The sequence below is a fragment of the Myotis myotis genome, unplaced genomic scaffold, assembly GCF_014108235.1.
Source record: "Myotis myotis isolate mMyoMyo1 unplaced genomic scaffold, mMyoMyo1.p scaffold_m19_p_5, whole genome shotgun sequence".
NCBI classification, from domain to species: domain Eukaryota; kingdom Metazoa; phylum Chordata; class Mammalia; order Chiroptera; family Vespertilionidae; genus Myotis; species Myotis myotis.
The window spans coordinates 60,226,664-60,298,752 of record NW_023416357.1 but is presented as its reverse complement, the minus strand read 5'-3'; the positions used below and the strand labels follow the sequence as shown (position 1 = coordinate 60,298,752).

The window sequence follows — 72,089 nt, the reverse complement described above, 5'->3', positions numbered from 1 at the left end:
CCAGAAACCTGCACCTGAAGCCCAGTATCTTCCTCAGCACCTGGCTCAGGTAGTCTTGTAGTGGGAAACTTCTCGTGCTTAAGGAACGTTCCCCAGCACTCTGAGACGTGGATTTCTGGCAAGTTCTACAGGGAAGATTTATCGAGTTCTACCAGTGCAGCAAATGATTTCTCTGCCATCCAGTGAGCCACAGCCATGCCATCTCCATCACGGTCTGCATTGAGCCTTGGAGAGGGAACCCTTCCCTGGGTGCTCTGTCTCCTCCTGGGGGTAAGGGCTGCTTTTTGTATCTACTAATACTATATTCTTTAGAATTTTCTTATTACTAGCAACCCCTAGTCACTATAATCCCCTGCTATAATTCTTTCTTATAACTTCCCTCATTCAAATCACTCAGATTCTTTCTTCTGAATGGATTACCGAACCACACTGTGATTTTCCATAACGTTAATATTAGAGAGATCACTGTGAATATTTTACAGAAAATGCTGAGAAAACAAAAACAAAATTTTAATATGCTACAAATTTGAATATTTCTGCATTTTCTTACTCTTCTAAGAAAATTTTCTTGAGTTATGGTAATTTTGAATTGTGCTACGTCTTCAGGAACTCATCCCTTAAATATTATTGTCCTATGTACACACACAAGCTTTCTAAAATGTTGTCCATGTTTTAATGCCAGCCAAAAGCTCACTAAGTCTGTAATTTATGTGCAAATATAACACTTTATAACTGCATTTACAAAATCACACACTGAGCAAAATTACAGAATGTTAAAAATATTTTGAAATTGAAATGAGGTGTGACTTTGTTATAGCAACATTCTTTTATGCATCTCCTTCCAGTACTTGTATCATGCTGATCCTATCTCCTCAGTCAAGTATCTTTGTCTTTGCACTAAAAAAGAGTCACAGGGGGAATAAACTACTAGGCAGAATGACTCAACATCCAGCTTGCAGACCATTGTGAATATTTATTGAGCATTTGAGTGTTATTAGCCAAGTCTTTTTCTCAGAGCTCTGCTTTGTTTAATATGTGACCAGCATAATATCTGAGAACAGAAAACTCTGTGTATGTGGTGTGTATGCACATGAACACATATGTGCACACACTCAATTGGTGTAACTTGCCCATTGGCATTGTTCCTGTGGTGTTTTCAATCTCCTTCTCAGGCCCAGTTCTGGCTTTCGCTCTCATTTTAGGTATCTTGCAAAGTCTAGGAGTCCAACTTTCTCTCAAGGCATGAGAAATGGAAGCAGAGTTCACATTATAAAAGCAATGCAGGCTTCTTCAAGAGAAATCAGGAAATTCACAAAACAAAAATCTATAACCAAGACCTCGAACTTAACTAGAGTCAAGTTCTTTTACGACCTTGTATTACACATACATATGTATGCATATTCATACCCATGTCATATTCTTCAAGGTCTTTTTCTAAATATGCAATATATGTATTTACTCTTTTGTAATAGATTTTCCCAACTAGTCCAGTTGTGTTGTACGTTATAGTTCAGTACTATAATATTTCAATATTGGAAAGAGTACAAGGTAAAATCAAATGACTAAGAGGAATATGAAATACAATTTTTTTAATTCTGAAAAAAACCTGTCACTAGGAATATTTATTTTCTAACAAAACACTGTATTGAGCAAACAAATTGTTTTTGGCTAAGTCCCTTTTGTTGAAGGAAAACAGCAGTGCTTGTAATAATTAGAATTATTAAAATGCAACCAAGAATGTATGACGTAGGTCCAGAAATATCAGAAATAGTGGTCAGATCAAAAGTTTAAGGTTCATAAGATTGAGATTTAGAGTAGGAAACATCAAAGCAGATCAGGCCAGTGTCTCTCACTGAATTTTATATCTTATTTTAATGCCAAAAAAGAATTGAACTTCAAAAAGTAATTTAGTGAATTAAAAGTTTTCCATGGAATCAATATGTACTTCTTTTTTAAAAATATATATGTTTTTATTGATTTTTAGAAAGAGAGAAAGGGAGAGGAATACAGAGATAGAAACATCATCATTCAGCTGCCTCCTGCACACCCCCTACTGGGGATCGAGCCACAATGCAGGCATGTGTCCTGATCAGGAAGCAAACCCATGACCTCTTGGTTCCTGGGTTGATGCTCAACCACTGAGTGACACCAGCAGGGCTCAATATGTACTTTCTAAAGCGGTATGTATATGTGTGTGTATATGTCTAATGTGTAGAAAAAAAGGCACTTTTGAAAATATCTTAAAGGTTGTTGTTTGTTACACAATCTTATCTCAGAAGATAAATTCTAATATAGATAGTTTTCTTGCCAAGAAAACCAAAAGGATCAGATTTGTGTCACCATTATCTAAGAACAAGATGACATTCTACATTATTCCAACTTGAGAGGATAAAAGAATTTTCAAGCGTGTAATGATTTATTTTTTATAATTAACAAGTCACTTGTGGAAATATGTAATCCAACTTAATAAATGGATTTTTTCTCTTTTTTAACTTATTGGGACAATGTCTATATATATAAAAGCCTAAGCGACCATTAGACCAGTAGTTATGATGTGCAATGACCACCAGGGGGCAGATGCTCTGACCGGTAGGTTAGGTTGCTGCTGGGCCCCTATCAGCTCTAAATCTGGTTCACTCGAAACCCGGATCCAGAGAGGAGGGAGGAAGGAGCCCAGTTCCTCTCGGAATTGGCCATGGGTTAGCTTGCTGCTGGGGCACCAGATTCTCTTTCGATGTGCATGAATCTGTGCACCAGGCCACTAGTTGGTTAATAAAATTATATAGGTTTCAGGTACACAATTTTATAATAAATGTTTTTTTCAAAACCTATTGCTATCAGGAAGTAGAATCCTCTATCAAAATTAAATTATGAATTTAACAGCAGTAAATAAATTTACTTTACTAAAACTTGAGCCAGAAATAGAAAACACATTTTTTTTATATTTTCCACTCACAAGAAATTTCCAATATGATTCCTAAAGGATTTTAATACAAAATAAATTTTATTCTATCTTTAGTATTAATGTACCGGTACTAGTCTGATTTCCAATGTAAGACGTTAATCTAAACAATCACATATTGGAAAGTTCAATTCTTTTAAAATGAACCTGGAAAACTTCCCAGGTGATATATCTTCATAATAAATTGTATATAACTCAGAGGGTTAGACTGATCAAAGAGATAAGAAAGAATTCATAACTAAACTTCTTCTTGGATGAACTATTTACCTAGGGAAATCTTTAAGTAGGGTTACTATGGCCTGGCATGCCTACTGTCTGGCTGATTTAGAAGTGATGAGGCCATTACAGTTAATCTTACCATATCCTGACATTTAAACTCAGCAACTACTCAACCTTCCTAATGCTGCGACCCTTTAATACAGTTCCTCATGTTGTGGTGACCCCCAACCATAAAATTATTTTCGTTGCTACTTCATAACTGTAATTTTGCTACTGTTATGAATCGTAATGTAAATATCTGATATGCAGGGTGTATTTTCATTGTTACAAATTGAACATAATTATAGCATAGTGATTAATCACAAAAGCAATATGTAATTATATATGTGTTTTCCTATGGTCTTAGGAGACCCCTGTGAAAGGGTTGTTTGACCCCCAAAGGGGTCGCGACCCACAGGTTGAGAACCACTGCATTAGAAAAAATGGAGTTTTACTTTGGAAAGTGAATGCCTACTACGTATTAAACAGAAACAAACTTTGTTACTAGATATTCAAACACATGCAAAATAAGATCTCTAACCTCTAGGAATTAAAAAATGTATTTAGAGAGAGAAGAAGAAATGTGAAAAATACAAATAGAAACTTTTTTTAAGAGATACCATCCAAACAGTAAACCCTTACCTATTTGTGTGACGTAAACTATGGCTTCAAGCATAACCATGAATGTATTTTTAATTGCTACAATCAAAATTCGTCATATTTATTGAACTTTATCAGAGTCCAAGTAAAATATTTTGCTGGTTTAAGAGGAAAAGGTCGTTAGTAATTTCTGACTGTTTTCCTTTTTATAATACAAAATGTTGAGAATACCAAAACCTCAGAGACACTATCTTCTCAATCTAAATTGTAAACTATTGTTGGGATGAAAGTATTAAATAAGATGAATAGTACAAATCATCAAACACTCAATTATGAATAATTGAAATCTCAAATCCTGTGAACAAATGTGGAAACTCGGGCAATGTGGTTAAATCTCTGATATATAAATTGAAGAGGATAGTCTCAGGAAATAATTACTGAGTATATTCAGAATTATAAAGTATATACAGAATAAAGGAGTTAGGAATCTTCCAGAGATATTTTGGATGGTGGGAAGGTGTAAAACTTTATTTTTATAATTCACAAACACACAAAAATAACCATAAACATCACAATAATCTCAAAAAGTCCACTGATGATAAAAATATAACTGATTTAGGGTTAAATATCGGTAGGTAGTCCTCTGTTTCTCCCATTTGCAGCACCAATCTTTTTCCAGGGCAGACAACAGTTGAGGAAAAGAAGTTGCCCACCAATACTGGCTCTAAAGAGTTGAAACAAAAGTTAAAAAATACCCTTAATATTTGTTTTGCAATTAACAAAAGCGGAATTCCAGATTTTTCTGGCTTTGGAGAAATTGCTGTTTGATTCTTAAGTGTCCTGTGAGTCTGCCTTCACTGCTTCTCAAAGAAAAGTACAGACTTTTCCCACTTCAGAAGTCTGCCTTCCCCAGGATACATTTTGAATTGAACCATGGTTGACAGTTTTATTACAAATATGTTGCACTTGTAATTGTTACACCAAAGAAAGTGATTGAGAATTTTTGCAGAGTTATAAAATTGGACTTTAGTTCTATGGTGAATGAAGGAATAAATGTTAGCTTTAAAAATAATATCTTCAGAGATGTATATATCGAGATGAAAAGATTCAAATTTGATTTATTATTCACTTTGGGTATAGCACTTTCTGATCTGGAAAAAAAAACTGTCTGAAATTATTTCACTTTACATTAAGTAGTGACAAATCACTACTTATAGATTTATTTCCAAAAGCTTCACTGTCCATGACATAAAATTGCTTGAAAGGGTTCTGTGTGTTGCTATTTTAACATCTCCCACCACACTATACAAATGCCAATCTGATCACTCTGCCGGCAGTGCTTTCACAAAGCAGCTTTCTTTAAAGGTTGCAGGTGATGTTATGTCTTCTAAGAATGTCAGCTCTCTTGACAGTTCTCCATGATGTCAACATACTCAACACTAAAATTTAGGGAAACAAATTTAATTTGAGAGGGGAGCCTACTCATGAGTTACTTTTATGTTTGCTAATTGTTTTATACAGTGTTTTCATTTTTAACAAAAGCCATCCTGCTCCACTGGCATCGCTTTTAGCTTTCATCCCTTTATACTTACTTCTCACCAGGTAAAAGATACCTTTTTTAAACCCTTAAGCCCTGGAGGGGCGATGTTTTGTTTAGAAATAGTCCTCAGTCCTGGCTGGGTAACAGGAGACTTTGTCACACTCTTCATTGGAAATCTTCATCCACAACGCAGCAAACTTTTAACCACCAAAGTGTCCACGATAGAGGACAAAGAAGGTGTACTGCATATTCACAATGGAATACTTCGCAGTCATAAGAAAAGATGAAATACTAACATTTGCAATGACATGGTTCGAGCTTGAGAATATCATGTTAAGTGAAATAAGTCAGGCAGGAAAGGTTAAGAACCATATGATTTCACTCATTTGTGGGATATAAAACTGAAACTCGAGGACACAAACAGCAGTGTGGTGGTTGCCAGAGGGAAGAGAGTAGAGAGGTAAAGGGGGCCTAATACGCGGTGACGGAAGATGATGGGACTTTGGGTGGTGGGCACACAGTGCAATATGCAGATCTTGTATCATAGAAATCAACACTTGAAACCTATGTGATCCTACTAACCAATGTCATCCCAATGAGTTTAATAATAATAAAAATTCTATGATAATTCACTTGTTGCTAGAAGGGATTCAATTTTTGTGACATTTAAAAAGTATTTTTTGTTATTTCAATTTTAAAAAGTTGGAAAATATACTATAAACCTTAGTGTATTCTTACACATTCAAAGTTAATCTAATTAAAAAAAAAAAGTGTGGCCAGCCTTCAGATAATCAGTTGAGCCAATTACTCTACCTTTTTAAAAATTAAAAGTTACACAGATATTCAGTTCGTAATAAAACAAAATTCTAATGCAAATATGTGAGTTTTTATTTTATCCTACTGTTTTGAAAAGTTTACTTTCAATACTGGAATAACAGCACACAAACTGAGCTAATCAATGGCTCTAAATTGCATTAAATATATATGCATTAATTTTTTCTCCCTCCTGACTTCTTCAATTTGCAGGTAACTCAATTATAAAATAGGTATTTATTCTGTGTTAAAAGAAACAAACTGAATTGTTACTAACTTGTATATTTTTAGTAAGAATTGGCATGACAGTTTGATAATGTTTTTCACAATTATTTAACACCAACTAAAAGTAAACTTTAAAAACTCAAAATGTATCCCGCAAAGATACAGAGAAAAAAATGTAATTTGTGAAGTTGACCAAGTTGTTGAAAATACATACCTATGCATAAGTAGTATTACATTATTACATTTAAAAAAAAATCAAATGATACTATGCCAACATTCACTCTGGAGAAAACTACAGGCAAGAATAAGAAAATAATAACTATATTAAATGAGCTTACTGCTTTTCAGGCATTCTGCTGATAGTCACTACCCATTTATCTAGCAAAATGAGTTATTAGTATAAACAGTGTGGATGAAAAAAGGATTCTATGGAAAGTAACCTCACAGGGTGATCTGATCGTAATTCCTAACTGGGCAGGTCATGGTGGGGAGTCAAGTCCCAGACATATACAACTTCTTAATACAAGTCTTATCTTTGCCTTAAGCACGCCCTCTGTGCACTTAGGTTAACACACGGCTGAAATGCCCTCTTTCAGATTCCCCGAGAGAGCAGTCATCTTAACTATACTGTAATTCCATCCCGTGTTGCTTCTTCCCACCTTTGTGTCATCTTCCTTGCATCCCCTCCTTGATCTCAAAGGCATAAAAAGAAATTGCAAACTGTTATTTTCTAAAGCATTTATCGCAATCTGCGGAGATCTTGCTTCCAGGTGTATCCTCTTTTTGACTCAAATAAATGTTTATAAAAATTCTCTACAGGTTTGAATGTTCTTACATCAACCACAGGGACCAGGACAGTCGGTTTAGTGCCTGCAATGCAGTCAGTCTGCTGAGGTTGGAATCTCAAGGCTAATACTTGCTTATCTATATCATTTAGAAATTTACTGAATTTGTCTGTGCCTCAGTTTCCTCATATGTAAAATAGAAATAATGTTACCTTCCTTATGGGCTTGGTAGTGTGGGGTTTAAATAATGTGAAAAATCCAAGTACCTAATAAGCCCTCAGGGCACATCAGAGAATTAAGTAACAAAGGTCATAGCTAAAACTCAACACTGTCTTCAGTCCCTAAGCCAGTCATCTCACTATTCTCACATTTTTTTCATGGATCATTAATAACCTTAAAATATAAACTCTAGCTACTTAGATAATGCTACTAGCATTTTTAAAAATTATTATTATGCACATATGAAAATAGAAACCTTTAAAAAGTGAGATTACACTACCCTATAATTCTGTAACTTGTTTGTTTCGTGTCTTGGGCACCTTTTCACCTCAAAAGTTACAGAACTACTTAAAAAAATATATACAGTGTAACAGGCTCTTTGCCTCCCATTAAAGATAAGTCAATTTGTGTCTGTGCTATACTTCAGACAACTTCTCTCCTTCTCTAGATCACTTCTCTACATGAAAGGCAGTAAACATCAAACAGTTTCTGAATTAAACTCCGCGTCCTGGAAGCTATATGGACAGTGTGGGTGTGTGGGTGTGGGGGGTGGGTGCTATTTTTAAGGCCTGGGAAATCCAATGTGTCACTTTATATAACTGGGAGTACCATAAATACCTTTGATCTAAAGACTTCCCTTAAGTGATTTGCATATCCTTGCCTATACTTAGGGTCATTGATTACACAATAGGCCATCATGACAAGCCTGTAACTTCCCAAAGCATTCTTTCTTTCTTTTTTATTTTGGGACATTTAAAATTTTCTTTTCTCTTAAGACTAGGGTATTAAGAGTAATTAAAACCCATATGTAACAAGCACCTATAAACATCTTGTTGTTTTTTTAATTTTTTAAAAAAATATATATTTTATTGATTTTTTACAGAGAGGAAGGGAGAAGGATAGAGAGTTGGAAACATCGATGAGAGAGAAACATTGATCAGCTGCCTCCTGCACACTCACTACTGGGTATGTACCTGCAGCCAAGGTACATGCCCTTGACCGTAATCAAACCTGGGACACTTCAGTCCACAGGCCGACGCTCTATCCAATGTGCGAGTTCTGTCTGCTGCCAGACAGTCCAGTTTCTCCCCGTATGAGTCTGGGTCCCCAGAGACTTCCCGGAACTGGAGTTCAGAACAGTTGGGGGCTTGTAATTCCCTCCCTATTCAAAAAGACAGCCGCGTCCTCAGTTGCCAGCCCTTGCCACGTGTGCCTCTGTACCTTTGCACTTTACTTCCATACCTCCTCAGAGTCTCAGTGTGCTTTTCTCTTTCCTTCTAGTTGTAGAATTTCTAATCCAAACTGGTTAAGGCAACGTCTTGGTTTTAAAAATTATGAAGCAAAAATTATTGTCCAACTCTGAGGTCACTGACATTGCAGAACTACTTTTCCTCTTTGTAACAGGTTTATAGCACTACATCATATGATGTCTATGATCACTTTTAATAATTTTTGGTCATTAAATTTTTCTCCAGATTTTGGGGTGGGGGGTTGTTTTTGTCTTATTTGTTACTAAAACCTTATTGAAATAAATATGCATTTTCAAAAATCTTTGTGCAGGAGAAACCAAGATGGTGGCATAGGTAAACACCGGAAATTGCTGCCTCCCACAACTTCAAAAATACAACTAAAAGACAAAATGGACATCATCCAGAACTACAGGAAAGCTGGCTGAGTGGAAATTCTACAACTAGAAGGAAAGAGAAAAGCACACTGAGACTCTGAGGAGGTATGGAAGTAAAGTGCAAAGATACAGAGGCACACGTGGCAAGGGCTGGCAACTGAGGACGCGGCTGTCTTTTTGAATAGGGAGGGAATTACAAGCCCCCAACTGTTCTGAACTCCAGTTCCGGGAAGTCTCTGGGGACCCAGACTCATACCGGGAGAAACTGGACTGTCTGGCAGCAGACAGAACTCGGAACTCGAGGGCGGCTTTCTCTCAAAGGTGCTTGCAGCGATTACCGGGACACTGAGACCCATGGCCCCTTAGGGCAGGGCTGAGGATCAGCCATAGCTGCTTGCTCTGCCCTGTTGATTCCCTGAGACCCCACCCCACCCAAGCTGCGTCAGAGGCTTTTGCATATGAATGCCCTGGCCCTTTGCAATCTGAAAATTACCTAACAAAGTACAGCTGGGCCAGTCGGACCCAGAACTTCCAAGAGAAAGCCCAAGGCCCCACAGCAGCTTACATTGCTTCACAGCTGGGCCTCATCTGGGCACCTCCAAACCCCAAACACAGAAGGGGAATCTGCGGATTTCTTCATAGCTCCTGCTGAGTAGCCTCAGGCAGAGGCTAAATTAGCACCTCCTTAGATCCAAGAGCCAGTGTACCCAGTAGTCAGAGTGGGACCATCCAGATTACAACTCCTCAGATCCATAAGAGACACACTCAGGGGGAAGACTCAGTGAGCACCAAAGCCCCACTGAAGCAAGTCTTGCCCCAGAAGGGTGTCTCCAGCACAAAAGTTCTCCCACCATAGACACAGCTGATTCTCACAGCCAGTTGGCCCGGAGGCCAATTCCTCCCCGTGATATCAACAACAATCAAGGCTTAACTACAACAAGACTGTGCACAAAGCCCACAAAGGGGTGCACTAAGAGTGTCCACCTCAGGTAATTGGGGAGGCTGAGCCACTGGGCCCTATAGGACACCTAGCACACAAAGCACTCTACCAACACAGGGAAGCATAAAAAATGCGGAGACAAAGAAACAGATCACAAATGACAGAAATGGAGAAAAGCAAATGACTGGATATAGAGTTCAAAACCACACTTTTAAGGTTTTTCAAGAATTTTCTAGAAACCACTGATAAATTTAGTGAGACCCTGGAGGATATGAAAAAAGACCAACTAGAAATTAAGCATACACTGACTGAAATTAAGAATAATATACAGAGATCCAACAGCAGACAAGAGGATCCCAAGAATCAAGTCAAAGATTTGAAATACGAAGAAGCAAAAAACACCCAACCAGAAAAGCAAAATGAAAAAAGAATCCAAAAATATGAAGATAGTGTAAGGAGCCTCTGGGACAACTTCAAACGTACCAACATCCAAATTATAGGGGTGCCAGAAGAAGAGAGAGAGCAAGATAGTGAAAACCTATTTGAAGAAATAATGACAGAAAACTTCCCTGACCTGGTGAAAGAAATAGACTTACAAGTCCAGGAAGCACAGAGAACCCCAAACAAAAGGAATCCAAAGAGGACCACACCAAGACACATCATAATTAAAATGCCAAGGGCAAAAGACAGAGAGAGAACCTTAAAAGCAGCAAGAGAAAAACAGTCAGTTACCTACAAGGGAGTACCCATACGACTGTCAGCTGATTTCTCAACGGAAACTATGCAGGCCAGAAGGGAGTGGCAAGAAATATTCAAAGTGATGAATAGCAAGAACCTACAACCAAGATTACTTTATTCAGCAAAGCTATCATTCAGAATTGAAGGTCAGATAAAGAGCTTCACAGGTAAGAAAAAGCTAAAGGAGTTCATCACCACCAAACCAGTATTATATGAAATGCTGAAAGGTATTCTTTAAGAAGAGGAAGAAGAAAAAGGTAAAGATAAAAATTATGAACAGCAAATACATATCTATCAACAAGTGAATCTAAAAATCAAGTGAATAAAAAATCTGATGAACAGAGTAAACTGGTGAATATAATAGAACCAGGGGCATAGAAAGGGAGTGGACTGACAATTCCTGGGGGGAAGAGGGTGTGGGGGTGCAGGAAGAGACTGGACAAAAATCGTACACCTATGAATGAGGACAGTGGGAGGGGTAAGGCCAGAGGGTGGGGTGGGAAATGGCTGGAAAAGAGCTATGGGGGAAAAAAGAGGAACAACTGTAATAATCTGAACAATAAAGATTTAATTAAAAACAATCTTTGTGCACTGTCATTGACTAGATTTATGGAAATTTCTGATACAGATAAATTGATATCACTATATCAAAAGTTGTGTGCTTTTTGGATTCTCATAGCCACTTGGCTTGGAGGTCAAACCCTCCCTGGTATTAGCTACAACAATCAAGGTTTAACTATAAGACTGCTCACAAAGACCACTAGGGGGTGCACCAAGGAAGCATAACAAAATGCGGAGACAAAGAAACAGGACAAAATTGTCAATGGAAGATATAGAGTTCAGAACCACACTTTTAAGGTCTCTCAAGAACTGTTTAGAAGCCGCCGATAAACTTAATGAGATCTACAAGAAAACTAATGAGACCCTCGATGTTATATTGGGGAACCAACTAGAAATTAAGCATACACAGACTGAAATAACGAATATTATACAGACTCCCGACAGCAGACCAGAGGAGCGCAAGAATCAAGTCAATGATTTGAAATGCGAGGAAGCAAAAAACACCCAATCAGAAAAGCAAAATGAAAAAAGAATCCAAAAATGCGAGGATAGTGTAAGGAGCCTCTGGGACAGCTTCAAGCGTACCAACATCAGAATTATAGGGGTGCCAGAAGATGAGAGAGAGCAAGATATTGAAAACCTATTTGAAGAAATAATGACAGAAAACTTCCCCTACCTGTTGAAAGAAATGGACTTACAGGTCCAAGAAGCGCGGAGAACCCCAAACAAAAGGAATCCAAAGAGGACCACACCAAGACACATCATAATTAAAATGCCAAGAGCAAAAGATAAAGAGAGAATCTTAAAAACAGCAAGAGAAAGAAACTCTGTTACCTACAAGGGAATACCCATACGACTGTCAGCTGATTTCTCAACAGAAACTTTGCAGGCCAGAAGGGAGTGGCAAGAAATATTCAAAGTGATGAATACCAAGAACCTACAACCAAGATTACTTTATCCAGCAAAGCTATCATTCAGAATTGAAGGTCAGATAAAGAGCTTCACAGATAAGGAAAAGCTAAAGGAGTTCATCACCACCAAACCAGGATTATATGAAATGCTGAAAGGTATCCTTTAAGAAGAGGAAGAGGAAGAAAAAGGTAAAGATACAAATTATGAACAACAAATATGCATCTATCAACAAGTGAATCTAAGAATCAAGTGAATAAATAATCTGATGAACAGAATGAACTGGTGATTATAATAGAATCAGGGACATAGAAAGGGAATGGACTGACTATTCTTGGGGGGGGAAAGGGGTGTGGGAGATGCGGGAAGAGACTGGATGAAAATCGTGCACCTATGGATGAGAACAGTGGGTGGGGAGTGAGGGCGGAGGGTGGGGCAGGAACTGGGAGGAGGGGAGTTATGGGGGGGGGGAAAGAGGAACAAATGTAATAATCTGAACAATAAAGATTTAATTAAAAAAAAAAAGTTGTGTGCTTTTTATATTATGCTAGATACTGCCAAACTGTCCTTCAAAAAGTTATACCAATTCACATGCTCACCAACAGTGCATGAGAGTATCTATTTGCCCTCTCTCTTGACATTTTCAAAAATAATTTAAGAAAATTCAAACCACATCTGCAAGTACAGTATGCAGTTACCTTCTTCTTTTTCTTTTAAATCCTCACTGGAGGATATTTTTTCCATTGACTTTTAGAGACAGTTGGAAGGGAAGGAGAGGCAGAGACAGAGAGAGAGAAATGTCAATGTGAGAGAAAGAAATCGATTGGTTGCCTCCCGAACATGCACTAACTACCAGGAAGGAACCTGCAACCCACGTACATCCCTTGATTGGGAATGGAACCTGCATCCTTTTGTTCCTCAGGACAATGCTCTACCATTGAGCCATACCAGCCAGAGCTGCAGGTTAGCTTCTTATGTATTTGAACTCTACTATATTTTTTAAAAAGATTTGAGGTAGCTTATAATGTTAACCTATATGTACATGGGCCTTTCAATTTAAAATATAAATATTAATCCACAACAATAAAAAGAGGGGCAAATATATCAGAAAGTTGGGAAAGATTTACTCCTGAATGCTTGGCACTCTTCTAGGCAACAGAGATATGTCAGAGAGTAAGCCAGACAAGTGCCTGGTCTCCTGCAGCATATACTTTGGTAGAAAAAATAAATTAAAATATAAGTAAATATGATTTCATCAGTTAGAACACCTAAGGTTTACTTTAAAGTGGGTCAGTCCTAAATAGAGAGATCATATGATGATACTTCTACGTCAGAGAATGAGTCAAGTGAAAGCAATCAGCATGTTTTTTAATCACTAATTGAAAGAGGGAAAAACTTGATTACATGTCCATAGAAAGATGAGCTGCTTGACGATCCACATCTTTGGTAAAAAGGGAAAACAGACGGAGGGATATAGGTGGTTTATGGCAAATCAATCCTTATATGTTTAAAAGGAAGTTCTCACATCCAAATGATGTGTCTGTCTTGTCATTTTCCTCAATTGACAGGACTCACTGATTCCTAATCATTTACTATATGCTGTGGGGAGACAGATGGAATTGAACCTCACATCCAGCCCTGGCCAGTTTGGCTCAGTGGATAGAGTGTAGGCCCATGGACTGAAGGGTCCTGGGTTCCATTCTGGACAAGGGCATTTACCTCAGTTGCAGGCTCCATCCCTGTCCCTGGTCAGGGCGCATGTGGGAGGCTACCAATTGATGTGTCTCTCTTTCTCTCCTCTTCCCTTCCACTTCCTCTAAAAATCAATGGAAAAACATCCTCCAGTGAGGATAATTAAATAAATCTCACGTCCAATGAAGTCAAAGTCATTAGAAAGCGAAAAAAAGTAGAAAACAATCAGATATACTAAATTTCCATAACTGGTTAATACAAAGAATTCCCCTATCTGTCAATGAAATTGTGTTCAGGCTTCTCAGAAGACCTACAAGTTTTTATTCCAAAGTAAAGGTATGAAAGTTAAGCCTGACTTCCTGAAAGTCAGTAACAAGGTAAGACAACCAGGGTATTTATGAGTCTCTTATACTGTCGTGCTTGAAACTGTAGAATGTTAAGCAGACTAGCGATTCACTAGAGAAATACTTCCAGTCATCTCAGGTTTGTTTACAACAACAAAGGAGAGACGGGGCTCATAGATCAGCGTGTCATAAAATGGAGACACTCCGCCAAGGGCAAATTCAGAACTCTGAATACAGAAAAAAGATACTGTGCCCACGGAGCACCCAGACATCGAAATCCAAGTGAGATGACGACAGTGTCAAAATTACAACTGCCACAAATAGTACAAGAAAGATCATAAAAAGAAACTTCATTCTCCTGTTGTAATTAGAAAGTAATGGGAAAATCTCAGCAAAACCTTTAGAATGAAAACATAGCCCAGGGAGATACACCTAAAATGATTTACTGAGTTATCAAAGGACCTATACAAGCAACAACAGAGAAGATTTTTAAAAAGATGTATGTACAATTCTATGATGATAAATTTGAAAGCATCAATGAGATGTAGAAAGTATAGTTACAAAGTCTAGTTCAGTGAAAGCAGAAAGCACAAAGAAACCAAAAGCCATTAAAAAAAATACAACTGGTAAAAATTATAGTGTCTCACCAGAAAATTTTACCAGCAACTTCTTCCACATGATCAAAAAAAAAGGTCATTGGTATATATGCCATTAAAGAATAAGAAAGAGCAACTTCGAATGGACGGATCCTAGGAGTTTCTTGATGGTCTGCGATAGCTTTCTTATAAGAACCAATGTCCTAATGCAAATCCATCTGTGAAGGAACACCTCTCCCTAAGACTCTGTTAGCAGCAATATGGCCTTTTCCCTGGTTCTTTCTCAATTCCTTTCTAATCAGAATGGAACCTAACCAAAGAGGTGGTGGGAGGAGATGGTTTGATGTTATGCTCTTTGATGTGCCAGGATGTACACCAATAGGATCAAGCCCCTGATTCTAACTTTGAAAAGCCTTATTTCCCTAAATGGTACCTGTGAGAGAAATCTGGGAAATAACTTTGGAAAGCAATTAGTTTGGTACAATTCAAAAAACAAAGGGAGAACAGGAAAGACATTATGCAAATGTGTGGCTTTTCAAAACTATACTGCCTTGAGAAAAGCATGTTCAGAAGTCTAGCTGAGAATGGTACAAGAACAAGTTTGAAAATGTTCTGCTGTTCTATATTCACTTACAATTCTGTTACAGTATTAAGCTTCAATTGGATTAATATTATACATTTGACACATAAAAATAACCTTAGAGGAAATTCACTTATGAATATAGATATGAATATGTCTAAATAAGATACAAGCAAATTGAATTCAAGCATGCATCTACCGTGACCAGGTTGGTTTTAATTCAGGAATACAAATCATAGGAAATCTCTTTAACAGCAGTATGTTCAAATAAGAGAACACTTTTGACAACCTCAGTAGCCTCCCAAAAGACATGTGATAATATTCAATACTTATTCCTGATACATATTTTAAGAAATGAATAATTCACCATTATGTATCTTAAAGTAAGACCAAAATGAAAAGTTTCAGGAATCAGACTAGTATACTGCAATATTATTATACATTTTTCTAAATGTCCCAACAAATACAAAAATGTGAAACAGGAAGAAAAACATAGCAATTAGAAAGGAGGAAACAATATTCTCATTGGCATAATTTTATATTTAGAAAACCCCAAGAAATCTATTATAAATTTTTATAGTTAATAATGGAATTAAGTAGTATAGCCTCTTATAAGAAAAAAAGTAATAAAAGCAAATTTCAATTAGCCACTAAGAACTAAATTTTTAAAATTCCATTAATACAGCAAGCAAACTCTAGGTAGGATCTTCATGAAAAACATGAAATAATAAGATTTGAGTAACCATGAATCTTCCAAACTAAAATACTATGAATTTAATATCACTGCCTACAAAATTCACATGGGCTGTTTTTAAAGTTAACACAGTGAGCCCTGGCCGGGTGACTCAGTTGGTTGGAGCATCGTCTCATACACTAAACAAGGTTCAGGGTTCAATTCCTAGTCAGGATACATATAGGCGGCATGATTTGGGTAGGCTTTTTCTGAACCCCTTCAGTGTAGTCACCAAAAATAAATAAATATCCTCCTAAAAGTATTTCAGTAGATATATGTGTATGGACATGTGCATTTTAGTTGTGCATGAGCCACAACATGTGAAATAATTCTCCTTGGGATAACAGATGCCACAATCATAGGCAACTTTAAATTTCTATGTTTAAATGAAGTTTTCAACAATTCTATCCAAGCCTGATCGAAAGGGCTTACTGATCTAGGTCCTTTGAGAAGTAAAACTTTTCAAACAACACAAAGTAGGAAACTGGCATCACTAAGCTGGAGTTTCCACTGTGATGTTGCCTGTGTATGGCTTTATTCAGAGCCCTACAAAAAAGAACAGAAAGCAAGCGAGGAGCCTCTGAAGCCCCAGCTCTATGCTTCTTCAAGGCCGCAGTCCTGTGAGCTATTCTTGTAATAGACTTTGATATAAAATAGTGAAAACACTGGATTATCCTAAGAATGCCATTTTAAAAGAAAGAATCTCTGGGACCATTTTTTTTTCCTACTGTGACCCAGAAAGACCCACTTATCCATGGGCAAACAAGCCGAGAGTGTGAGAAGACCCGCAGAGATTGCTCAGCTAGAATGAAGGACCCGGAGCCACCATGTCCCATAGCAGAGCTAAGTCACAGTCCTTGTTTCCATAACCCAGGGATCTATCAGGGAAGGGGAGTTGAATGCGGCGAAAATCTAGAGCCATTTCACTATTCCAGCACTCCTGGGCTGCTTTTTTCACAACTAAACAGGGTAAGAATTATTTTCTACCACCAATTATTGATAAGCACCATAAAAGAAAATTGGCCATAAAAACAACTTTTGAAAAATAGATGTTCTAATCAGAGGGGAGGTCTGGCCTACATTAGCTCCATTAATTTACAAGAGTTCTCTTCTGAAGCTGTGAGTAATGTGATGTCTTATCACAGCCCCTGAAAATTCTCCAATTTAACCTCACTCAGTTACAATCACCGCCTTGGGTTATTTATTCTAATGCATTTTGCATTCAGTCCACAATGCTCCCACTCATCTTGGTCCCCACTCACCCATACTAAGCTGGCGTCATGACTCCAACAATCATCTCCTGGACTGTTCTTTAATAGTCACTGCAAGCAAAGTGAGAACTGAGTACTGGTTTCTGGCTGCCCTTGGGTGTGACCGCAGAATGCTCCTCCACATTCCTGGGAAGCGACCGGGCAGCTTGAACTGATTTTTCAAGTCTGTCTTGTGCCCCATGTGGTCTATTTTGAATCTATCAGCTTAGGCCAAAGATGTGGGATCCATGCCCTTCAGTGAACACCCAATGCCAATTTGAGTCCATTTTCCTCCCCTGTTTTAGCCAAGCGTGGCTCCTGCCTCTAAACTCTCATTGTCTTTCCTTCTGTCACCACAGCTGGTTGCTCTCCTAGAGTTTTCTCTCCCCCACAGACTAGAAGTACAGGATTGATTTCTGCACTGGGAAGAAAGAATTTAATTGGTGAATAACAGTCACTTTTGTTCCTTTGCATTCAGGGAATTTATAAGCTATTTCAGTTTTTCGAAAAACAGGGCCTTCAGGCAAGAGTTGAATTTGAATCTGAGCATCAGCCATTTATCTACCCCAAGCACTCAGAACCCAATGAAATTGCGTCGTTACTTAGAAAGCCTTAATGGACACCCTGGGACCTGAACGCATTTTCTCTCACACATACATAAGCAGTCTGTCAACTTTCTAAAGAATAAAGACCCAATACAGCATCTCTCTACTTTCCTTCCAAGCTCTGTTCCTGCTCACTTAATTTTTGTGTATCCCAAAATAAATTATTTAAGGCATTTTCCCCACGAAAATTATAGCTAAACTAATGTTATAAAAAACTCAAATATTTGTCAGTCTTCCTCAGGAACACACGAATTGAATTAAATGTTAATAGTTTGAAAAGAATAACTGTATTGTAGCCTACTGTGTCTTAAGATTCAAATAGCAAGCCCAGCCTGTACACTAAAGCAAATGAATAGAGGGTGACCTTAAAGGTCTTTCCTTCCTGCACAAATATCCGTAAGTTGTGCACCAGCTCATTGCACATGTCTGCCACAGCCACAGGGCCACTTCAGTTCTGTGCTAGGGAACCAAACTATCTCAAACTTCCCTGTATACTGGTATTGAACCGAGCCATCTGTGAATACAATATATAGAAATAAGTTCAATGTCATAGGACATGTGTCTATTGAATGAAGTAATGGAAGGATTTATTTTGTCCATGGGGTGGAGGAAGGAGAAAACCCACACTGAAAATCTAATGGGAGAGAAAGTGAATAGTTTTGACTGTGAGATTGTTGATTCTGCCTTAGGCGGGCCTGTAGGATATGGGTTCCTGACTTGGTGCAGGAGAGATTTCACAACACAAGTCCAGGTGATTTTGATAGTACTAAAAGGAGTTTTTAGGGGTAAAATAGGCAGGTTTAGGGAGTTTTAAGAATAGGGGGTTCATGGGGGAGAACTGCAAACTTGGGGCAGGGAGCTGCCAAAAGGCATACATTCACAGAAGAAGGGAAGAGGAAGACAATCATTTTCAGAATGAAGGGAGAAGAATCCACTCATTCACAGAATAAAAAGGAAAGCCACAGGGAGTAGAAAAACAAAAGTGAGAAAAAGAGGGGGACCCCACTTGGGGTTTGAGCTCTGAAGCTGCTATAGTGACCAATCAGAGGGGATATCAGGACACTGTATCCTTTATAAACCTTAGTAAAGAGGGACTTAGTGGGTCTCTCTCCCCCTAACCAGGTGGGAGTCTGTGCTTGTTCCCAATAAATTTCCACCTTTTCCTATACCACCTTTTGTCCGTGGCTTCATTCTTTGAATGCACCTGGACAAGAACCCAGGAAATCACCTTTGCATCCTGCCCAGAGGAAAACAATGCATTTCAGTTCAATTTTCATATTTTGGTGCTTTATTAAAGCTAGGGACAGTGAAACAAGGAAGGGCTTAGCGTAGAAGAAACAGCAGTGTTATCGGGTGTCCTCTGTGTCCCCACTCCTTGTCCGTGGAAGTGGAATTCTTGTGGTGTCCCAAGGAAAAGAATTCTGAGAGACTCACAGGGGAGAATAAGTGATCTTTATTTCTGTGAAATTAAAACCCTGGGTTTCCTTCCTCCCACTCTGATAAAAGTCCAATCTTGTTTTCAGCAGGGATAAGATTAAAGCCACAGCCCAGAGTCTCCGCTCTCTGTTAAAGCACAGTTCAGAGCAGTATCTGACTAGCTTAGCTGGCTGAGTAAGGCCACATGGCTACGGAGGCACACAGGCAAATGTGGGTCATATAGCAAGTGAGAAACAGCAGCACAGCCTGGCTGGGTGGCTCAGTAGTTGAATGTTGATCCATGAACCAGGAGTTCATGGTTCCACTCTTGGTCAGGGCACATGCCTGGGTGGCAGCCTCTATCCCAGGGCATGCAGGAGGCAGCCAATGGATGAATCCCTCTCATCATTGATGTTTCTATCTCTCTCTCTCTCTCTCAAATCAATAAAGACATATTTATAAAAAGAGAAAGAAAGCAAAAGAAACAGGAGCTCAAAAGAGAGAGAGTTTTTTGTCTCTATATTATAATCAGGAGCTAAAGCAACTAATCCTTCAGGTTTTCATGTGCTTTCAGTGGCTCCCTCCACTCTCTCCCCGCAACCGACCAGTCAATTATCTTTTCCCAGGTTAGACTGACCGGCAAGCACCTTCCCTATGTCACCCTGACTTCACAGTGCATGCACCCATTCTCCCCTTTATTGGACCATTTCCCCAGTGATCTTCAGGGAATAGATTGGTAATTCCCTGGGAACAGTGAAGTTGCAGTTTCCTGGTCAAGTTGCCCAGATGACCATGCTTATAATGGCTGGCTTTCCCTTTGCTCTCTTTCTAATATTAATATTAAAACCTAGGTAATTATGATGATAATTACCCTCTGGTTGGGGAGGAGAAGTGTGAACCATTTACTCTAGTGTTCTTGATGAGAGAAGATAGGATTTTGAGATTTACTAGATAGTTCTAAACTGCTTTGACATTTAACTATTTATTTCCTAATCCCACTTGTCCTGGCTCACTGGCCTATCTCAAGATGAACTGAATGGAAATCTGTGAACCCATGCATGGAAATTAGAAAGGAATTAGTATCTTTAGAAACCTAACGTTCTCATTTCTAGCTATCACTTCCACCTTCAACTTACAAATCATAGCAAATTACAAATTTGTTACAAAGCATTATCCAGAGATGGGTTTTATCCTCATAATGACTACCTTCTAGATCAGTGATGGCGAACCTATGACACGGGAACTCATTTTTTTGATTGATTTTTCTTTGTTAAATGGCATTTAAATATATAAAATAAATATCAAAAATATAAATCTTTGTTTTACTATGGTTGCAAATATCAAAAAATTTCTATATGTGACACGGCACCAGAGTTAAGGTTTTTCAAAATGCTGACACGTCGAGCTCGAAAGGTTCGCCATCACTGTTCTAGATCCTTGGCTGAGACAGATTAACAGGAGAAAAGCAAACAAAGGTTTAATAACATGTATGTCTCCTGTGTACACATAGGAGCTACCCAGGAAAACTGAGCAACTCCACAAAATGACCTAAACCACCACCTTAGGACCTCCAGCTAAGGACAAAAGATGGGGGGGAGGAGGGGGGGGCGGGGAATAAGGAAGGTTATCATGCAAAGCACAAGAGCATGGTTGTTATGCAGGTTAAAGGGCTGCCTTCTCCATTGATCAGAGTTTTTAGATATTTAGAGTCATCCTCCCTTCCTGGTACAGAGAGGGAGACACCCTTACAGATGGAGATTTTCCTTTATATGTAAAAGTCTCTTACAAAAAAAAAAGTAACTTCTGACTTTTCAGAGCTTTTCCTGTTTGTTGTTTCTCAAAAATAATCATCCTAAAATAATCCTTATGCCAAAAAGGCATATTTTGAGGTGGTGTATTCTGCTGGCCTTCACCTATTTTTCACATATATATGGCAGCATTTCTGGTTCATATTTGCTATTCAATATATTGTGGAAATTATTATTTTTGAGTATAGAAAATCACTAGCCACCTAAAGTTTATAACAAATAACTAAGAGCTTGGTATAGCCTAGGCGTCAGAAAGACATTTTAAAACATTCAGAGAAAAGATGCATATGTCTTCATCGCCATAGATTCTGAAAGAAAATAAACATTAAGAAAATTGTGAGAAAATTAAGTTCTAACTGTACAATTTTGACTCAATTTGGTCCATATGCCCATGCTATTTCCTTTGACTGAGATTTCCTTTTTCACATATTCAAATTACATTATTTAACAAATCACACAGGAACTGTTTCTGTATATGTAATCTAATTTTTGCTCTCTTGCCTCACATGTGGCTATATTTTCCTTTATTCATTCTTGCATTGATCCTCTTCCCTCTTTTTTTTCCTTTCTATTTCTAGAAACACTGAATCATTGGAGAAACCACAGAATGCTGGTACCCTGCCCCTGACAGATAGCTCATAATGGCTGTCACTGGGCTACACAAAGATGAGTGAGGATAAGAAAAGTGCATCATAAATGACCTCATTAGTTCCACCTAATGCTAACACTAAGACCTCTAATTCACGAAGCTACATCATCAGCACGCTAAGCTCCCTGAGGACAAGAACCAGAATATCCTTTACTGAAGCAAGAAGTTCATTTAATTTAGCACGTTAGCGCTCTTAATCTGTACAAGAAAGAAATATATAAAGAATTATGCAGGTATTTATTCTGCTTTTTGAAATGACACCATCTCAGGGCAAAAATATAATAAGCTAAGTAAGAATGCCTAGAAACCACAAAATGGAACTTCAAGTATGGGCTTAAGCTGTCAACCTATCAGTAAAAATCTATTTAAAAAGTGGCATATCATAATGCCATGGCATATTCTAGAAGCATGACTAATCTAGAAGCATAAAGATGCACACCAAAGTATGTAATTTCTGTAAAGTATAAATTTAAAGTGGGGTAGTAGAAATATACCAACTGATTGCAATATTCATAATGATGCAAAATAATCCTTTTCAAAATGAAGGCCCTTATCATGGAAATAGTGATTTTATTCTTTCTTAAAATTATCGTATATGTGTGTGTGTGAGTGTGCACACTCATGCGTTTGCATGTGTGTATGTTTAAGGGGTATTGCTGTGAAAGAGAAAATGAATGTAAAGAAGGGAATGAAGCAAAACAATAATAAAAAAATGTGAATGTTTGTAGAGTAGATTTGTATTTAAAAAGAGAAAAAGGTAAAGAGAAAAGGCTCTGTTTTTCTTAGAAAATCATTGACCCCCTTAACCTCCCACATATGCTCTGATTAGCTCAATAGCAGTCTTTATCTCATCCAAAGCCTTCAACCTTGAAAAAGCACTCATCTCTATGCAAAGCAATCAGGAAAAAAGTGTGCCCTGTGCAAAGTAGGTTCTCAATAATGATGCTTTGGCCATCCAGAACAACGTGGTAAGGAGGAGGCATTAATGAGTCAGGTCTGCTGGAAGTAGCACACATTTTAGAAATAAAAGGCTTTGCTAGAAAGGGTGTAATTTCATCTCTGAAGGTCACAGAGTCCTTTGCATTCACTTCATTTCTGGATATTATATGCTGAAATTAGAATAGTCCTCCTAAATTTGGTTAGCATCTGCTGAACCAGGTCAGCAAAAAGAAACCAACTTTAACATGATTTGAAATTCTAATTATTTCAATATGGTCATTACTTCTGGGGAAATTGTCACAGGAGCATATACTTGTTTAAATATGTTCATTTAATTTTGATTTTTGCTTTCAAGCATATGAGCAATACTAAGGCAACTTACAAAGAAGAACTATAAAATTCCAAATTCCTCCAAAAACATAACAATAAACCTAAAATAGTACTATCTGAAATAGACTTAAACTCCTAAAACAAGGCTTAGTACTATAATTTATGTTAAATTCTAAAATCCCAAACCATAGCTTAAGTTGAAATTTCAAGACATGAACTGAAATATTTTCAAAAAATAATTCCACATTCTGGTCCCACATGCTCTTCCAGATCCTTGCACTCTCCTACCAAGAGGTGTGGTCTATTTCCCCTCTCCTTGAAATTGAGTAGGTCTCTGATTACCTTGACAGAACACAAGAAGAGATATTATGTGGCTTTAGGCACTGGGTCAAAAAAGACAACTCAGCTTTTGCTGGCTTTCCCTCTTTCTCTGAGTATGAGCCTTATGAGCCTTCTGCCAATTTGTAAGAAGTCCAGCTTCCCTGAAGCCACCAAGCTGGCAAGACCAAATAGAGACTACAGAGACAGAGAAATGGGCAGAGAAACCTTCAAATAAGTCCAGCTTCCAGCCATCAATGCACAGTGAGCTAGTTGGTGTGCATGAGAAAGAAGATGAAGAGACAAGTATGGGAGGTTCTGAATTAACCCCAGGGAAGATGATAAGAGTGGGGACACGATGAGACATGTCTTATTGATACAGTAAGCATAAGTATCCAGGTGGAAGAGGTTAAACCCCATTTCTCACTGAGGAACAGAGATTATAAACCTTTACATTTTGTTCCATATGTATTGCCCTCAGTAAATCATCCTATGATATTCCAGTTTGTAAAGGGAACATATATGGGCCTCTTAGTAAATAAATTAGCACCATAGAAAATCAAACGGAAAATATATGCATTCCTTGAAAACAAGATAAAATCTTAACATTTTCTTATTTTATGAAGTTTATCTTATTGAATAATGAAAATGCCATGCTCTAACACAGTGGAATGGCATAAAAACCCAGTGTTATAAAGAGGCTTTAAAATATTCTATATATTTTAACAAAAGAGTAAAAGTGTCCAATTTGTTTTCACCTCAATCTCCATAAAGAAAATGCTATCAAATCAAAGGATAAAGTGCTTTTTTTTCTTTCTTCTAAATCTTGAAACAATTCATATAATTTCCAACAACACTTTGCACTTGTATATACAGATCTAATTAAAAAGCCTAGAAGTCCATGCTAAGCTAAGCCTTAAGAATTTGAAATTGCTAAAAATCAATAAGAAATTAACGTGGTAAACTATAGTTGGTCTTGAAGATCTTTGCAAATTCACAAAATGCTTCCAAATCACAGAAGCTCATCCCCAGGGCCCCAAGGAAACGAGATAGTCAGTCATATTTCCATTTCCCCCATGAATGGTAATGCTAATTACTCTCCCTCCCTCCCTAATATCACATCCTATGTCTTATTACAAAAGGAAAACACAATAATTTATAAACATGAAATCACATCAGAGAGAAACAGGGCCAAATGGATCTACCTTAGCACCAGGAACCCTCAGGGAAGAGTAAATGCCCAGGATTTCCACACAGACTCGTGGGCAAAGTTTCAAGAGCTATTTGAACAGAAAATGAGCGAAAACAATTAAAATGTGAATGCATTTTAACTGACACAGAATCGCCTTCCCTCCTAAATGACTGCCCAAGCTGGCCTCACAAGCAAATGTCAGGAGCTGCGTTTCAATCAAACAGGAACAGCTGCATGTGCCTGGCACACTGGTGATCCTGAGCACATTTACCGAACAGACAGCCTGGAAGTCAGATTTGTTGAGTGTGGACAGTACGCACCTAGATGTTCATGATGAGACAGTCTGTCAAAGTCCAGGGAGAGAGGAAAAAGAATGTTCACTCCCAGGAATAAATGTGTTCACACTGGCACTCACGTGAGCTTCATCCTGTGACACTCAGAGCTCTCAATGCATTCATCTTCATTCTTTCCCATGGGCAACTGTATAAGTAGGAAATACCGAGTGAATGCTGGATATGAGTGGGCCCTTCTGCTTGTAACAAGGCCACCAACTGCACTGAAGGAAGTGCTGCAAGTAATGAGGGAGAGAAGTGCCATCAGCTTTCCTTCCCACATTGTTAACAGGATCACAGTCACTTCCTTCATCACTCAGCATTTTAAAAAAAATTCATTGAACATTACTGAAAGTACTCATCTGCCTATGAAAAAGTCTGCTGATTGGAACTCAATTGGCTAAATCTTTTTAGTGTTTTGGTCTTAAGGGTCTTCATTTATCTCAGCCTTTTCCATTAGGAAAGATATTCTTGTATTATCTCCATCATCAATTAATTACTTGACTTGAAAGTCACTAAACCTCTGTGCAAGTTCTTCTATTTTCAAGATGTTAAAAGGATTATAAAATCTATAATGCAAACTGCTGAAAAATTTAACACCTTCACTTATAAGACTGTGAATCATATACCTATGGTTATTTTGCTTAATTTTTTATTCTCATTAACTCAATATATCCATCACATTCTTTCCCAAGTGCATATCAAATATCGACCTAAGCTCCATGTGCTCAGAGTCAAGGAAGAATTGCAACTTTCCACTTGTGCAAGATGTTGGTTATTTTCATTCATATTTCTAAATATATTAACTTTGACCTTGAAACACTCACTTAACACACTAGCAAGAAACCTGATCTCTTCCAAAAGGCATAAAGTTTTCAGATCAACATACCAACAACTTTGAATAGCAGGCATAAATGTGCCTGATGTAAACATACCATAATGACATCACCAGTGATGATTTGCAGTGAGTATATTAAAAGGAAATGACCACTGGTGGTGTTTATATCCCACGAAGCTCTCCCAAGTTGGCAGGACACAGATCTCTGTCAATTTCAATACTGTATCAAATCTCCCAATTTTTTTTCATCGGTGTATTTCCATACAGTAGTGTATGGTAAGTTTCAGCTCCAGCTCTTCTCAACTATACCCTTTGCCTCTCTCCCCTCACCTGCTATCTCAGGTAGAGGGCTGGTGGTAGCTGGCCTCGGGAGCAGTTCCTAAGTATGAATTATCAAACATTAGGGAGAAGGAATTCCTAATGTTTGATGTGATGTAGGTAAGTCAGATCTCATTATTTCCCTGCTGAAAACTCTCTATTAGATGCCATAGTTGGTAAAATAAAATCCCAGCTCTTTCCAATGACTCACAAGACCTGAGCGGTCTGACTCTTAGGCCCCTCTTTGACCTCAGGCTTATCCACACTCCTACTTCCTCATTAAGCCTCAGTTACACAGCCTTCCTCTCTAACCTCCAGTGGCCAACAATTTGTACTGCATTAAAAACATAGACAGAGTATAAATTGTGGCCTGGTGATGCCACTCCCAGTTTCACTGACTGTCTCCCTCTCTCTGGGCTTGTGTAACTGCTCCTTCCATTAGGAATGTTGTTATGCCTGCTCTTAGCACAAATGTCCATTCCTCAGATCAGCCTTCTCTAAACATCTCATCCAAAGAAGCAAACACCACCCACCCTGAGAGGTTATACTTTCCCTCAATGCCCTCCTTGTTCCCTATCATTACCTCCTCAGTTTCTTTTCTTTCATTCTGTCTTTTCTCATTAAGATGTAAGTTCTGCCTGGCTGGTGAGGTTTGCTGGCTGAGCATTCACCTATGAATCAGGAGGTCATGATAGGGTTCTCCATCAGGGCACACTCCCTGTTTGCAGACGCGATCCCCAGTGGGGGCATGCAGGAGGCAGCTGGTCAATGGTTCTCTCTCGTCATGGATGTTTCTGTCTCTTTCTCCCTCTACCTTCCTCTCTGAAATCAATAAAAATATATATTTAAAAAAGATGCAAGTTCCATGAGGGTATGGAACTTGCTTCCTTTTGAATTTCTAGCTCTTGACATAGAACTTGAACACATATCAGGCATTTGTCTAAATATGTGTTTAATTAGTTAATGGGATTAGGGTATATGGATTCCAATCTCATTATTTGGAAAGTCACTTATTTTCTTGAAGTTTTTCAATTACCTCATTTATAATCAAAGATAATTACATCCTCTCTACCTCTGCCTCACTGTGAAAATGCAAATTGGATAATCAAGTGAAACTGTAAATATTACCTAAATATTGGTTGTTATTTTAAAAAAAACAACAACAAGCTAACAGTAGAATAAGTGCTAGACTGAAAGTCCAAACCTAAATGCAACTTTCTTCAAATCCTTATTGTGAGACTCTGGGTAAATATGCACTTCCCTGAGCATCCGATTCTTGCAAAGTGGTGGGGATACCATTTTATGAGGAATACATGACTCATCTAGATAATCCGAAAAGTCATGTGTGAATATGGAGAAAAGGCTACCTATAAAATAGTGAAATCAGACCAAGACAGCCTTAATGTTCCTTTCAGCTCGATTATACTTTGAAAGGGGTATTCCTGAACGTGTCCCCATCTTCCTATTTAGGATAGTTTGAGGCTCGCAGTAAAATGGAAAGGAAGGTACAGAGATTTCTCATATACCTCCTGCACAGCCTCCTCTATCGTCAACATCCTCCATCAGAGTGGCACATTATCACAATGGGTGCACCTACATGGATACATCATCACTACCCAAAGGCCATAGTTTAGTTTAGGATTGATTAACTCTTGGTGTTTTACCTGGACTTGGACACATGTATTCATCAGTATAGTATAATACAGAGTATTTTCCCTGCCTAAAAATTCTCTGTGCTCTGCCTATTCATCCCTCCTTCCTCTGCCACCCACCCCAAATCCTGACAATATGGGTTTTACTGTCATAATAGTTTTTCTGTTTTAAAAATATCATATTGTTGGAATCAAACAGTTATAGCCTTTTAAGATTAGCTTCTTTCACTTACAGGATTCTTTATAGCTTTTTTTTTAGTACTGAATTATTTTCCATTATCTAGATGTACCACAGCTTACTTATCCATTCACATACTGAAGGACTAATGATTGCTTCCATGTTTTGGCCATCATGAATAAACACCCACGTTCAGGTTTTTGTGTGGACATACGTTTTTCACACCTTTGGGGAAATACCAAGGAGAGCAACTGCCAGATCACATGATAAGTTTACGGTTAGTTTAGTCAGAAACTGCCAACCTGTCTTCCAGAGCAGCTGTGCCATTCAGCATTTCCATCAGCGAATGAGGGAGTGCCTGTTGCTCCACACCCTCCTCAGCATTTGGGGCTGTCAATTTCTGCATTGTGGCCGTTCTAAAAGGTTTGCAGTGGTGCTAATTGGTGAGTTGTTGTGTTAATTTGCATGTTTCTGATGACATGTGATGAGAAGCATCTTTTTCGCATGCTTATTTGCCATCTCCCCTCTTTATCCACCCTACCTTTTGTGTCAAGTAGATCTAAAAGACCATCATCACCTTCAAGTTTCTCCCTATCATGGGTGTTCACATGAAAATAATTTGTTGACAGTAATTGCTTTCTAATTTCATTTTATAATCTTTACAACATTTAGCATTCTTATCATTCAACATAAGTCAGTTCAGGGACTCAGTCTCTGCTTCTGTGAAATGAGTAGGCTGGCTCTGACCATCCTCTTCCAGCCCTATTATTTGCTGAATCTAAAATGCTTTTCAAAGCCTTTGTTTATAGCATGATACTGCATCTCCAATCTTTTTGGATGTTTTAGGAAAGATGACAGGAATGATAAGGCCTCTACCCAGAATAGGCAATGGAACTGTGTCACATAATTTTTAAAAGTTTGAAATATATGGGCTTTTGTCATTTTCCTTCCATCATTCCTACTGTATGACACTGCATTTACCAGCAATCTTACCTAAACCTCCCTGGGATAAATTCAGCTCTGCATGACAGATGGTTAAACCAATTTAGATACTGGGTGTCAAACTTACACCAACATTTGCTTAGCAGCATATTACAACACTACTTTAAACTTACAAGGATTATTTTCATTTTCTTACTCTTTTTACAAATTATCAGTCCTACGAAAATATTACATTATTGGGATAATTCGTCTTGGATACATTCACATTTCCTAATCTCAGACCTTTATGTGTGAGTCTCCCCAGTTCCTGAACCTCTGTGCTCTGAGACCCCTAAGCTCAAAACTGTTAGAGCATTTCACTAGATACATTTAGAATTCCCAGGCAAAGATATTCATGAAAATCAAACCAAAGGTGAGTATCAGAGTAAATCAGATTTATATTTGACTCGGTGACTGATTTCCATTTGATCAACTGCCTTATATCTTTATTATACTCTTGCACGTAGGTCACTGTTAAATGTCACGGTTGCTTTACGTCAAAACAAAGTAAAAACATGATACTATTCATCTATGGACATAAATTCAAATTTAGTAAGAATTTTCTTGAGAGCTATGGTAAGATCTTCTTTACTTTTTAAAGAACTCACGGGTGCAAATGGAACACAATGAATGTCCCCGCCATGTTTCATTTGGTTTTCCATTTGGCTCCCATTTGATAGTGATTGTCTTGATACCAGAAACGGTCAGCAGATGTGTAGAGCAGAAAATTATTTTTTAGAGATAAAATTTATGGGTTAAGTTCTCTACAAATGAATGTGATATAAGAAGCTTAAGGAAACAAACTGCAAAGAGTTCCAAAAGAAGAAAAGCACTTGATATTGAACCATCGCATAAAATAACATTAGAACAGCCTCCAATGATTTTTTTTTCATTTTTAGTAGTGGGACTCCCCCACTACCACAAATGATGCGGTCAATTCCCCACATTTGGGGAAATTGCAGGGGTCAGCACATACAGAGTGCAATGGATAAGCCTCGCCTTGGGAAAACCACCTTCCTGATCATGTTCTCCCCCCTGCCAGGCAAGTATTCAAATGATGCTTAATTCCTTTTTTCCCCTGAAGTATTCTAAGTGATCTTTCAGATTACTAAGATATTTTCCAATGTATCTTACCAATTACCTCCACTTTTTAGTGGGAATCAGAAAAAAATAAAAGAAGTCTAGCATTATTGAAGTCCAGCATGTATTATCTCATTTATCACTCATAATAGCCATACAAGGGAAGGATTGTTATTTCCATTTTATAGGTAAGAAAACTAAGGCTTGGAGTGCCTAAGAAGAACCTATCCAAAAACATACAATAGAAACGTTAGCGTCAGATTTGAAATTAGTTCTGTTTAAATCAAAACTGATACTTTTTTGCTTACACTACACTATCTCTGGCACTATAAGAATGCTCTTCTATCAGGAGAATAGAAGCAATGTTCAAAAGAGAACAGCCAGCCCAGCCAAGCCAGTGCAGTTGAGTGGTTGAGCATTGACCTATGAACCAGGAAGTCGGGGTTCAATACCTGGTCAGGGCACATGCCTGGGTTGCAGGCTCGATCCCCAGTAGGGAGAGTGCAGGAGGCAGTCAATCAATACTTCTTTCTCCTCATTGATGTTTCTTTCTCTTTCTCCCTCTCTCTTCCTCCTTGAAATCAATAAAAAAAAATATTAAAAAAAAGAAAAAGCAAACAGCCAGTCTTGGTGATCATGAGCTCTGTCCTTCAGTCCCTGCAAAATGGGAGGACAAAGGGAAGAAGCATAGGCTGGACTTGGAGGCTTTGCTGTGGTGCTTCATTAGACAGGGGTCCCACAAAGTGGCACCTTACATGGTTTCTAAGAGAAAGGATTTGAGGACTTAAAAACGGAAGTAATTTTGCTCTAAAACATTTGCAGTAGATTAAAGAGAGAGTAGTAGAAATCAAACATCTCCATGTAAACATAATGGGCAAAATTTTTTTTCTTAGGGGTTGCCAAAGATGTAACCAAAGTTCAAGGCCAGAGAGAACTCTTCAATTACAGATGCCAAACAAATTTGTTTCTAGCTACATTTATAAAATGCAACTGCATCTTTTCCCACACCCCAACCCATCCTTGACTTTGTTCATGCCCTTCTCCCTGCCTGACGTGTTCTTCATTCCAATACCATCACCAGTACCACCTAAGGAATCCCTAGATTATCTCTATTACTTACAACTAATTGAAAACCCACCTAACTGTGTGAGTTAAAAAATAAAACCAAAAATATTCCAAAATTATAAATGCAAATGAACTCAGTTAATTTCCTGTCATAACAGTTTTTAAGGAGCCAGTGTTTTCCTTTTTTCAGTTTTATCACCACCAATCTGTTGGGATTCATTACATAGCATAATAGTCAAGATCACAGCTGCCGGAAGCGGACTACTGGAGTTCCAAATCCACTTCTGCTTTGTCACCTTCAGGATGTACATGAGCTCTATGAGCTTTAGTTTTTTTTCATCTGTAGTATACAGATAAAAATAGTATCCAGGATTTAATGACAATAAATGTAAAGTGAGGACTTCATATTGTCATAACAAAAACTGTAACAATTTAAAATAGCTCCTGGCACATAGCATTATATAAATACTTTTATTATTATTTTTGTGCTCATGGGGACATGCAGCCTCCCTCTCTCTCCCTCCTCCCTGCTTTCTCTCATCAAATATATTGATAATCACTTCCAGAATAGGGTGGTATATGTGGTATATCTAGGGTAATAATAATATAGTAGGAGTTCTCCAGAGAAACAGAACTAACATACAGGTAGGGAGAGAGAGAGAGAGAGAGAGAGAGAGAGAGAGAGAGAGAGAGAGAGAGAGAGAGAGAGAGAGAGAGAGAGATTTTAAGGAATTTATACAATTGTGGAGGGTGGCAAGTTCAAAATTTGCAGGGTTGGCAAGGAAGAGTTGATGTTGCAGCTCAAGCCCAGAGGTAAACTGCAGGCAGATTTCCTTCTAGTGGAGGAAAGATCAGTCTTAAGGCCTTTAACTCATTGGATGAGGCCCACCTGCATTGTAGGGTAATCTGCTTTTTTATAAATGTACTCATTTAAATGTTAATCTCCCTTAAACAAATGCATTCACAGCATCATACAGATGTGTTTGGCCAAACATCTGTGTACCATGGCCTAGACAAGTGACACATAAAATATGGAAATTAAGTCTAATTATCATAGCCCTGATGATCCCATGTAGGCCAAATCAGGAATTTCATCAGTAATAGGTGACTAATGACAAGAGGGACACATTTTGACTTTGGGGCTGCACAAGTCTTTTCATAACCCTTGTTGAAGGTGTGTATAGACCCTTAGAGATAATAACAAAGGTTAGATTTATCAGCTGCCTAGGGAGATTTGGCTTAGGGTTGGATCTAAGTTTACTCAAGGAAAATAAAGAAATGTGATATATCTATATATATAGATGATATAGATATAGATATAGATATAGATATAGATATAGATATAGATATAGATATAGATATAGATATAGATATAGATATAGATATAGATATAGATAGATATAGATAGATAGATATGTTTATTCAAGAAAATAAATGTGGTATATATATGCATATATATATATATACACACATAAATAAATAAATAAATAAATAAATAAATAAATAAATAAATACATAAATACAGTACTTCTTTTTTAAATATGTTTTTATTGATTCCAGAGGAAGAGAGAGGGAGAGAGAGCTGGAAATATCAATCAGAGAGATTCATTGATTGGTTGCCTCCTGCTCGTCCCACACTGGGGATCGAGACCAAAACCCAGGCATCTGCCTTGACCAGGAATTGAACCATGACCTCCTGGTTCATAGGTTGACACTCAACCACTGAGCCACACCAGCCGGGCATGTACAGTACCTCTTTTATACTTAAATTTGACAATCACTAAACTGGACTAAATGAAAACATGAAAGGGAAGTCTGTAAGCAAATTTCTGGGCACCACTTTTTTTTAGTGACTATCAATCCCCAGTGAAAATGGGGAGTTAAGTAGAGAATTATTAAAGTTTTTGCCTTCTCATTCTGCAACTGGTCAAATGACTCCATTATTCATTTCCTTGCTCCCATGGAGAGATTTTGAAATAATTAACCACTTCTAATGCTTAATTTCATTCCTCCATCCTTCCTTTCCTTTATTAACTTAACGTGCACTTTAATTAATTCAATTTGAAAAAATATAGGCAAGACATCATCATCTCTTACTCATATTACAAGAATGACTTTACTAATTTCTTTGCTTCAACTTTTCCATTATCCGTTAGGCAGTCAACGTGATCTTTTAAAAACATACATCAGTTCTGCTTAATATCTTCCAATGGCTTTTCTGCATTTATAGTAAAATGTAAACTCATTATCATCATGGCCAGTTCATCATGCCACAGCTGATCTGGCCTTTGCCACTTCTTCACTTTCATGTCATACACCACCACTGCACACCAGCCGCACTGGAAACATTTCTGTGGTTCAAACAAGCTAATGTTTATAAGCAAATGGTATGTTAGGCCTTTGGTAATTACTATTAAAAAGGCTTGGGATTCTCTTCCCACAAATCTTCTCTTGCTGGCTCTGCTTTCCTATAGGGAGCCAGTGAAACAGCCCCCGCAGACAGGACATCTCTGCCTGTGTAGTCGAAGTCCAACCACCCAGATCACGTTTTGCAGTATTCTCACACTGATTTATTTCCTTCACGACACTTCTTATTATCTTAAAATATGTCATTTATTTATTTGTTTACTTCTATGCTGCTTGTTTAAGCAGAGATGAGGGAAGTTCATAATATAGGTGAGGGATTGGCAAGCATTTCTAGAAAGACCAAAATTGCAAATAACTTAGCTTTTACAACCATACCAGGTAGTACTATATTGTTAGCTTTAACCATTAACCAAAATTTAGAAACTTCAAGAACAGAATGAAAATTTATACTATTCACTCATATTTTTGCTCTTGTAATGTATACTCCTTCCTGATGTACCAAGATTCCTTCTTTTATCATTTCTGTTTAGAGAGGCTTTTATTAGCCATTCTTTTAGGGTAGGTCTGCTGATGACAAATTATCCTAACTTTCTTTAATTTGAGAATATCTGGATTTTCCCTTTATTTCTGAAGGATATTTTAAGGCTTTTGTGGTTGTGGTTGTTGTCTGACCACTGATATTTCTGGGTGTCTAACTCCTTCAGTTTCAATAATAGGCTAAATGAGGCATAATGGAACTGAAGAAACTCATCAGTGCTATTTCTTGGGTCCTGAGGACCCTAGTTGGTTTGTGTTTTTATCTCTGACTTTCAGGGTCTTTTTGTTTGTTTTTATTGCTCGGTATTTATTTATTTGTGTGTTTGTTTATTCCTCAGTGGAGGATGTGTTTCTTGATTTTAGAAAGGGAGAGAGAGAGAAACAATGATGTGAGAGAGAGAAACATCAACAGGTTGCCTTCCCTACTCGCCTTGACAGGGGATCAAACCTACAACCTAAGTATGTACTCTGACTGGGAATTGAACCTGCAACCTTTTGTTACATGGAAAGATGCTCCAACTGAGTCACCCAGCCAGGGCTATATGTAATGTTTTTAGATATACTTAAAAAATTTTTCTGCCATTAAAAAGCGTAGACCCATTCTTAGCAGGCAAGCCATACAAAAACAGGTTTCACACTGAATTTGCCTCATGGCCGTCATTTGCCAATCCCTAAAATGGATCAAGATTTCAGAACTATAACTCTTTTTGCTACCTAGACACAAGAGCTTATCCACAAGAAGAGTGAGGTAAACATTAGAAAGAATAAAATAGCGTTTCTCTTTTTTACTATCTGGGAACTTGGGAAGAAGAGGAAGTACTGCTTGTGAGATTGGCATTATCAGGATCTGATTAAATTGTGAAAGATCTAAATGTCACGGAGATTTCATGGTCCCATGGACATAATTCAAAATAAAAAGAATACTAAGTCCTAAAATGAATGCAAGAAATTCCAACAAAAGTTCTGATTTTACTAATTATGACCACTTTTATGTTTATTAGTGAAATATCCATAGCTTCAAATAACATTTTGAATAATTACCCTTCTTTGTTTTTGCTCTAATTATATTTCTAATCTGTTTGTTGACTAATTCAACTTGACAAATTAAATACATAAATGCACTAATTTCCTCTTATATACAAACATAATTGTATTAAGAAGGTAGCAGAACACATTCAAGCAGATCATCCTCGGAATATTAAAACATGTAAAACAAAGACATAGATAGGAGAGATAGCTTGAAAATAGCAAATAATAACTGTTAAGACAAAACTGAAAAGAAATTAAATATCTGGGAAGCTGAAAAATATCCAGCAAAGAAACAGTTCCAAGAACCCAAGACAACATTGACTTCAGAAAAGAAATTCAGATAGAGTCTTACAATGGGAAAGCCACCCAGCTGCAAAACATTTCGAGCGAAGGCTGGGCAGGGGTGGGGTTGGGGAAGACAATGTTGGTCTCATATGGCAAATGAATGCACTGCCACAGCCTATTGTTCAGCTGAGCCAGCCTGAAAATTCATGCAAAGTGCAGAGTTAGTATACATAATTTTATTCTAAAGCTTTCTTCCTTGAATTGCTATTAAATTTTAAACAAACTGAGACATGAGCATTTACTAAAGTCATTATGATTCCATTGCCCGTAGCATGCAGATCTGTACTCATCGCACCAGACGCCCTTTGCACTGAATTCTGTTCAAAGTTTCTCTTCTGGCTTGGTATTTATTTAGTTTGCTGATCTTCAGTAAGAAACACCCAGTGTCATCTGAAAGGACACATATTGCAAGAATCTAATTTCCTCCCTTACTGAAGCTATGTGATGTGTGACTTCCCATTGAGTACAATTGCCAACAAGGCACAGGTGTGCACTGCATGAGGAGGTGAAAATGTGATTATAGGAAGAGAGATGTTGTGATTCCGTCCCTGTATCCATAATGCAATCAGCCCCAAATGAGTGCCTGCTTCACTTTCTCATAGTAAACACCAAGCCTAGGAAGCAAGGAAATAAAACCTTGCCATATCCAGATTCATAACTACTATAATTCCATTTAGAACTAAGAAGCAAAGCTACACCCTCTGCCACCCCCACCCCCCGGACTCATTGATTGATTCTTTGATTTACTACAGAGAATTGCCCTGGAACTCCCTTTTCTTCTAATGTTTTCATGCTACACTAGTTGAATAGCTAAAACCCAACATCAAATGGGTTTTCCTTTTTCTTAAATGTAACTAAATAAAACATTTATTCTTTAAAAGTTAGTTTATAAAAAGTATCACTTCCCTTTGTTTTAGTGACAAAAATACTGTTTTTATTGGAAATGCTTATAAATTTAACTCAGAAGGAAAGTGGAACTCCCTAAACTGAATAAGAGAAGGCACCAAATATTATTACATCAGAGTCAAATATTATTAATTTAACAGTGACTGGTTTCAACTTTGATTGGTGCAAATAACTTACATACAGGCTATTCAATGCAGAATTAATTGCACTAGAGAAATATGGGAGAAATAAATATCCATTAATAGAAGACCAGTTAAATAAACTGTGGTAGATGCCTATACATTTTATCCATAGTAAAAAGGATAACCAGATCTTTATGTAATGAGAAATAATAATCTTTGATATGTGTGACTATAATATTTTACCACTTGTTTTAAAAAAGATAAATAAGATCTATATGTGTATTTATGTACTTGCTTATACAGGCATATATCTCTGTGAGGACGTAAATAAAGAGTTAATCTTATTTGCCTGTATGAAGAACATTCAGATGGTTGAGAAACATTGGTGCAAGGGAAACTTTTATTGTCTATCATTTTACAGTTTTTGAATGCTTGAGCCATGTAAATTATTATCTATTCAAAAATATATTAAATTTTAAATTTTTAGAAATTGATGTTGAGCCCTAAGCGGTTTGGCTCAGTGGATAGAGCATCGGCCTGTGGACTGAAAGGTCCCAGGTTTGATTCCAGTCAAGGCTGTGGGCACATCCCCAGTAGGGGGTGTGCAGGAGGCAGCTGACCAATGTTTCTCTCTCATCAATGTTTCTAACTATCCCTTTTTCTTCCTCTCTGTAAAAAAATCAATAAAATATATTCTAAAAAAAAGAAATAGATGTTGGGTTGCTAGTTTGTTAAAATGTAATCAATGCAATCAATAACTATACTGTACTCAATAGACAGATTATCATTAATTTAGGGCTGAATGCATAAAGCATCATACTTATATCAAACCAATTAAAATTTCATGAGATGAACGTGATCAGGTTCAGTTACTCCAAATGAGCCCCTAACACTAAAATCTTCTCTACAGAACTGATTTTACTTGTGGAAAAAAACAGGCAGATTAAGATGCATTATGATGTGGGAGACACAATATATGTCAACATGGTAAAATTTAGCTCTTCTGTTAAATCTTGCTTTCTGAAATTCTCCTAATTGGTAAGACATAAGAAGGACTATTCCGGAAGTTTGCAACATATTGGCTAGTTTACACATTAACATAAACAATTTAATTTAATGCAATCTATTCTAACAGGGTTCAGGGAACCAAAGCGCATAACACAGGAAGGTTTTATTGTTGCAGAAAGGAGAGTTTTGGAATCATCTAGACTCTAGATCTTTTGTTGCATCTACTGGATACAAGAAATGAACGCTCCCAATAATTTGTTACTGAGTCGTTAAATATCCAAAGGAATGATTTAAATAATGGTTAGGAGCCTTCAAAACACTTGGTTGAATTTTAAATTTTGAACAAATTCTAAGCAGAGGAAACAGAAGTTTTATAAAATACAGGCACGTGTTTATTGCCACGGGAATTAGAAATTTAAAGTAATCTCTAATTGAGTAGTTGTTTGTATTATTAAAGATCACAATATCTTAAAAGTGCTTCATTGCTTACAAAATATTTTCTTAAGTTGGAACCAAAAGAAGCCAAAATAGTAGTAATGATAATAATAATGTCAAGGGCAAACAGTAACTAAACTCTACCATGCAGCAATTAAATTGATAAATATACGTCCTCATAGAGCAAGACTAAGGTAAGAGACGATTTTTCTACTTAAATCATTTCTGGGTGTGCCCCACCCTCAGGTATTTTCTTTTCTATTGGAACCTGTTGGTGTAAGAAGTAGACCCTAACGTCCTTTAAGCTGAGATTTTACACTTACTCTTAAGTGTATATATCAAGTCTGAGCTAAGAATGCCAGTTTTGGATGGTAATAATTTTTTTAAGTAACAGTGGGAAGTAATAACAAAAAGGAGCTTGCTTTAAGCAAAATTATTCCAAACAGTTGGCCAAAAAAATTAACTGCGGGTACACCTAAAATTTTAATTAGAAACATATATATTTTTAATTTAATCTGGCCCTCAGGTAGTTTGAAAATGCATCTTCTTTCTCAGAAGAAAAAAAAAACACACACACACACACACAGCTCAGAAAGAAAAATTAGGTTATGGGACCAATTTGTATTTATATACAAATCTGTTTATGTGAATAAGAGAAAAGTTCAGAAATAAGTATTATGGTCAAAGTTAAAAGAAGTTCAGTAATTAGAAACACCATTTCTAAATTACCCAAGGTTATTTTAGGGTCCCAAAAGTATAGGGCTTTCTCTCTTAAGCTAAAGTAATTATAAAACTCAAGCTAGGGGGTTAATGGGGGGATGAGGACACATTTGTAATACTTTAACTAATAAAGAATTAAAAAAAAAACAACAACAACCAAATAAATTTTTCTTGAGAAAGATGTATTATACAAATAGTTCAAGATTGAAATAAAGCTAATAGCCAGGCTTATCCATAATTTTTAGTGCACAAAACTTTTAAATTCTGGAATGAATGATCAAATAAAAATCAAGAGAAAAATAAAACACATATTTACAAATAATTAAAACAGCAAAGCACCATTAGTTCATTATAAGAAAATGGCAATTTCTTCACATTTTAATTTTACTTTAAAAAAATAGTGAAATATATACCATAGACATAATGCATTTTGATTCTGGTAAAATTTTCTTTCTGTATTACAAAATTTTATTAAATTAAATATAAGGATATTATAATATAAAGCAAAAACTATTTGGGGGGCTACAAACAAAGGTAAATAATAATGAAAATAGAGTCTATTGTGAAAGTGATTAAAGGACTGAAAATGAATCTGTTTCATTTAACTCCACCAGTAATGGTTTGGAAGAAAGATTATGAAATATTTAGTTCATAATAATGGTATTGCAAATTTCAAAAAGGATAGAGAAGCTAGACAAATGGACCTGAGTGAAAAGAAGTAAGGGCAAGAATTAAAATTGGATACATTTTAGAAAAATTAAAATTAATATTGCACATTATCAGAAATGTAAATCCTCCCTGGGAAATGTAGGAAAAGTAATGTCAAGTTGAATTCCTAGAATTAGATAAAAATTTGAGATTATAGTAAGATGTACCTAATCAGAGCCAGGTATAGTTTCAGTCACAGTATTTAGTTTCTGGATAATATTATTTTTCAATAAAAAAATTATTATGTGCATACTGACTCCTGTATCAAACTATATAGAGGATTAAAGTGATGACATATCATTCTTTTGTCTGAGATGTCATAAAATTGAATTATATACATATACCCACTTTATAAACCACTATATAATGTTTTTCATTGCTTCTTATTATAAATATAGGTGCTATGTTTTTGAAAGTAAGTGAGGCAAGAATAAAGGAAAGAAGGAGGGAAGGAAAGAAAAAGAAAGGGTAGAGGAAGAAAAGTTAGAAAACTAGAAAGAAAAAAGCATTCAATAACTCCCAAATAACCATTTTCTTGACTAAATGTTTTATCTTCTACTTTCCCAAACACTTCTAGGTAGCACCACACTGACTAGATAGAAAATTCTCACTTAGAATTTCCATATAAATTTTCATAACCCAAATAAATAATTAGGGTAATCACAAAGTCAAATGATAAAATCAAAGTGAGAAAAAGAGGTAAGGATATGGTTGAGTATATTCTATATGTCAAACAGGTTGTGTACATTACAAATTTAATTTTCACAACTGCAGTAAAAGGTATATCAATTTAAAGAAGTCACTGAAAAATAAAAAGAAGAAACCAGCCACAGGCCAAAGAACTGGTTGGTAATTAAAACCCAGGTCTGTCTGACTCCAAACTTTCAACTATACCACATGTTCCCAAAATGATATTAAGCACCTTAAAATAGAAAACATATTCAACTCTGACCCTGGGCTAATAATCAAATTAAATGGAAAGGAGGAGGAGAAGGAGAAAGAAAAGCCATCATGGTGGTCCTTGCATGCTAGTTACTAAAAATTCAATTGAGAAATGAGATAACTATAGTTTGGAGGTATGACATCTATCTATACTAATAAAAGGGTAATATGCTAATTAGACTGGACATCTTTCCGATGTCCATCCAGACGAAGCCACAGCGGCTGTGAAGGCCGAGGGCCAGCGGCGCGGGAGAGGCGCAGCCATGGGAGCAGGAGTGGAGGCAGAGGCGGTGCCAGAGCAGGAGAGGAGGCAGCGCTGCCACCGCAGCTGCCACCACTGCCCCTTCCGCAGAGGTGGCGCGGAAGAGGGGGCTGTGCGGTCTGGGTCCCACTGCTGACCCTTCTGCAGAGGCAGCCACAGGGACAGCGGTGAAGCCCCGGTCCCGGTGCTGTGTCTCCACAGAGGCTGGATGGAGTGCGACCTGCTGTGCCTCAACCTCCCACAGCCCCTTCCCCAGCTGGCCTGTCCCCAGATCACTCCCCACCCACCAGTGGGCAGGAGGCGGGGCCAGTGCTAAGAAGCGAGGGCCGAGGGCCGGCAGCCGCAGAAGCTGGAAGTAGCAGCAGCAGTGGGTTAATGGGAGCAGTGCCTTCCCATGATCGACCTGGTCACCTCCCACAGAGGGAAGCCAGACTGCGGCATAGGCCCTCTCCTGTGGGGAGCAGGCCTAAGTCATCAGTAGGACATCCCCTGAGGGCTCCTGGACTGTGAGAGGGGGCAGGCCAGGCTGAGGGACACCCAAGAGTTCACAATTTTTGTGCACCAAGCCTCTAGTATATATATAAAAGGCTAATGTGCTAAGTGTCCGAACATCAGACCAGTTGCTATGACACGCAGGGGGCAGACGCTCAACGCAGGAGCTGCTAAGCTGCAGTGACTTGGCAGCGGCAGGTCTCAAGTGAAACCAGAGAGAAGGGAGCCCGATTCCTAGCGGGGCCACATAATTCCACCTTCCAGCCTTGGGTTATGTTGTTGCTGGGGCACTGTCGGCCCTGAATTTGTTTTACAGCACACTTGCATTTGTGTTCAACAGCAACTTTGCAGAGTGCCCTCTCGCACACTGGGACCCCTCGGGGGATGTCAGAGAGCCAGTTTCAGCTCAATCTCTGCAAGCCAGGCCGAGGGACTCCATCTGCCAGAGGGACCCCCCTCACTCCTCAGACATCAGGGAGGGACCATGGGAGGTTGGCTCCAGGGCTTGTCCGGCCCATCTCACCCAGCCCTGCCCCACAGCCCACCTTCTAATTAATTTCCTTTCAATGTGCATGAATCCATGCACTGGGTCACTAGTGTAAATTTTGGAAGAGATTTTTAGAAGAGATTTTTCAGTGTAAATTCTGCCAGGGAAGATTCCCAGAGAAGGCAATTTTTCAGTATGTGTGAGATTTGAATAAGAAAATCAGGGATGAAAAACTATTCACACCTAGCATGAAAAACTATTAGAATGGCTATTGTCATCAAAACAAAAAATAACAAGTATTGGAGAGGTTGTAGAGAAAAGGAACCCTCAGGCACTTCTGGTGGAAATGCAAACTGGTACAGACACTATGATAAACAGTATGGAGGCGCCATAGAGTTACCATATGACCCAGCACCCCTCTTCTGGGTTTCTACTTGAAAAATTTGAAAGCATTTATTCACACAGATATATTAGCCCATATGTTCATTGCAGCATTATTTATAGTGAGCAAGACATGGAAATAACCAAAGTCCTTTGACAGATGATTGGATAAAGAAGATATGGTACATATATGCAATGAAATGCTATTCAGCCATAAAAAAAAAAAAAAAGCCCCAGCTGGTTTGGCTCAGTGGATAGAGCGTCAGCCTGCGAACTGAAAGGTCCCAGTTTCGATTCTGGTCAAGGGCTCATGCCCGGGTTGTGGGCTCAATCCCCAGTAGGGGACTTGCAGGAGGCAGCCAATCCATGATTCTCTCTCATCATGGATGTTTCTCTCTCTCTCTCCCTCTTCCTTCCTCTCTGAAGTCAATAAAAATATGTTTAAAAAAAAAAAAGATGAAATACTGCTATTTACGACAACATGGATGGACATCTTAAGAATATCATGCTAAACGAAATAAGTCAAACAACAAACTTAACAACCATATGATATCACTCATATGGAATATAAAACTGAAAATAACAAATGAACAAACAAGAAAAACAAACAGAAACTCATAGACAACAATATGGTAGATACCAGAGAGGAGGATGATGTAAAGGATAAAGGAGGTCAGATATTTGATGATGGAAGAATATTTGACTTTGGGTGGTGGCACATAATGTAATAAACAGATGATTTATCACAGAATTGTACACTTGAAAGCTATATAATCTTATTAACCAATGTCACCCCAATAAATTTATTTTTTTAAGAGCATCAGGGAGGGAAGAATTTGAAGACGGGAAGCAGCACCATTTTTAGAAGAAAATAGTCAACACAGAGGAAGAATAGGTAATTTCAAATGTTTTCTGGAACCTCAATCTCCTCATATCCCCAAATGAACTTTCACGCTTTAATATTTTTTTGTACTCTAACCAGCTTGGTTTCCTCTTTTTCTTTTAGGTTTATATAATAGACTTTAAAATTCACAGGGGTGTGCAATATTTAACTTTTGAGATGAGATCATGACTCATAATCTAAAGTCATTCAAGTGAAGCTAAATGTTCCATATGACCAATTATTCCTGAAGAGCTGATATTATTTGTAGTATTTTAAATTCCCATCCTTAAAGCAACCCTGATTGAGCAATGATCTTCCTTTTGTGGTGATAGTTTTCTCTCTCAAGTGCTCATGATTATTTATTTCCTCAACAGAAAATCTTTATGGGACTTACCACCAGTCTACTGAGACTTATGGTGAAAGAATTGACATTATCCAGGTTGTAATCCAATGATATTTTTTGCCCAAACAATAGTTGCACTGTTGAACAATAGAAGTGAATAGTTAAGTTGAGCACCAGAAATAAGGCAAAGCTATTACACACACTTTTACTTATCTGTGTTAGCTAACATTACTCTCCAAAAGGACAAGAGCTTTCTCCTTAAACATCAATTTTTGCCTTCCAGTTTTTCTTGTTTCTTTGGAAGACAGATAGTATCTAAACAATCAGAAAGGCCAATGAATACAAACATAAAACTGTTTAAGCTAAAATAATTATGTTAAGATTTTTATAAATCTCAAAAAATAATGTTTGATCTCCCATCTTTATATCTTCTTCAAAGACCTATGATTCACATTTGAGAGCAATCTCATGGTCAAAGAATGTTCCTAATGGCAGAGATGAGACTATAATGAGTTTATCAACCCTCAAAACTCTGCCATTCATGCATTTAGTTTTACTCAACTAATATTTACTCATCACTTATATCAGGTGATGTTCCAGGCACAGGAGAAACCGCGGTAAACAGAGTCTCTGCCCTAAAGGAGCTCACATTCTAGTGGAGGAAAACCAAAAACAAATAAGTATATAATTAGACCTATAGTATCTGAGATGAGAAGTGCTATAGAGGAGAAGCAAAAGTTTGGGTCATGCTGGAGACAGTGGAGAGACAGGTTGCCACTCTATACAGAGTCATCAGCGAGTTGCTAAAGGTCCTATTCTGAGGACAAAGAAGATGAGACTCATTCTGAGTGTAAATAAATAGTATGGATTCAGAGACAACATGCAACACTGAGACCATGCCTAGTAGTAAGGTCTCTAGTGTGGCGTCAAGGAACTCTAAGCCGGTAGCCATCCCTAAACAGTGAAGAAATCACTGAGTTTCCAAACTATAGTTCAAGCGGACACATAGGAGTCAGAATCACCCCAGAATACTTTTGGTGAAAACTGGAACTTCAGAGAGACAGAAGATTTGGAACCAAATGTGGTTCTAGAAGGATAAACAGCAGCACATTGCATGATGTCCAAAGTAAAGCAAATTTAGACCATGTGACTGAACCTATGGTCCTGACATGGCAACACAGGAGCTTTTGTGACTTGGACCCAGCTCCTCAGAGGTAATGAGGAGATTATGTGATCTTTTTACCACTAGCAAAATCTTTCATGCATAAAAGGGGAGGCCTGGTAGATACAGAGTTACAAGGGATCTGAATGAGGGCCTTATTCCCCCAAATTTTTATCACAACCTGGGCTCTGGATTTCCAGAGAAAGATCTGATACATTACCATGTGTTCACATATCAGCAAATGGCTTAAGAAGGTAGAAGTTAAAAAATAGACTATAAAATAGGTTAAATCATGGAATAATAATACATAGACAGGAAGAGAGTAACAAGGCACTTATAATCTTTCTAATTTTCAAGAATGACAACATGAATAATATATAACTTCTGGGCAAATTAATATGTCTACTTTATATCTCTTCCTATCCTCCTGGGATAATCTAATCCAGATACTTCCATTAACATCCTGGGCCATACTTTTAAGATGACTGCCTATAGTCTACCATTTTAAGAAAGCAAAAATGCAAAAGGAAAAATTTCCCTTTGCTTATAAAATAAAATTACTTTGCTTTATAAAAGATTGCCTTATATATTCTATATTATAAAACACTAGAGGCCTGGTGCACGAAATTCATGCAGTAGTTGGGGGGCGGGGAAGGTTCCTCAGCCCAGCCTGTGCCCTCTCGCAGTCCGCGAGCCCTTGGGGGATGTCTGCTGAGGGCTCCTTAGCACTGCCGCGAAGGTGGGAGAGGCTCCTGCTACCACCACTGCGTTAGCCAGCCATGAGCTCGGCTTGTGGCTGAGCAGCACTAGCCCTGTGGGAACGCAATGACCACCAGGGGGTAGCTCCTGCATTGAGCATCTGCCCCCTTGTGGTCAGTGTGCATCATAGTGACCGGTCATTTCACCATTCAGTCAATTTGCATATTAGCCTTTTATTATCTAGAATGTTCTATTTTCACAGCAAAAATACAGATTTTCTATATACCAGCATTCAAATTGACCAAAATTAAACTCTATTCTCTTGGATCAGTAGCCCATAGATCACTACACACAATATCAGCAATTTGAATAAAATATATATCATTTAATCTGTAAAATATATGATTGTATAGCCACTATGATATATATCTGAAACTAATACAAAATAATTCTGAATGTAAACTGTAACTGAAAAAAATTTTAAAAAAGAAATAAATCTTGAAGTCAGATAGTGTAAAAAAAAAAAAAAGATTCCTTAAAACAACTTGTCACTATGATCTAAAACTTTGGCCACATTTAAGTTTCAGTCATAAGAACAAAATTTGGGGTTTTGCTTGGCTAAATTCTAGACATTGAATCAGTCATCCATGTATAATCTTCAGGCTGACTTCCACGAGGGAAAGCAAGGCACTGGGAGTCCATGGCAATGCTCCAAACCATGAGGAACCAGGCAATTTCACTTTTGTTGACCATTGCTTCAGGTCATTGTAATTTAATGAGTGGTGATCCTATTTAAAAATATGTTGCAGGCAGTAAGGTGCCTGCTGGGAGAAAGCAGCTACTCATGAACAGATCAATATGCATTGTGTGCATTCAACCATTCAATAATCGATTCACCCTTGTTATAAGAAAATAAATGCCAAACTCCCCAAAGTTAATTTCTGAAGAAAGCATCTACAACGCTATCAGATTATTAAAAGTTTCCATGGGTTATCTTCTGTTTATTTGTTATTGAAACCTCTGCTGCATCTCACACTATCCCATTCAAAAACTAAGGGAATCCTAAAAGTAAATTCCAACAGGAAGATTGGATGCATTTCTTTACTATCAGCAAAGTGCTGAAGGCTTACTTGGATGAAAGCATTTTACAGACTCAACTCTTTTTCCCCCCCTCTAGTCATACTTTTAGACATACCAGCTGCATTTAATTAGCTATCAACTAAGGCTTTCAGTAGGCTTAACTATAAGATGTCACATCATCTGCTTCATGTGTCATTCAGTAATTTTCAATTCTCAAATTTGTGCATTAAAAGAAGATAACATATTCTTTAGGCCAATCAGAATTCTCAAAAAGTCTTAGTTATATGCTATGGGCTTTTAACATTTTCCCGTTTCCACAGAAATGGGTTTATGAAGGACTGGATCTCTGCAGTGCAATCACAAACATTAAATTTGCATATATAAGCTTTCCAGCGTAGCATCTCTACTGTCTATGCTAATGGTTTTGCTGCTTTTATGGCAGTATCTTACCAGGCTGTAATTTATTCAAGGAGCCTTAAACACTATCCTTCCCTCAACTGGATTTCAGGGGAGTGAGTGTCTTATACATTTTGCATCATTTCGCCATTAGCTGGCGGAGTTCTTGTATGCTCACATTGCCACATCAATGAGTTCTCAGGACACATCAGAGCAACAAAATGAGTACATGAATCTTACTCATTTGACTTCAATTAGCAGGATAATGTGAATGGTACACAAGATTCATTTCTTTGGGGATCCCAACCACACTGTCATATAAAAATAACTGATTCAAAGTTCACTTCACTGAATAAATACACCTGGTCACCTACGTTACTATACTTGATTTCCTTAAATCTCTTTCTCTCTAAGAAGGTTATTCATAATTCTAAAGGACATGGCACTTATATATAAATGGGAATGTGTTTAGGGTTTCACTCAATGAAGAACAAACCTACTCTGTCATTAAACTAGTCCAAAAACACTCAAGCGAGTTACCTAGGTAGCCTTAGAAAAGTAATATTTTCGCACTTGATCATCTTTTTCAAAGTTCAATCAAGATTCCCAACACTTCTATTTTAATAGTTCAAAACTTGATTTTAACTCCCTCTGGATCAGGAAAGCAGATGTTCTCTTCTGCTATCTACCTAAACTGAAGTTAATTAAATTCTTTCTTGTAACTAAAACTAACAAGAATCTAAAAATTAACAGCTTCTTTAGGCCTTCTGTGTGCCATCTTTCATTGCAATCTACCTCTAGAATAGGCAGTGCTCAGCAACTTTTCACTTGACGATGGAGAGAACTGGTTTCACTTGAGTTGATATCAGTAGTGTTACTTTTATTCTTACAAAGGCCAAGTCATTTCCCCAATCCTCAAAGAAAACACTAAACTCATCCTAATCAGGCAATGAGAGTGCCCAGTGCCACTTGTCAAAATAACCAAGCGTGACAGTTTTTCTCACACTTTGGTTATAAAGCAAGGTCAAGAAAAGTGAGACCTAGTGATTATTTGCTAGTTTTGAGGCCTACCATCCATCCCGCTTCTGGTGATAATGATGCCTTCGCATTCGATTTGGTTCTGGATAGATTCATCCTCACCGATGAAATAATTAACAAATTAGAATTTTCCACTGCTCAACCTCAGGACTGGTTGGGGGAAGGTACAAGATCCATGCTACAGCAACAGGTTTCAGACCCAGAAAGCAGATTCTCTTTCTCATGAAATTGATCTGTGATGATATGAATTTGATGCTTCTGGAGAAATAAGGCCAACACAGTAGAATGCAGAGGTAAAAGATGGTAGAAAGTAAAATTCTGATGCTAATATTTCAGATCACCAATTCAGCTGTACCCTAGGACTTTTCAGTAAGCCAATTTGCTGCAGCCAGATTGAGTCTGATATTCTTTCACTGAAATGAAAGAAACATTGGGCTTCACTATTGGAAAACAAAAGGTTCTTGAAATACACTCTGATATCTGATAAAGATATTACCCATAAAATGTAAAATATCATTTTGTAAATCTTTTTATTGATTTTTAGAGAGAAAAGGGAAAATAGAGAGATAGAGACATTGATCAGTTGTCTCTTGCACGCCCCCTGTTGGGGATCGAGCACACAACCGGGGGATGTGCCCTGACCAGGAATCAAACTAGTGACCTCCTGGTTCATGGGTCGATGCTCAACCACTGAGCCACACCTGCCAGGCATAAAATACCAGTTTTGATACAAGAAATAAAAAAAGTTATAATATTCAATTTAAAATAGGGAAAATAAAAAGGAAAAGATTGTCTATCAGAGCAATTTAACTGCCTTTCTTAGTTTTTAGTCAATTCCTTTCATCCCCAGAATCTAAACACTCTCTAAAATATCAGATATAAGTAATATAAACTTTACTTGATTACTATACTTATCATTAGTTATGGGTTCACCATATTTTCTGTCTAAGAATAAAGAGTTGATGAGCCATAGCCCAGCAGAGATTATATTTGAGTAGCAGATAAGGCAAAGAATAAAACAGAAGGCATTCTATTCAATGTTCCTAAATATTTTTAAATAGATTTTAATGAAATAAAGTAAAATAAAAGCATAGTGCCAAAGAATTTTAGAACTGACTAATAAAGCAGATTCTCCTACAGCTTTTATTTAATTAGCAAGCCCTAATAATATAGTTAAGGCTGGGCAAAACTTAAGTTTTGTTTCACTTAGGCCATTTTGATGGCTTCTCCGATGAACTGTTTATTCATTTGTCAGTATCTCTTTTAGCAACCTTATATCCATGGTCATGTTCATGACTCATATTTTTATCAGGACCAAAAGTACAACCAATATACGTTAAGGTTACAACTTGAATTCATATCAAAATTTTATTGTAAATGTATAACAAAATGCCAACATTATCATGAACCAAGAGAAGTCATAACTTTCAACTCATGTAAAACATCTCTCTCTTCCACTACTAGCACACCAGGAAACATGTCAAATGTCTCTTTAGAAATAACCACCCATATTATACAATAAATGATATAAGCAAACTTTTCTTAACCCAAAGTTTTTCCATTATCTTCTTTAATTTTCCTACTCTTGACAACAATTTGTCCTTTCTCCCTAAAAAAAAATGTACTTATTTGTTTTAACTATGTGGGTATCACACATCAGCTATTTGCACTAATGAAGATGAAATATAAAGTAATACTTAAGAGCTTTTAAATTCAGACAGATCTATCTCACTTTTCACAGATGAGACATTAATTCACCTCTCTGAGGCTCAGTCTCTATTCACGAAGAGATCATAACAACTAACCTAGTTGATTAAGGGAAAAAATGAAATGAAGCAAAATATGTAGATCACGTAGCAAAGTACTCATGTATAGCAAGCCCCAGTAAATGGTGGGTAAGAGTAAATAAAACAATCCACATATTATTTAGAAAAGAGAAACTTTAACCTAAAAACTGAAAATATCTTGTTATATGAATTATATAACTGTATTAGTTTCCTATTACTGTTGTAGAAAATTACCAGAAATGTAATGGCTTAAAACAGCAATTTTCAACTGGGGTGCCACAAGAATTTCTAAAACATGCAATACCTATTTAGTGAGGGGTACTGACATCTTTTCCCTTAACCTTTGTATGCCATAGCATCTACAGACACTTTAAAAATGATTTTTTGTGAGAATCTTCACCTGAAAATATTCAAGAACACCCAAATTGTGAGTAATATATTTATTTTTATAATATTCATTGCAAAATGATTTTTTAATTAAATTCAAAATATCGTGGCATGTGGGGACGGTCTTCATTTTGGACACGTGGCAGTTAACTTGTGAAGACTGTCAAATAAAAAAATTACAATAGGGCCCAGCCAGTGTGGCTCAGTGGTCTGGTATAATTTTCATATGATTGATTCTTACTACTAATTCAATACCCCTCACTAAATAGGTATTGCATGTTTTAGAAACATGAGTTGAAAGTTATGACTTTTCTTGGTTCACCCGTGCACCAGGCCTCTATCCTATATAATAAAAGGGTAATATGCAAATTGACCCTAACAGCAGAACGACTAGGAATGACTGGTCACTATGAAACACACTGACCACCATTACGCTCAATGCAGGAGCTGCCCCCTGGTGGTCAGTGCACTCCCACAGGGGGAGCTCTGCTCAGCCACAAGCCAAGCTGACAGCTGCCACCACAGCAGTGGTGGCGGAAGCCTCCCCTGCCTCCTCAGCAGCACTAAGGATGTCCGACTGCAGCTTAAGCCTGCTCCCTGCTGGCAAGTGGACATCCCCTGAGGGCTGCCGGGCTGCCAGAGGGATGTCTGACTGCCAGCTTAGGCCCAATCCCCCAGGGAGTGGGCCTAAGCCAGCAGGTGGATATCCTCCGAGGGGTCCCAGACTGTGAGAGGGCACAGGCCGGGCTGAGGGACCCCCCCATCCCAAGTGCAAAAATTTTTGTGCACCAGGTCTCTGGTTAGTAATAATTACAGAGAAAGTAAAAAAGGAGATGAAGCAATTTTCAACTCTAGGAAAACTAATACAGACAGTCTTTGGGTTACGTCGGACTCGACATATGTCATTTTGTGGTTACGTCGCCATCTCCCATCTATATTAATAAAAGCTTAATATGCTAATTGGACCAGATGTCCTTCCACATGACCTTATTGACGAAGCCAGGGCTGCAAGGGAAGCCCGGGTCCCGGATGTCTGCCGGCGGCCAGAGGGAAGCCTGGGTCCTGGGTGCCAGAGGGAAGCCGGTGCCAGCACCCGGGGAAAGGAAGGCCTACTCTTGTGTGAATTTCGTGCATTGGGCCTCTAGTTTATTTAAAAAAAAAAAAAAAGTTCCATAATTTCAACATATGTACATATGTGCTTTATGTTTTTTATTATTTATTTACCACAAGTAAAGGTCAGGAATTGTTATCTTTTAATTTTTTTTTAATGTTTCACTTCATTACTACTGTGCATGTGCTCCACGTGAGTGACGTAGGTGCTTATGTAGGTAGGTGAAAATCGCCTTATGTTGTGCCATAGGAATGGACCTCCAACATAACCTGAGGACCTACTGTATATAATAGTGGAAAGATGAATACAGTATGCTACTTGACACATCACATAACAGTATTTATATAGTAATCATCAATATAAAGACTGAGTAGTTAAGCAAATATTATGATATAACTGTGTTGGAATTAATGTTTAAAAAGAATATACACATACCAAAAAAACCCCACACATTTAATTTAGAAACATGGGGTAAATATCATGGGGAGAAAACAGCTGCACAAGTTGAATGTAGTTCCTCTAGGAATAGGATCGGAGGTGTGGCACAAGAGAACACTCATTCTAAGCTTTATTTTATAAGCCCATTTTACTTTTTTTAGTAAGTAGGTATGACTAGTACTTTAATTTTAAAAATACACCTGGAAAGTATGAGTGTCAGACATCAAATGCCAACCCTTCCTCTTTTGATTGCAGATTGTATGAGTATTATTTTAATCTGTTGATATTGCTTAAATTAGGTGATCTGTGACATGGTCCAAATTTGACCTAGTAGAAATTCATGATGAGGAAGCTATTTTTTCTCAAATTCTAAATGCATCTTTTATCTTTGTCAATTTCTTTTAGAAAATTTTCAAAAATAAATAGGGCTGATTACAGTCTATTAAGAACAGATGGATAATGTTCCCATTAGGAAGTAGATCAAATGACCATAATTTTTTTTCCTTTTTTATGTTCGTCATCTGCAATGGATACTGGAAATAGACAAACATGCATATTCATAATATATACATTGAAAAAACAAAAATTCCTAGATGGATACTGGAATAGACAAATATGCATATTCATAATATATACATTGAGAAAACAAAAGTTCCTACACTATAGGTCTAAAATCAAAAGGAATTTTATCTTCTTTCTAGGGACAATAGACAAATGACAAAGACATCTTCACAGCTCTTAATGAGATCCCAAGGTAATTGTGTTGGTGTCAAAAGTGAAATAGTTGAATAGCTGAATTTAAACTAAATGCTTTTCCTAGAACCTTCTAGCTGTTTTTAACAAAGAGTGTGGCACACAGAATACTGGATAACAGAGGTATAATACATTTTTGCATTCTTGGGAACATTGAGATCCATAATCAGAAGTTCAGCACTGATTAATGATATCACAGTGAATACCAAAAGGGAGCGAGGGGGAATTTGTCACTTATTATAAAGTGTAGTCACATTTGTTTTAGTTTCTTGTTTGAGGGTTCAAGGAACCAAAGTCATTACTTTATGAATGACATACTGTATGCTAGATATTAATAATAGGCTCCCAGCTCCCCAGAATTATTATCTATGCATACAATTTTGGAAGGGAATTGAGGGAATTGGTTATTGCTTTGGAATATTTGAGAGTGATAGCATTGCCTAGGGCAAGACACTGGCCCTTTCAGGCCACAGGTTATTATGTAACTGGCAAAGTCCCTCAACTCTAACCCGAAGTCCTCCCCATCCCAGAATTATTTTGCTCCCTGCTGTCAATAAGCCAAGAGTTAACTTTGTTATGAACACACACACACACACACCACACACATGCACGCGCGTGCGCGCACACACACACACACACACACACACATTAATTTCTATCTTTTATGTGATTCATTTTTGGTGCATTAAATGATATACTTAAATTTCTTTAATTAATTTTATCTAGCAGAGTTCTTCACTCTCTAATTCAAGGACACAGACTTGAATCAGTCACAGCTAACTGCAGGTTACAGACACTGCTAACAGCTAAACTTAAGGAGGGCGGTTGCATCCCCTAACCCAGCAGCTGGTGCTAATGTCAGTTTTCATTTTATGTGTCTGATGTATGTAGCTTTGTTTGACAAGAACTTGGCATGAAATGCAATTTTGCTCGGTTAAAAGCTAAAACTGTGCTTCTAGCCCACATACTCTCAATAGGGTTTTTTTTGTTAAGTTTTAAAAGTATTCATTTATTTCTAGTCTCTGTCCTGTTTGACTTTATAGATGTTTATTTCATTTTGCTTCTCTCTCTCTCTCTCTCTCTCTCTCTCTCTCTCTCTCTCTCTCTCTCACACACACACACACACACACACACACACACACACACACACACACAGAGTTTGTGATACTAGAATTAATCAGATTTTTAGGAAACCTATTTTAAATGTATATTTTCTAGCCCCACTAAGAGTAAATTTTCAAACCCCAGAATACTAGGTTTACTGGTTAATAATGGCGAATTTTTGTAATCAAAGAAAACACAATAATTTCAAGAGAAACATCAAAAATACTTTATTCAAAGTAATGCCCATCGCTAGCTACACATTTCCCTCATCTTTCAGGTAATTTGTGGATACTGTCCCAATAGAACTTTTTTTGTTTTGAGGCAAAGCATTCAGAGACCCAATTTTCCACTTCTTTGTATGTTTCAAGTGCTGCTCAGAAAGTGCATGTGCCATCGATCGGAACAAGTGGTAATCTGAAGGAGCAAAGTCTGGTGAATACAGGGGGTGGGTTAATACTTCCCAGGCAAGATCTTTTAATGTGTCTTTAACTGGTTTTGAAGTGTGTGATGGTGCGTTATCATGAAGCAAAATTACTTTGCCGTGTCTTCTGGCACATTCTGGTTGTTTCATGATCAAAGCATGGTTCAAATGATTATTTGTTGTCAGTAGCGATCAGTATTAAGAGTTTCACCTGGTTTTAGAAGCTCATAATACACCACACCTTCCGGATCCCATCAAATGCAGAGCATTGTCTTCTTTCCAAAGCGATTTGGCCTTACAGTCGATGTTGATGGTTGAACTGGATCAACCCATGATTTTGTGTGTTTGGGAATCTCAAAATAAATCCACTTTTCATTGCCAGTCACAGTTCGATGCAAAAAAAGACTTTCGTGCTGCTGAAGCAACATTTTACTGATGACTTTTCGGTTTTCCATTTGTCTTTTGTTCAGTTGACATGGCACCCATTTTCCTTCCTTTAAAAATCTTTCCCATTGCTTGTAAACAATCAGAAATTGTTTGCTAAGCAATGTTTAATCTTTCTGCAAGTTGTGTTTGAGTTTGACACACATCTTCACCCAATAATGCTTGTAATTGCTGGTCTTCAAACTTTTTCGGTTGACCTAGACATTCTTGCCTTTCACATCAAAATCATCACTTTTAAAGCATTTAAACCAGTGTTCACAAGTATCTTGAGATGGAGCATGTTCACCATAAGCTTCCAGAAGTATACAATAACTTTTTCTTCAAAATAAAGTAATGAATTAAAACTTTCTGCAAATGCTCTTCTTTTGGCATGAAATTTGACATTTTTAAGTGTAAAAATATCTACAATGTTAACACCTTCAGCAAATTTGACATATGAAGTTTTGAAGCTTGCTGTCAATACAATAAAATAGCATACATATCAAATTGCATATATATCAACATATGTGTAACTCCATCTATTGAAAAAATTTCACATTATTAACTGGTACACCTAGTAAACTGATATACCAACTTTGCTTCTGTAAATATAATGAAAAGTCATATGGCTAAAGTCCCACATTTTGTGCTTAAATCTTAAACAAAATTACTTCCAACAAAGTAGCTTTAAAGAAATAAACTTATCAATCACACACGACTTCAGAGTTTTTAAGTACCTGTAGAATATAATCAGATAGCATGTCTTTAGGGAATAATCATCAAATAAATGAAAATGATCACCCTTTGTCCTGAACTAGCAGAATTCTCTATAGGGCATCGTGACATCAAGTACTCACTGTTACAATACTGGGACCCAGGTAATTTCCATTATCTTAGGGGTCCTGTTAAATGCCCTGCCAGTAAAAACTAGTAAGTATAGTAGCCCCCTTATCCACAGTTACACTTTCTGTTCTGTCAGTTACTTGCAGTCAATTACCATGGTGTGGTGATGCCTGGGGCAGATGATCCTCCTTCTGACATATATGTCAGAAGGTCAATAGCAGCCTAACACTACATCACAATGCCTACATCATTCACCTCACTTCATCTCATCACGCAGGCATTGTGCCATCTCATATCATCACAAGAAGAAGGGCGAGCACAGTGCAGTAAGATATTTTGAGAGAGTGACCACATTCACATAACTTGTATTAAAATATATTGTTATAATTATTCTATTACTAGTCATTGTTGTTCATTTCTTGGTGTGCCTAATTTGTTCAGTAACCCTTATCATAGGTATATTTGTATAGGAAAAAAACATAGTATATACAGAATTCTGTACTATCCACAGTTTCAGGCATCCACTGGTGGGTCTTGGATCATACCCCTGTGAAGAAGGAGGGGCTACTGTCCTCTTTGATGATAAGGAAATCTTGGAGTTTGTGAAAGTATTTGTGTTAGAAATTGACATTCAACTTGATTTCTTAAGATTCTACTGTCCCCACCTTCACCTAGTCTTAGAGAACTGCTGTAGTTTTTTTATTGAATTTACTGGGGTGACATTGGTTAATAAAATTATATAGATTTCAAGTGTATGATTCTATAATACAGCATTTGTATATTGTATTGTGGTTTCACCATCCAAAGTCAAGTCTCTTTCTGTGTCTAAGACTGCTCATCCTGAGTCGCTTCCATTGCTGCCAGCGTTTGTGCTCAGGGGTAACCAGGACCACCTTCACCCCAGTTCACCTGAATATATCTGATAGTGAGGCGTAACTGCCTTCTTCTTCTTGTTACTTCCTTTATGCACACAGAAGTCCTCTGTCCTCTCTGTTTCATGTAGATTATGGCTGCAGCATAGGAAACACACACATGAGTTTTCCCTTTCTTCTTATTTCATACAATGGGAGTAGCATGTGGAGGTATGTAAACAAGCCCAGCCATCTGCCAGGACAAACTTCCAGTTCTTCAGAGCTCACCCCCTTGGCTGTGAATTTGTTAAGAGGTAGATAGGATTGTGAGTGGAGACTTCATCCCCTTGCTCTTGTTTGTCACTAATTAGGTGATGACAGAGAGGCTTCATAGGAGAGTCCTGGTTAGAGAGTAGAGTAGATGACAGCCCATATGGTGGAGTGTAAAGAGCACCACAAGTTTGTGAGGGAACTAATACCCACTGAAAGGTAACACAGAATCTCAGGGCAAGAGGGAGCCTTAAATTTAATCTGGTCAAATCCATCACCTGATAATTTAATTCCTTCTAGACTCTCCTGCCAGTAGTTGTTTATTATCTTTTAAAATATATCCCTTAAGTTTTTGGGGCCGAAGTTGAAATACACTGGGGTTAGAATTAATGCGAGGTATAGAAGTTGAGACAATAAATTCAAGAATGTGGTCAAAGGAAAAGAGACAAAAGGTAACTTAAGGTGGAAAGACAAAGGAGTTCCCTAGCTTGTGAGGGAGGCCTTCTTCTCTGAAGATTCTAAATTGAACTAATTTGAAACAAATTCTATCTCTTTGTTTCTTCACTCTACACACATTGACTGAATACCTAATATTTGCTAGGATTTGGGGATACAGAAACAATCAATACACGGTTTCTTTCACCTTTCAGGAGCTTAGACTGACCGAGACCAATGCTGCATAAAAATATCACCTTCAAGGTTAGTGATTAAGTGCTAAAACAAAGTACTTCTGTAAGACTCAGCTTGATGAAATAATTACACAAAGGAGGTGAATGCTTGACCTGGAATATTTGAGGAGGCCTTTGCTAGTGATGGCTAAGGTGGGCAGGAGGCTGCTGGAATCCCAAACAGTGTAATCTGAAGCATAAAGTATAGGACATCATTGTGAGTCGTCAGAAGGGAGATGAGGCTACAGCTTCAGATATACAGGGGAAAGGTGGGAAAGGAGCTGGGAAGGTAGTGGAAACTCCATCCAGAAGAGTATACAGACAGTTCTCCGGTTACATCGCCATCTCCCATTTATTTATTAAAAAAATAAAAATTAAAAAAAGGTCCGTCATTTTGACGTATGTACATACGTGCTTTATGTTTTTTATCATTTATTTACCACAAGTAAAGGTCAGGAATTGTTATCTTTTAATTTTTTTTTACTGTTTCACTTCATTACTGCTGTGCATGTGCTCCATGTGAGTGATGTAGGTGCTTACGTAGGTGGGTTCAGACTTTTGGCAAAAATCGCCTTATGTCGCGCCGTAGGAACAAATCTCTGACGTAACCCGAGGACCTACTGTAGTACACTAAGGAAATTCACTTTAACCAAGCAAAACATCTGCTTCTTGCTACAGGAATTTGAGTATTCCAAATTAAAATAAGCAGCAGCCCTAGCTGATTTGGCTCAGTGGATAGAGCATTGGCCTTCAGACTGAAGGGTCCCAGGTTCGATTCTGGTCAAGGGCACATGCCCAGGTTACGGGCTCGATCCACAGTAGGCGGCATGCAGGAGGCAATGATTCTCTCTCATCATGGATGTTTCTCTCTCTCTCTCCCCTCTCTTCCTCTCTGAAATCAATAAAAATATATTTTTAAAAATTAAAATAAAATAAGCAGCAAAAGACTGTCACGTAGACTACAGCATTTATAATAGACAGGGTTTTCAATCACCTAGAACAGCGATTGGTCAGGTGTTTCAAAGATAGAAATCAAAGAAAATGTACATCATACTGTTATATTTCATTTTATGTAAAAAATAAAGCACATTATCTAACATTTTTTTATGTAGAATTAGAGGCCCAATGCACGAAATTCATGCATGGGTAGCATCCCTAGGCCTGGCCAGCAATCTGGGCCAATCTGCGGGTCAACCGGTGGGGCGATTGGGGGACCCCTGCTGGCACCCACCTTGGCTGGCCTGGGGCCTGTGGGCTGGGGGCAGCTCCTGCATTGAGTATCTGCCCCTTGGTGGTCAGTGCGCATCACACTGATCAGTCGTTCCACCAGTTGTTTTGCGTTTGGTCAATTTGCATATTAGGCTTTTATTATATAGGATAAGACCTTTTCTTAATAATCCTCTATTGTCCTTCTTTCAGTAACCATACATTAAATTATTATATATAATTTCTACTTAGTAACTTTTAAGCAAGAACTTTTAAATGTTATCCAAAAACTATATTTTAATAATTTTCCCTCCATTTGTTGACATTTTCCTTTCTCACACCTAATTTGACAGCAAACACAGTATTTTTTAGCCCTTCACCTCTATCAGCCTTTCCAGAGCATTCTAATTAGTTATCATGGACACAATTCTCTTTTCACACTCACACTACATTAACTCAGAGATTATCAAGTAAATTACATAATTATAATAATAATTGACACAATCAGTTTGGGAATACACTGAGGGATGCATATAAACCAACTGGAAGCAGAACTATAAAAACATACCAGACAGTAGAGCAGGCTCATAACTTGTCAGCCTTGTGTGCTCAGCAGGTCCTGGGCAGAGGGTAGCGTGTTCTGTGAATAGAAGAGAGAAGAGTGTTAGCTATTGTTCTGAATTGGTTTCGTGCACAGGGAGAATGGGGAATCTGCCTTGAAAACTATTTTCTTATCTCCCCTGTATATATATTTAGACATTTCAAAGACTGGACCAGCCTTTTCGATCATGTATTCCCATTATGTTCCTAACAGATGAAATAGTCATTTCAAAGATTTTATGCTCTAGGGATTTTTCTGACATACTAGAAATGCCTCATTAGATCCCTAATGTACCAGACATGACATTTAGGTTCAGGTCAGAGGACTTGTTGTCCAAGAGTTCCAATATCAAGGGAAACTGACTTTTAATTAAAAACAAAAAAGCATTTACGTAGGTTGCAAGGCAGGCAATCAGAACTCTAGTGAGACAGAGACACCCAGGCAACAGTCACTATTGCGATACATAAAGACTCTACCTCACTCCTGCACCAATTATCTTTAAAACAAATGTATATCTCAGAGGACCATAGGCTGACAAGAAGGTCTAAGTATTGGCACTCTAGACTTTATAAAGGCCACACAGTTCACATGTCCTCCAAGCCCAATTCCAACCATAATGACAATTCTTCATAATATTAGAAGATTTTTGTGGCAAATGTGACTTTATTATCCCCATGAATATATTCATTAGGTAGACAATAAAGAAGGCAAACCATGAAGAAGCTTTGTGATTCATATATTGGCACACATCAGCCGCAAAATAATATGAAATAAGTAGAATCCATTTCAGATTTTTCAGGATCTATGATGTAACTCTCCAAGATTCTTTCTTTCTTTTTTTTTCTGAGTTATTATGGAAAGTGTCTCAATATATCGTTAGGATTTTAAAGCTATTTCATAAGAAGACAGTTCATTTAAAACTAATCTTAGCAATTTATTTAAGGGTAATATAGAGCCATGGCTGGTGTGGCTCAGTTGTTTGGAGCATCAGCCCATAACACCAAAAGGTGGAAGGTTCGATCCCAGGTCGGCGAGTATATGGGAGGCAACCAATGGATGTTCCTCTCTCACATATCTCTCTTTCTTGCTTTCTCTCTCTCTCAAAAAAAAAATCAATAAAAATGTATTCAAGGGTGAGAATTTTTTTAAAAAAGAGTAATAGAGAAAGCAAATTATAACCAATGTCCAGTGTCTGACACACACAAAGTGAATATTTCTGTTTCTTCTACATGAATATGATCCTATGATGTAATATTACAAGTTTGACCCCTAAAACCAAAACTATCTATAAAGATGGAGAAATTGGATAACTGTGTACTTAGATAAACATCCTTCGATTCAGGGATTCTATGTGTTAACATCGGGAGATAGAGTAAATAGCTAGCATTTTCTTTTCAGCATACATGATTCTCTTGTTGAAAACCTTTAAATTTTTATTAAGTTGGTAAGTCATAAATTAATTTTAAACTCAATAACGCTGATTTCTTCATATTCTAGAATTGAATAAGAGGCAATACATCATAAAAAGTAATTAAATTTCAAATGCTAAGCCAAAAGTGTAACTGCTTTTAGTAAACACACAAACAAACAAACTGGCTATGATTCTAAGAATACTAATAAAACATCTGTTTAGCTCCCATAAGAAGTATTTTAAATTTTTTATAAAGGTAAGCATATTTCAATTAGTTAAAGCTTTCAGATATGACCTAATGCTAGCTTGATGCCCTAAGGTACAGGCTAGCTTTGAGATTCCTTTGAGAAGAGACTGTGTGGTAGTAAGTAAATGAATTTTATTAGCTAAGAGTAACTTTTCCCAGTCGGAGAAGTTTTAGGTGGCGAAAAGGAAGGAAAGTATTCTAACCGTAAGATCTAGGTTAACAAAGTAGGCAAATTAGTTAGGATGGAGCACAGGATCCCTGTTGGGATGGGGTAGTAGCTAAGGTAGGTGAACTACGGTAGGTAGGGAAGGTAGGCAAGGCCTAGATAGATGCCCTTGATTGCCAGGCTGTGGTGCTGAGACCTTACCCGAGTTTTTAAGCATCACAGTGTCATCAAAGGTGACACTCACAGTGGTATATCCGGTCGCCAAGCAGATGTGAGGGGACAATAAAGCAGACATGGGAGTGGGGAGTTGCAGGAAGAGTCTGCTGCTAAGAATGAGATTCTCAGGATGCTATAGAAAAAAAGAGAAAGAATTGTAAGGACAGACAGCAAACAAAGCCAAATGTTCAGAGAGTAAAAACAGGAAAAAAAACAAAAACGTTGTTAGATTTGGCAATGAGGATGCTGTCAGTGAAATTTAAGGAAAGGATTTTTGTAACCCCAAGACAACAAAGCTAAATAAATCGAGGCTTAACATTAGAGAACATTACAGAATTGTGAAAAGACAAGTGTTGTTAATTCTGAATTCAAAATTTTGGCAAAGATGCAAGTGAGGTGAGACCTTTGTACATTTGCAGGTGGCAGGGAGAAAAAGTTTGAAGGTGGAGAGACTGAAGATGTTATGGTCAAGGAAAAAAATGAGTGAGCAGGGTCTGTGAGGAGAAATTGGATTGTAGCTAGCCCTAAAAAGAGGACTGGGCACGTCTCCCTCAGACAAGCAAGAAAGAAAGATGAACATCAACAAAGGGTGCCTGTGAGTAGAAAAGAGGGAAAATGGACAGAGTTATAATTAAAGTGATGGCCTCTATCCTCTTTGTGAAACAGAGGGTATGATTATCTGACAAGATTAGGGCGAGGTGAGATTAAACATTAAAAAAAAACAACCCAGAAATTTCAAAAAAATGGTTACTAAAAAATTGATATATGAATAAAATGTGTTATTATTCACTGTGAGTTAAAAGTAAGTCAGAGGCAACAGCGAATGAAATCAATACATCTCTGGTAACTCTCTATAGATACTCTATAGCCTGGGAGCACAAAGAAGATAAACTGGCCAGGCGCTGATCCAGACAGAGCAGATCTGGCTGTAGGTTAAAGATAGAAGGCAACCTAGGGCATTAGAACTGTTTAAAGGCGACTGACGAAAATTCGAACCAGCCAGGATGCAAGTGTAGACAAAGGGAAGACTGACTGAGGGAAATGAGGAGCTGGGTCATTAGAGGTCTCCTGTTCGGGCAGAAGCTGGTCAGTGAGCAGGGAGGGCAACTGAAATACTACAGAGTACAACGCTATCACAATGCCAAAGGTATGGCCGTCTCTCCCTCCTAATAATCTCCCCAGAGTCTCACAAGCTTTAAAATATGGATAAAATAATACAGGGACTTGCACTGAAAGATAAACAATTGCTTCCCACCATTTGAAGTTTCATTGTTCAGCTGTTAGATCATTTGTAGGAAGACCGAACCTCACTAAAAAGAGGCATAGCTGTTACTACCTTCCAAACAGCATTGAGGGGTGAACAGACATTAGCAAAATCAACTCTATGTTGAAGGTAAGATTAATAAATTCACTCCTTTCCTTATCGAATCTGCTTTCTGGACAAAAATGAGACAGCTTTGAAATAGCATTAATTTTCATAGAACTCTAGAATGCTATTTTAGTAAGCTAAACATTAGGCAGCACATAATAAACACTTATTGAATGCTTACTATGTGCTGATCACCATACTAGGAAATCCAAGAGTGCCTAATCCACAAAAACCTTCCACACATGTATCTCCTGGAAGAAGTTTTAAGATTGGTGGCGGTAAAAAAAAAAAAAAGTAGGGAAGGGATTAGCAACGGAATAGCCACAACAAAGGGGTAAGTTACAGGTTAAGAATGAAGGCTACAGTAAACATGAGAAAGGAAAAGGAGCTGTAAATCAAATGCACCTCAAAAACAAAATGTGGTTGGAAAAAAAAAGAGAATAGGGAACAAAATATCCAAGCCACAGCTATACCATGACGTAAGAGGAGAAACACACTGAATACAAAAGAACAGTGTCAGCTTCAATGATAAAGGTGCAGGTAAACAGGAAAATAAGCTAAGGACACTGGCTTTAAGAGGGTATGATTGTTAATATCTAATCTAGAGAAAGTAATTGTCTGTACTCCAAGAATAATGTATATAATAGTAACTGAATATATAGTCAGGATTCATGGAGCTAGAGAGCTTGTGGATAAGAGAGGAAACAAGCTGAAGGAAAATTATATTGCATTTCAGACATATGTGACAAACAGATAAGTAAAGAATTAATTACTGGAGTGTGCATTATCTCCAAAAGTCATTTCTGTGTTGGTCAGAATGCTTTTGCTTGCAATGGACAAAAAGCTACCTCAATTTAGTAAAGCAAAAAAAAGGGGGAGGGGGGGAGTACTAAGTTGCTATTTTCTATGACTGAGAATTTCAGAAAAAATGTTATCTTCAGTCATGGTTGGACCCAGGGCTCAGACAATATGATCAGTATTCCATCATTTTCCAGCTCCTAGCACGGCTTCCTTTGGCAATGGCTGCATTTTGAGCATGACTTCTCTATATTATGAGGACTGACGTTTTCAGACTTGCATTATTGCAACAGAAACAATCCCACAAAAAATAAAAAAAGAGCTTCTTCATATAAGTTTACGCCAAAGTTCTTCCTGGAATTGAATCTTATGCACCTACTTTCTTTGTGTATCAATCTTTGAACTGCAGCCAGAGATTTAAAAAAAAAAAAATCCCTATGAGCCATTCCCAACTCCCTAGGTTAGATTGAAATAATTAGCTAAACTAAACTGCATGGAGTAAAAGAGGGAAAGATGGCACCCAAAAGAAAAGCTGATCCACTGTTTTCAGAGTCATGTTCTAGATTAGTATTTCTCAAGCTAGGCTGGAGCAGAAAGAAGTGTATCAGAATCTAGGAAATGGGAGGAGGAATTTTATGTTATGAGGAGACATGGAAAGAAGGGGGAGTATGCATAGAATGAAACTGAGAACTGCAGCTCTAATTATACTATTGTCTACAATAAGGATGTAACCTATGGTATTTCTAAACTTTTCTATGTTCTATTAACCTATTTCCCCCTAAATGTTCTTCAGAGAAAAAACAGAAATGGTCCCTCTAATCATTCCCTACTCTGCCTAGCTTTTATCAGTGCTACACATTATAAATATACCCAGTACAAATACATCATTTGTCAAAAAATAAGTAGCATGAGATGGTTGGATTTGTGTATGAGTATGTGTGTAAATGTTAGGTATTACTACTTAGACACCTCCCATATTTCAAATATCTGTTTTCAAACTTTGGATACTATTTAGAATAATATTACGTATGTGAAAATTGCTCTCAAAAATAGTATCTCAAGTCTATTTATTATAAAATGAACTCTAGGCTAAGATATTTAGAGCCACACTAAACTATAGATTTTAATTAACTTTTATTGCATTGTTTTACACATTTTGTAGTACATAAGAATCACATTATTTATGCCTTAAGTTACTTACAGATATAATTATATAATGTCATCTGTTGTTTAGAAAATGTATTAAATCATTCCTTTTACAACTTTGGCCTATTTATGAAGATAAATCACCACAATTCAAGTTGAGAGCATTAAAAACCAACATTCTCTACCACAGCAGAGCATATAAAGTGAAAGCAAGTAGTAAAGATAAGGTATGAAATATGGAAGGATGGTTGTACAAATGTCATCCTACAACATGTTTTAAAAATGGAACATGAGCCCTGACCAGTTTGGCTCAGTGGCTAGAGCGTTGGCCTGTGGACTGAAGAGTCCCAGGTTCGATTCCGGTCAAGGGCATGTACCTTGGTTGTGGGCACATCCCCAGCAGGGGGTGTGCAGGAGGCAGCTGATCGATGTTTCTCTCTCATGGATGTTTCTAACTCTCTATCCCTCTCCCTTCCTCTCTTTAAAAAATCAATAAAATATATATTTCATTAGAAAAATGGAACATGAATCCCTGATGGCGGGGGAGCTTCAACCTACGAACCAGAAGGTCACCAGTTCGATTCCCTGTCAGGGCACATGCCCAGCTTCCAGGATGACCCCCGGTGGGGGGCATGCAGGAGGCAGCCAATTGATATTTCTATCTTTCTATCTCTCTCCCTAAAATCAATAAAAACATATTTTTTTAAAAAGAAACGTGAAATTACCTCTAAGAGCTGACTTTAGATTTTCCATATTCCATTCCGGAACACTAAATCATTTTTGAAATTTATTTAAATTTTAGTCATAAAAAGATGCATAGTATACTTTCAGAAAACTGTTTCAGAAGTGTGAAATTTAGGAATTTTAGGATTGTTCTTTTGTGTGTTCTTCAGCCATTACTTGGTGTGTGTTTTTGTTTTGTTTTTGATTAGAGCCTTTTTCCAATTCTGGTTTAACTTCATCAATGAAACCATGAGAAATGGTACAAAATTAACCTCTCTTAATAACTTTAGATATTATAATCTCATGTATGTACTTCACATTTAGGTTTTTGATTCTTATCATTCTTTATACTCCTCTCTGCCCGGTAATTTCCAGACACAGTTCTACTAAGTCAGGTTTTTCTCTAATCATATATGTATTGTTAAATTTTGGTCATTAATATATTTGCAAGTAGTCACCCATAGTACATATAGTTCTTAGGCTATTTTTTTAATTTTTCATGATCTGTTCAGTTTAACATATGTCATCCAAATTTCTAGCAGTGATGTACATCTTCATACACATATAGCAAGTTTCATCTAACAAGGAACTGATATTTTTCAATTGATAAATTAATTCTATTAAAGAAAATTAGCCCCACTTTTGAGATTGAGATAGCCTGAATTCTTCATGTGGTTTTCTAGTCATGAAGGACTCCTTGATAAGTGAGGGAATAATTCTTTGTCTGTTTTGGTTCCTACTGTGGTCCAGATATTGCACATTAACTTTTTTCTGGAGTCTTAACCGCGGGGGGGGGGGGGGGGGGGGGGGGGGGGGTAACGCATCCAGGCATAAAAAGGCATTAATAAATAGAAAAACTTCTAAAAAAAATAAAATCAATCTCTTCTCATAGTGGGATTGTCTTAAGCAGAAGAATTGCTACTCTAGTTAACTCATATTAATCCACCTGGATCAACAAGAAGTATTTTGTTCTTTTGAACCAAGTAGACTGAGGATAAGGCTGCAGAGAACCAAATTAAGAGGCTGACTGTTTTTCAGCATAGATATGTTGGCTCAGAATTCTAAAACTTTGAAAGTAATTCTCGAGAAACATCAGTATCAGGGCTTTCCAGGCTTTTGGACATCAATTCCTGAAAGTTTGTGTCTTTGAACAGCCTCGAATCTTTCAAGTATCACTAATTCCTATATACACATCACATACAAAAACTACCTACTTAATAAAGAGCAGCCATGATAGAGAACTATCTTGCAAACAAAAGAGAAAATTCCTTGTTTTAACTACTCACAAATTACTTTGCAAAATAGCCAAATAGACAACAAATTTAGCTAGCATTTTATGAAATTTTGAATGCATTTGGGGATGCGAAGGGTGTCTTTTTTGAACAATTTAATACCTTACAAGTGTTTGTGCATCTCTTTATTTTTCTTTTAAAGACTCAGTGCAATTCTAATTAGTGTATGTCATAATTTATAATGTTGGCAGCTGTTCTAATGTCTGCAAAATGTTTCTAGAGCCACAAATTAAGAAGTAAAAAAACACACCTATGTACTCAAATAGATAAAACATTTTCTAATTAAATATATGAATTAAATTCTTGTTGGCATTCATTAAATAAAAGCTCATTTCAAAAATAATGTGTTATTACTGACTTTTGCATATTATGGATGCTTTTTATGCCAGGATGTTGAAGAGCTAAACTATTTTTTTTCCTCTTGAGTTGCTGGCCATGACCACTTCAGCATACATGTTTCTATCTGCTAGAAGTGTGCTAGATTGCTTGGCTGTGTCAGAACTGTCTTGAAAGCTACTCACCTGGCCTTTTTTTTAAATATATATATTATATTTATTTTTTACAGAGAGGAAGAGAGAGATAGAAACATCAATGATGAGAGAGAATCATTGATCAGCTGCTTCCTGCACACCCCCTACTGGGGATGTGCCTGCAACCAAGGTACATGCCCTTGACCAGAATCAAACCTGGGACCCTTCAGTCTTCAGGCCTATGCTCTATCCACTGAGCAAACCGGTCAGGGCTCAACTGGCCTTTTTTTTTTTTAAATTAAATCTTTATTGTTCAGATTATTACATTTGTTCCTCTTTTTTTCCCCCATAACTCCCCTCCTCCCAGTTCCTGCCCCACCCTCCGCCCTCACTCCCCACCCACTGTCCTCATCCATAGGTGCACGATTTTTGTCCAGTCTCTTCCCGCATCTCCCACACCCCTTTCCCCCCCAAGAATAGTCAGTCCATTCCCTTTCTATGTCCCTGATTCTATTATAATCACCAGTTCATTCTGTTCATCAGATTATTTATTCACTTGATTCTTAGATTCACTTGTTGATAGATACATATTTGTTGTTCATAATTTGTATCTTTACCTTTTTCTTCCTCTTCCTCTTCTTAAAGGATACCTTTCAGCATTTCATATAATACTGGTTTGGTGGTGATGAACTCCTTTAGCTTGTTCTTATCTGTGAAGCTCTTTATCTGACCTTCAATTCTGAATGATAGCTTTGCTGGATAAAGTAATCTTGGTTGTAGGTTCTTGGTATTCATCACTTTGCATATTTCTTGCCACTCCCTTCTGGCCTGCAAAGTTTCTGTTGAGAAATCAGCTGACAGTCGTATGGGTATTCCCTTGTAGGTAACTGAGTTTCTTTCTCTTGCTGCTTTTAAGATTCTCTCTTTGTCTTTTGCTCTTGGCATTTTAATTATGATGTGTCTTGGTGCGGTCCTCTTTGGATTCCTTTTGTTTGGGGTTCTCCGCACTTCTTGGACCTGTAAGTCCATTTCTTTCACCAGGTAGGGGAAGTTTTCTGTCATTATTTCTTCAAATAGGTTTTCAATATCTTGCTCTCTCTCATCTTCTGGCACCCCTATAATTCTGATGTTGGTACACTTGAAGCTGTACCAGAGGCTCCTTACACTATCCTCGCATTTTTGGATTCTTTTTTCATTCCGCCCCTCCAGTTGGGTGTTTTTTGCTTCCTCGCATTTCAAATCATTGACTTGATTCTTGCGCTCCTCTGGTCTGCTGTTGGGAGTCTGTATAGTATTCTTTATTTCAGTCAGTGTATGCTTAATTTCTAGTTGGTTCCCCATCATAACATCGAGGGTCTCATTAGTTTTCTTGTAGATCTCATTAAGTTTATCAGCGGCTTCTAAACAGTTCTTGAGAGACCTTAAAAGTGTGGTTCTGAACTCTATATCTTCCCTTGACAATTTTGTCCTGTTTCTTTGTCTCCACATTTTGTTATGCTTTCTTGGTGCATCCCCTAGTGGTCTTTGTGCGCAGTCTTGTAGTTAAGCCTTGATTGTTGTAGCTAATACCAGGGAGGGTTTGACCTCCAGGCCAAGTGGCTGTGAGAATCAGCTGTGTCTGCAGTGAGAGAACTTCTGTCCTCTAGGGAGGTGCTAATCTAGCCTTTGCCTGAGGCTATCCGGCAAATGCCTGTGTGCAGGGCTTGGGCGGGGCGGGTCACACAGGATCAACAGGGTGGGCCGGAGAGAGCAGTTATGGCGGCTCTCAGTCCTGTCCCCAGGGGCTCTGCCTCTCTGAGTCCCAGCACCCGCTGCAAAGCTCAGAGAGAAAGCTGCACTCGCTCTGACCGAAGCCAGACAGTCCCGCTTCTCCCGTTTGAGTCTGGGTCCCTAAAGACTCGCCCGTATCTGGAGCTCAGAGTCTGCGACTCCCTCCCGATTGAAAACGCCAACCGCGCCCTTCGCCGCCAGCCGCTCCGCGCACTCCGCACCTCAGAATTTGACTTCAGTACTGCGCCTCCTCTGAGTGTCCGTATGCGTTTCTCTTTCCTCCTAGTTGTAGGACTTCCACTCAGCCGGCGTTCCTGTGGTTCCGGGTGATGTCCGTTCCGTCTTTCAGTTTCACTTTTGAAGTAGTTGTTCGAGGCAGCAAACTCCGGCATGAACCTGTGCCGCCATCTTGGTTCTCCTCCACTGGCCTTTTAATGCTGCTCCAAGCAATGCAGTGGCTCAAAATCTGTAGCACACACACACACCTGTGCAGGTGGACGCCGGAGGTCAGTGTCTGTTATACAGCCACTTGTAGAGAGGCCTCCTTGCACGTGTAAACCTTTGAGATCCCTTTCCGTATTGTCCAGGGCAGACGGGAATGCTTTTGTTGAAATTCTAAGAACTCCAAGCACAGTTGAGAGTAAGATTATACAGGGAGTCAGGAGTAGTAAGTGCATATAAAATTCTGCCCTTCCCCTTGCCCCTAAAACTCTTCTTTTACTTGGACCCCAGAATAACCAGACGCTCTCCAGCAATATGGTTAGATGACGCTCATCTTGGAAGTCTGGTCATCCACAAAGAAAGACCTAAAGACACTGGTATCAGGGATTCCTGGGGAAAACAGCCCATCCAGCCCACCTTAGAGTAAAGTGCACAATTGATAAGCCTGATCGAAATGGTCAGAGTTTCCAATTAGCATTTTAGTGCCTTGTAAATGTAAACTTTTCTTAGGAAAGTCTCTAACATGGAGGAGAGTAAAATCATATTTAAAAAACAAAAACAAAACTCGAAAGAAACCAACAATACTACATAAGAAAAAAACTAAAAAACAGACAAAAAAAAACCCCTATCATTAACATCCAAATAATAGGAACTCTGGGAAGAAAGAATAAAAGGGAGAAAAGCATTAAAGAAATGCATCAAGCCCAGCTGGTGTGGCTCAATAGTTGAGTGTCAATCCATGAACCAGGAAGTCTGTTCCAACCCGAGCAGGGCACATGCCCAGGTTCTGGGCTCAATCCCCAGTTGGGAATGTGCAGGAGGCAGCTGATCAATGATTCTCATCATTGATGTTTCTATCCCTCTCTCCCTCTCACTCCCTCTTTCCTGAAATCAATAAAAATATTTTTTAAAAAATTTAAAAAGAGAAATACAACAAGCAATTTTCTCCAAACGGAAGAATATGAATTTCCAGTTGCATGGGCCCCCTGGATGCCCAGGCCCGTGAAACATGTCACTGTGAGAGTGCAGAATGCAGGAGATAAAGAGAAGAGTCTATAGGCTTTCAGAGAGAAGAGTAAGTCATAAAGAAAGCATTAAACATTTAGAGAGACCTGGACATCCTCAAAGAAATAATGAAAAACAAATTCAATAGGACAATGCTTTCAACTTTCTGAGAGATAATTCTCTATAACCTAGAACTCCAAGCCCATTTGGAATACTCAAGAATGCTGTTCACTCAAATTCCCAGCTGTCTCATCCCTACACTTGTGTGAAAAGGGATGAATAAAAATATTATAGCACATGACTCACTTTTGAATAGCATTTACTTCATCATTTTTTAAAATATATTTCATTGATTTTTTACAGAGAGCAAGAGCTAGAAACATCGATGAGAGAGAAACATCGATCAGCTGCCTCCTGCACATCTCCCACTGAGGATGTGCCCACAACCAAGGCACATGCCCCTGACTGGAAACGAACCTGGGACCCTTCAGTCCGCAGGCCGACACTCTGTCCACTGAGCCAAACCGGTTACGGCTACTTCATCATTTTGATCTATCCAAACTTTACTACAACATTTTGGGAGTATGGAGGAAGGGACATGTGTAATAGATGAAACAAAACTAAATCCTTACTTCTCTTAATGAAATTCAATAAATAATGCCTTAAACCAACGTGCAATATACAGATGCTCTTTAAAGATGTGGAGGCAGACACCAAAGGAATCAGAGCTTGAGTCATTTCAAACTGAGTAAGAGGAAATATGTGAGAATGTAAATTAATGATCAGTGTTTGTCTGTGGAGAAAAACCTAGTAGCTGATCTAATATTTTTCCTGCATCTACAAATAACAAAAACAAAACAAAACAAACAAACAAAAAGCCATGGTTAACAATCCAAATCACTAATTTAAGTGTTGTCCATAGTAGGCAAACTTGACCTTTCCATTGGGTTCATAAAAGCCACAGTTAGGAATTCTTTGCAAGTGAAATATAGCACTTGCTTACTTGGTTAATAAAAGACATTTTTTGGTGTGTCAAACTCAAAGTAGCAATTCATACCATTCATTATTTTTGTTGCATTTCACACCACAGGTGTGTTTTCACAAAGTGTCAAGTTCCCATTTGTCACTTAGATACTGGACAGGTGAGCCAGTAGTCATGTTGTGCTATAAATGTACAACCATATGTGGGTCACAGTGAGAAATAGCATATCCGCAGACCACGTGATCGTCACCCGAAGCGCACAACAGGCATCACTAACACAGGTTCAGCACCGGCAAGTACTGAACCTTTTCATTCTCTCCCTCGTTTCAAATGTTTCCACAACATCCTCAGAGCTTGTTTTCTTCCAGTGTCCACCAAATAGCCTGCATCTTCCATAAGGGCCTATCCTCCACACGTCTCCCTTAGCTTTCCGCTCCCGTCTTCCGCCACCTCTAACACTTCAATATTCATAACCTAGAATCACTTCTTTATTTTTACTCCTCTGAACCCCTTTCGACTTTCCCAATCTTCCAGTCCCTTAAAAAAAAAAGGTAAGACATATCCTCAAAGCTTGGCAGCCTGCTAGAGATTAAGGTATATAGAGGGCTGAGGCTTTAGGGGCTGGCAGTGCTGAGAGCCTTGTGAATGCAGGAAGTTCATTCTGAATCTAGAGTAAATCTTTAGGAGACCAGGAAAGAAAAGGGAGGGGAGAGGTGAAAGAAAGAGTAAATGTTTAAGTGGGTAACTATGATAATAAAGGAAGAGAGAAAAGTTGGAATATATTTATTGATGCTCTGTATATTGGTTTCAGAATAGACTGTTACATCTATCTAAAAATGGTTATATTTTCCTGCCTTTTTTTATTTTATTTTATGAAGAGTGTAAGGAGGGTGACCTATGCATTCATTGGTGGTCACGCGAATTATTCTATTTGTGAGGAAAGTTTGTGACCTTGCAAGAATTAGAACTCTATAACCGGAGTCGATTTTGTCCTCTATCAGGAAAAAGAACACATTATCACAACAGACCTCTTGAGTCTCATTTTCAAACTAATGCATTCAATCCCTAACAAAGAGCAAAGGATAAACAATTAGACATTCCATGTAACAGAACTCTTATCCACCTGCCAACAATTAAACCCAGTAATTAAAAATTGTAGAAGAATACACATACGCAGATCCTCCGCAGCAATCATACTGCGGTCAAAGAGGGGAAAGCTCTTTCCTAGTAAGTTCCCTTTCTATTTCCCAGGCTGCTTTTCTTGACGTTAAGCAGACACGAGACCCTGTCAACTGTTTCACTTTCTTTAAAAGGAGGGAAATCCTATGCTCTGTCCCCTGGGAGGACTATTATATACAGATGAATGTATTTTTTTATGTCGTTTAATAAATGCAGTGTTCAGAACAGATGTTAAAGCTTGAAATTGTCCAGAGAAAGGAACAGCTCAGGTGGCAATAATGCAGGCTTCCTGCCTGCTGTGCTTTCTTCTTTGTCTTTGGAAGAGCTACTTTCACAGGTGAAAAGGTATTACAGTATTTATAACCCCTCAAGTCCTCACCACTGGACTGAAGCTGACAAACGGGGTGCTAATTAGTACCAGGAGTGGGGGTGGTGATGGTGGTTTTATGACACCGTCATCTGGCCAGTAAATTGGACAAAGAGAAACAGCACATTTACAGCAGCATTGCAAATCCAGCCATGCAACAGGTAGAGGGTGCCTGTGAGGACTGTGGTGTTATTTTTAAGGTGGATTTTCTCTAACACCAGCCTATTTGGCT

At 37.9% G+C, this 72,089-nt stretch overlaps 1 pseudogene; it reads right to left on the bottom strand.

Annotated features, from left to right (window-relative positions):
* Positions 1-29,825: 29,825 nt before the first annotated feature.
* On the bottom strand, positions 29,826-29,975 carry LOC118657194 (annotated as a pseudogene).
* Between the last annotated feature and the right edge of the window lie 42,114 nt (positions 29,976-72,089).